At 42.7% G+C, this 72,089-nt stretch overlaps 3 long non-coding RNA genes and 1 other non-coding gene across 5 annotated transcripts; 2 read left to right on the plus strand and 2 right to left on the minus strand.

Annotated features, from left to right (window-relative positions):
* Positions 1 to 23,462: 23,462 nt before the first annotated feature.
* On the minus strand, positions 23,463 to 23,522 carry MIR148A (microRNA mir-148a). Its single transcript, NR_049249.1, has one exon. It is a non-coding gene; the product is annotated as a microRNA mir-148a (primary transcript).
* Positions 23,523 to 25,131: 1,609 nt separating this feature from the next.
* On the plus strand, positions 25,132 to 42,629 carry LOC119874511. Of its 2 annotated transcripts, XR_005369573.1 has the most exons (4): positions 25,132 to 25,837; positions 28,527 to 28,590; positions 39,976 to 40,063; positions 41,204 to 42,629. It is a non-coding gene; the product is annotated as an uncharacterized LOC119874511 (long non-coding RNA). The 2 variants fall into 2 exon arrangements; XR_005369574.1 differs by lacking the exons at positions 39,976 to 40,063; positions 41,204 to 42,629 and adding an exon at positions 33,656 to 34,178.
* Positions 30,987 to 43,544, minus strand: LOC119874510. Its single transcript, XR_005369572.1, has 3 exons — positions 43,135 to 43,544; positions 40,637 to 40,695; positions 30,987 to 31,191 (listed from the first exon to the last, which is right to left on the minus strand). It is a non-coding gene; the product is annotated as an uncharacterized LOC119874510 (long non-coding RNA).
* An 18,903-nt stretch (positions 43,545 to 62,447) lies between these two features.
* On the plus strand, positions 62,448 to 70,563 carry LOC119874509. The gene is made up of 3 exons (XR_005369566.1): positions 62,448 to 62,608; positions 63,420 to 63,639; positions 69,515 to 70,563. It is a non-coding gene; the product is annotated as an uncharacterized LOC119874509 (long non-coding RNA).
* Positions 70,564 to 72,089: the final 1,526 nt, after the last annotated feature.

Below are 72,089 nucleotides of genomic sequence, written 5' to 3' on the forward strand. Positions count from 1 at the left end.
CTATGCCTCTGTGGTAAACTATAGTTCTGTATAACACAAAGACATAAATTTGGTTCTACAGACCACGTTTAAATCATTCTAAATTTGAAGCGCTATGAAATCCGTGTGTGAGTTTATAATACACTCTAGGCATTAAAATAGATATTTAATTTATCTTGGCAAGCCTGAGTGTGGAACTGAGACCCTTAGGGCATGAGTGCTGGTAGACCAGTGACTCTAAGGGGCACGAATGAGATTGAGTCACCTGGGGTCACTGCCATAGGCTGCCTCTGATTGGAGGTTGATGGTATTCTTTTAAGTCATGAGGATACAGACCCATGCTTCATGATTTGGCAAAAAAATAATAAAATGTATTTATATTTGCCAAATGCAGTCCCTTGATAATGGCTGGATGCCAAAACATTATTTTCTGTTTTGCTTTGGTTTGGGGTTTTTTGGTTGTTGTTTTTTTTTTTTTTTTTTTTTTCAAGAATTTGGCTTGAACTATGGAAATTCCCATGATGAGAGGCCACTCGGTGAGAACAGATGACCCCCAAGAACTATCAGCTACTGAGAGTTCCTCTCCACTGAGTCCATAAAACCCTTCCAACTGGAGATGGCTTTAGTTGCCTCTTGGTCAGAACACAAGCTATATGGGACCTTTTTGGACTTCATCATTTCCCCAGGCTGTCTTTCAAAGCTTCTTATTCGCTGATGAAATTAACCAACAGGTAATCATCTTTCCCTCTTTAAAAGCAAGTCTGACTTCTCTGTTCAAATAATCCTAGACATTATGCATAGGCAAGATTTCTATTTCTGAAGATGTTTACCTTCGAAAAAGGTGAAATATCTCATCCAGAATGCTGCTTATGGAGCAACCAGCTCCTCGTGAAAGGAGACTCCTTTCTGCACGGAAGTGAAGGGGAAAGTTGGTCTAGGGCTTTCTCTTTGTCCCCTCAGTGTGGTTGGGTCCATTTTTGTGCCTCTGCTTAGTGGCTAGATCCCTTGCCTTGGCAAAGAAATGTATTGTCTGTTTTAATGCTGACCTGTGATGTTTTATTCACATTTTAAATCTTGTATTGCCTGTGGTTCCCGTGAGATTTTCCCTTTGTTAGCATTTTTTTCCTGATTGATATTGATTCTCTATTTTGCCAAAGGGTTAGGAAACCTACTGCCCTGTTGGCATGATTGCAAAGAATCCGGCTGCTGTTTTCGTCCCCACAAAAGAAGTATCTATAGCCATTTAATTATATGGTTTATTTTTAAAGCAAGAATGAAAGAATTTGGGATCATCTTTCACTTAAAGTCAGCTTAGCATGTTCACAGAATGTCAAACATTCTCCATTCCCTCAGTTATTGAAATGGGTGTCCTCATCTAGAAGAAAATCAGTACATCTGGTTTTACCCAGCCTAATGTCACACGATTTTATTGTATACTGCTTTCTTTCTTCAGACAGAAATAGAGTCCATAACCTCAAATACTGTCAAAGAGAAAATAAACATGCTCTGTGGGAAAAATAATAACTCTAGACATTCCAGTTGCAAAATAATTCTCATACCTTCCATCAGACACAGCCTTCATATAATGGTGGCCCCAAACTTCTTCAAATGTCCAAACTGAAACTGGTCTTGCATTTTATATCTAGAGGATATCAAGGTGTTCTCTGGCAATTGAATTTTTATCAAATAAAAAGTGTTATTTGTAGGTATGGTTGATAGAAGATAGGCAGGTTATGTCCAACAGTTTTTTTTTTTTCCTAAGGCCAAAATGCATGTATCCAGAGACAGTGGATTGTGCAGATTAGAGAGAAGTGTTTCTCCAGTGCGGAATCGCCCTTTCTGGGCCACCTGGAGTTCCCGATCTCTCACACTTCCTTATTTCAAAACTTACTACGATGCTACAGTAATCAAAACAGCGTGGTACCGGAGTAAAGACAGACATATAGATCAACAACATAAAGTAGCTCAGAAATAAACTCTCACACTTATGGTCAAATGATTTTCAACAAGACCACTAACACTGTTCAATGGGGGAAGGACAGTCTTTTCAACAAATGGTGTTGGGGAAACTGGATACTCACATGCAAAACAATGAAGTTGTACCCTTACCTTGTACCATATACAAAAAATGAATTCAAAATGGATTTCTTAGAGGAAAACATACAGGAAAATCTTTTTGACATTGGGTTTGTCAATGATGTCTTGGATAGGATACCAAAAGCATAGGCAACAACAGCAAAAACAGATAAACTGGCCCGCATCCAAAATTAAAACCTCTGTGCACCAAAGGGCATAATAGACTGAAAAGGGAATGTGAAGAATGGGAAAAAATATTTGTAAGTGATATGTGATGAGGAGTTAATATCCAGACTATATAAAGAACTCCTACCACTCAACAACAAAAATCAAGCAACCCGATTAAAAACTGGGTAAAGGATTAGAGTGGAAATTTCTCCAAATAAGATATACAAACATCTGATAAGTACATGAAGAGATGATCAATATCACTAATAATGAGGAAAACGCACATCCAAACCACAATGAGATGCCACCTCACAACCATTAGGATGACTATTATCCAGGAAAACCCAGAAAATAACTAGTGTTGGCAAGGAGGTGGACAAATTGGAACTCTTTGTGCACCATTAGTGGGGAAGTGAAATGATGCAGATGTTGTGAAAAACAGGAAACTGTATGGCATTTCCTCAAAAAATTAACAATAAAATTACCGTATGATCCACCAATTCCACCTCTGGGTGTACAATCAAAAGAATTGAAAGCAGGGACTTGAAAAGATTATTTGTACACTCATGTTTACAACAGCATTACTCCCAACAGCCAGTGGGTGGAAGCAACCCAAGTGTCCATGGAGAGATGAATGGATGAATAAAATGTAGACTACGCATATAATGGGATACTATTCAGCTTTACAAAGGAAGAAAATTCTGATGCATGCTACAGTATGGATGAACCTTGAGGACACTACAGTAAACTAAATAAGCCAATTGCAAAAAGACAAGTACTGTACGATTCCACTTATCTGAGTTATCTAGAATAATCAAATTCATAGAACCAGAAAGCAGATGGTGGTTGCCAGGGGCTGAGGGGAGGAAGGATAAGGAAATACTGTTTAATCAGTACAGAGTTGCAGTTTTGCAAGATGAAAAGATTTCTGGATGGGTAGTGGTAATGGTTGTGCAACAGTTTGTACTTAATGCCACTGAAGTGCACACTTAAAAATAGGTATGATGGTAAATTTCATGTTAGGTGTACTTTATCACAATTTTTTAAAGGTTCAAATCTTGCTGGTCTTACGTCCTATAAGACTCAATCATCATAATTCAGTAAGCCTATTTCAAATATTAACTTTGCTTTTTATCTTAACTCTTAATCAGAGCTAGCACTCCTTTAAAATCCAAAGGCACCCAAACAGAACGCTTTTACAAATGCCAGGGGACAGCAATATAGTAATCAAACCTGGATTATTTTCTCAGGAAAATCCCTGATTTCCAACTCATCAACATGTCCCTCTTTATACTCATGTACCTTATTCAATCAACATTTATTTACTGAGGGCCTATTATGAGCTGGGCACCAGGGACACAAGGAAAATCAGAAGCCATCAAGCCTCCCTCCTGTAAGAACCTATACTTGAGCTTGGTGTTGAAGGGTAAGTAGATTTTGCCAAGTGGCAAAGTGTGGGGAATGGTATTCTCAGCAGTAGGAAGGGCACATGCCAAGGCATGTAGTTACAAAAGGGCACAACTGTCCTGGGAAATGGAAGACATTTGGACGTGGCTGAAGGACTAGGTGGACGGCATGGAGTGTCGGAGGCATGACATCAGGGAGAAGAGTTTTCCTGCTCTCTGCCCTGCCACAATCTCACTTAAACAAACTGCCCTTTTTTCTAGTAATGACGAATTACTCCTGGGCATCGTGCATGCGTTTCAGCAGTAGTAGAACTAGAGAAATCTCTGTTGTGGGGTAAAGGCATGAGGAAGAGCGTCTTAGGCCAGGCAAGGAAATGCCTGCACACGTGTCACCACTCCCTACTTCCAATGCCACGTCAGGCATGACTAATCAATGACTGCCCTCTTTCCTTTGAAGCCGCACACAATCCTGGGATCCTTGACGCAGCAGCTCTCAGGCAGGTGCAACCAACCAACAGATCCTCTTAAGACACGTTGGATGAAATCTATTTAACATCGCTATCTTACGGAACAGCATTTTTGCATGGCTTGGCTGAACCGTGTTGAATACACAGAGAATAAAATCTTTGTCACTTGTTAGCTCTCAGGAATTTCTGGTGGAATTCTAGACTGCACAGATAAATCAAGGCTGAATCTTCTCATGCTGAAGGTTACTTTAACCTTAGCTTACATTTTGAGTACCTTCTATGTGGCAAGTTTACCCTAATGCCATATTTATTTACTGCATGTACTACTCACAATAACCTAGCAATTCAGGCATCTGTATTCCTGTTTAAGAAAAGGAAAATTTGAGGATCCCTGGGTGGCTCAGCGGTTTGGTGCCTGCCTTTGGCCCAGGGCGCGATCCTGGAGTCCCGGGATCAAGTCCCGCAACTGGCTCCCGGCATGGAGCCTGCTTCTCCCTCCTCCTGTGTCTCTGCCTCTCTCTCTCTCTCTCTCTCTCTCTCTCTTTCTCTCTCATAAATAAATAAATAAATCTTAAAAAAAAAAGAAAAGAAAAATTCGACACAAATATCTAAGTACTCTATCGGAGGTCACAAGGTTAGGAAGAAGCAAAGGGAGGATCTGAACCTTCCTACAACATCATATTGCCACCACATGATGCTAATTAATTACAGAATAGGTATTGCTTTCATTGCCTTACTTTGCACTTACAGCGAGTTTGGTCAAGAAGTCAAGAAATTGCTTCAAAACTCAAAAATGTTTACAAAGTCGAAACACAGAGCTCAAAGGGATATTGGCCACAAATTCTATTTTATGCATGAAGCTCAACAAAATTCAGTCAGTAAGAAGATCACACATGACACATAACTGTTGGTCTTGAGAACTTCTGATGGTGTCAAAGAAGTTATGGGATTCCATCTTGTTCTGAGAATCAGGTGTTCATGATATTGATATTTTTCCCCTCTGCACTCAGGCGAGTAGGACATGGTATTCTTTCTATTGTCTGGCATTCACTGAACAGCAGTTCAGCTCATCCCAGGGAACACCTTCTTGTCTGAAAAGGGAAACCACGGAAGGTTCTTGCTACCAATGGGAAATTGCTGTTATCTATACTTAAGTCAAATTGGTTTGAGTTCAGTACCTGTCTGTTACTCTGGGGAGAACTTCCCTCTGAGTGAAGGATGTAAAGGTGCTTCTCCCCTGAGGTCTCACTCCAGGCAAAGCTGACCTTCCCAAAGTGCTTATTCCAACTTGTGTATTCACTGGGCAATAATTATTTGCCTTTTAAGTGGCTTTCTTCTTCTTCTTTTTTTTTTTAAGACTTATTTTGAGAGAGAGAGAGCATGAGTGGGAGGGGCAGAGACAGGGGAAGAGAATCTCAAGCAGACTTAGTGCTGACCATGGAGCCCCATGCAGGGCTTGATTCCACAGCCCTGAGACCACGACCTGAGCTGAAACCAGGGGTTGGTGCTCAACCAACTGAGCCACCCAGCCTCCCCTAAAAGTCTTTCTTTTAAAAAAAATTATTTATTCATGAGAGACAGAGAGAGAGAGAGAGAGGCAGAGACACAGGCAGAGGGAGAAGCAGGCTCCATGCAGGAAGCCTGACGTGGGACTCGATCCCAAGTCTCCAGGATCAAGCCCTGGGCTGAAGGCAGGCACTAAACCACTGAGCCACCCGGGCTGCCCCAAGTCTTTCTTTTTGAAAATGTGTTTTATTACAGCAGAACTTTTATAATGCTTACACTAAATTTTCCACTCCTAAGACAGTACTTGCCATGTATTACTAGAGAGGATGTTGTTAATATAATTTCTCTAAAACTAGATTATTATCTAAGTAGCTTTCAAATTCTCATTTCATATAAACATTCATCACCACAAATAAATAAATGCGTCTCTCAACATTTCTTCTTACTACGAAGAAGCCAATGAATATTTGGCAGGAAAGCAACACAACTCATATTACTTTCCCTTAGGGCTTCGGGAGTAAATATTTTCCACTATCGATATCTACAGTCACAAATGACAACCAGGAATCACGAAGTCCACATTTCAGAGCTGATTAAGACACACCAATGAAGAAGGAAGGAGGACTGGTTTTCTTGCAGAGGTGATGAAAATGATATGAAATTCAGAAGGTCAAAATGACAAGTCAGGGGTTACTGGTTCACTCAAACCAAGGGCAGTTGGAGAGGTGGGTGATAGGACATGCTCTGGACTGGGAGGAGAACGCCGGTGTTGCAGTCCCAGTCCCACCTCTTGTGATCCATGTGACTGTGGATCTTGATCGGTGAAATGGAGATGAAAATATCACCTTGCCTTCCCCTCCATAGGATTGTTACAAAGACAAATGAGATCATGGATATAACGTGCTCAGGAAGCTATAAACTGCTCTATTGAAGGCAGGGTTATTTAGACCCTTGCAGAGTCTGTTAGCATTCCCATTACATTAAGGAATGCTAGAACTTTATATATTCAATTAACCTTTTAATACTTTGCAATCAAGCCTCCATCTCTGCATACCACAATATGTCCTAAAGGATATCTCAACTTAGAAGTTGACGGAACATGGAGATAAAGTCACAAAGGACCTAAAAAAGAACTGCCATATTTCAAGTCTGTAATACCTACCCCCCTTCCCCCAACCCCCCACCACTACACCCTACCCCTTTCCCTCCCACCCCTCACCCTGACCACCTTCCTTTGCACCACAGATTCTCCCCCACAAAATTGCCTACCGGAGGGACGCTTCAAAAATCAAATCACACTTTATATAAAATTAGTTCATTTTAAGAGAGTGTACAGTGGTGAATCCTCTGGAAAGTGAATTATTATCCTTAATCTATCTGTTGTGTAAATACAGATGTTTATATTCTGGGTTGGCTTCAACTAGACCCTGGAACTGAATGGGCCCCAGGTGAAATTTATACCTCAACTTTAGCTAACAACCACTGTGCTCAGTGCATGATTGCTTCAGGAACAACAACTTGGAACAAGAAGAAAGGCAATGAATCAGCTGTCCAGTACCATGTGTGGCAGTGACTCACTCAAGACTCCGACACAGTCCATTGAGGCTCTTGGAGAAAAGGATTTCTTCCTTTTAAATGACAGGCAACTGTAGACACAACTACCTAGTATATAATATTAATTCTAAATAACACAGTTTTCTTAACTACAAGCTCCCAGGAGAAGATATTTTAATTTTATTAGGCATATAGTTTACTTGTGTAAATGTACTATATGCAGTTTATAAATGCTACATGAACATGAATTAATAGAATATTCAGGAAAGAGAAACAGTAAGCACCTAGAGGGGTGTGTATGTACTTACTTTAAGGATTAAGTAACACAACTTCATTAATAATTATTCATCAAATCTAAAAACATGAATGCTCAGCGATACAGAATCATCACTTTGGTAAAGCAAATGCCATGAATGTGAATAAATCAATGAACATCATTTTATCGAGTCCTCTCCCTTTTGCATCTTTCTCTTTCCCAAACATCTTATCATCCACGGTCCTGCTGAAGAATTGTATGCTGGTCCTTCTGCCAGGGAAATCAAGGCACACACTGCTTTATAAGGGGACCTGGGATTTGTTTGAATTAAGTATGCTAAGGCAGGCAGGCACAGGAAAGACTGCCATAAAAAAGAAGTTTTTGTATACCATTGGGTCCTTAGAAACAGAAGGCTTAGCATGCCATGCAGGGCCAGATGGGGAATCATGGTCAGTAGGAGGCAGAGGGAGAGAGGGGATAACAGGGACTAGAGCCTTGACTGTGCTTTGCACAGGAAGGAATAGACAAAACAAGGTAAACAGGTTTGGTATTGGCGAGTTTGAATAATTTCTGTGGTCTCTGGTGTTTAGGGTGCTATCTCTAGTGGTCTGGTATTCTGGCTCTGTGGTGATTTGGGCAGGGGAATACTGGCTCAATGAGTAAGAACCCAACAGAGGAGCTGGTTTGTGGTACAGGCCTCAGGATTGATTGATTTGCATATGAATGGGATGCTCCCAGGTGAGTGATCTGCTACCTCTAGGAATTAGCTAGCTCTGGAAAGGAAAGTCTCTCCAGAGTCAGGAAGGCTCCAATATGTCAAAGCACCAAAAAACAGAATAAGGTGACATGATTAACAAAACACCTCTTGTAATTCTCTGGGATTATATATGGGGAGTGAGAGGTAAAATCCAAGCAGGCATTTCACCGTATCTTTGAATGCCCCAGGACCCAGGAAGATTTGTTCTGAGAATTTGGGAGAAATGAAAACCAGAGTTACAGAAATGAAATCTTAGGTGTCTAACTAAGACTTTTCATTGAATAACCATAAAACAATTTATTTGAGCTGATAATATTTGCAAGTCTCCAAATTAGAGTATGTATCAGTCCCACAAATCATGTGAATTAATTAGAGTTAGGTTCAGTTATGTGTGACAGAAAATCAAATGAACAGTGGCCTAAACAATATAAAAAACTTTGTCTTAAAAAAAAAAAAACTTTGTCTTTATCAAAGAAGTAAAAACTGGAGGCAGGCAGTTCAGAGTTGCTGTGGCACTCTGCTCCACTAAGTTGTCAGGGATCCAGGTTCCTTTGAGTTCAGGAACAAAAAATAGGAGAGTAAGAGGTGGGTAACAGCTTCTTTTGAAGATGACTTAACTTGCAGGCTTATCACATGATACTTCAGTTTTATCATGTTGGTCAGAATTGAGTCCCATGGCCATACCCAGATGCAAAGAAACCTGAACACTGTAGCTAGTTAGCTTAACTAGAAATCAAAGGCTCTATTGATACAAAAGAAGAAAAGATTGGGTTTGAGAGGCAATGAATGTTCCCATCCCCACATTCTGCACTGAGTTTCTGTCACCCATACTTCCAAATTCCCTTCTCTTTTTTGCCACCACCAACACCTCCAAAAGTGGTAAGCCAGAAACTTTGCAAGCCAGAAATCTATCAACCTAAGCTTCATTTTTTTTTTCTTTGTTCAAATTCAGGCCAAAACCAAGTTTGGCTTATTCTATCTCCTAAGTATCTTGAGCAAATTCATAGAAGGATTACTATCATTACCTCCCACCTGGTCCACCATCCTCCAGACTTACTGCCCACCTCCCCTGCCCAGCACCCCACATGCCCATTCTTGCAGCAGGAGCTATTTTTCAAAATCCTCATCTAACTACATCCCTTCCTGCCTAAAGTCTTTTGGGAGCTCCTCACAGCATTCAACATAAAGTCCAAATCCCCTGGGGATGCATATAGAGCCCATCACGATGTGTGGCCCCTGCCTATCTCCCTTGCCTTGTCCTCTGCCTCCTACACGTACAGGCCCATGCTACAACCGCCATACAAGATCCCAATCCCACGTGCCGCTCAGTGATTGCATACATTTCTGCATGCCACTAGCTCAAGTACTCTTCTCCTTTCTCTCCATTTTTGAGTTCCTGTTTTTCCTCCAAGGCCTTCAAGACTGCCATAGAAAGGATGGCTTACAAACAACAGAATTTTTTTTCTCAGAATCCTGGAGGCTGGGAAATCCAAGATCGAGTTACTGACAGACTGGGTGCCTGGAGAGAACCAGTTTCATGATTTATATTATTGTCTTTTTGCTGTGTCTTCACATGGTGAAAGGAGATAAGGGATCTCTCTGGGGTCTCTTTTATAAGGGCTCTAATCCCATTCATAAGGGCTCCACCCCCATGACCTAATCACTTCCCAAAGGCCCACCTTCTAATACCATCACACTAGGGATTAGGTTTCAATATATAAATTTTGAAGGGCACAAACATTCAATCTATTACACCTTTGGGAATTATTCCCAGACCCTCACTTCTCAGTCTAGATGGACACTGCTTCCTTGGTGTCCACTCCCAACCTTTTAAATACCTACCTGATACTGTATGGTACGGGGATTTGTGTATACATTTTTTTAAGATATATTTATTTATTTGAGAGAGAGCGAGAGAGATCACAAGCAGGAAGGGCAGAGAGAGAGAGAGAGAGAATCCCAGGCAGATTCCACACTGAGCACGGAGCCCAACGTGGAGCTCAATCTCACAACCCTGAAACCACAACCTGAACCGTAACCAAGAATCAGCCGCCTAACCAACTGTTCCACCCCTATGTATACTCTTATCTATTATTTCAGGTTCCGAGTTTCTGTAGGGCAAGAACTGCATTTTATTTATCTTTGTAGAACCAATACCTAATAGGATCTGGTGAACAACAGGTCCTTAATAAATGTTCATTAAATAGACAAACCCTTTACTGAGGAGGAGATGCTCTCTGAGCTTGGAGCCCCTGCAGCACACCAGCATGCCTGCACTTGTGTGTCTTGGCTCGTAGGTGGTAGTTGGCTGGTTCTCTGGCCAGCATCTCAACTGTGAACTGTGCTAACCACTACTTGGACAGTACCTGACCTCAGAGACAGCAATTTGGGGGGCACATCCATGGACTGGTGAGCGCTCATTTGTAAAAACAAGCAGCCAAAAGTCTCATACCAACTGTTCCAAAGTCAGATTATTATCCTTGTAGTAGAAAGAACTAGCTTTAGTTTTTACCATATAGTTTGATGATGACCCCATCCTAAAATGTACCATTGGGAGAACAACCTCATACCCAGGTTTGTGATAGCAGCTATTAAGACTCAGATTCTGTGTGATTTCTGTACCTCCAACCCTGATCACTAAAGCAACCTTGGCACTTTTAAAATCCATTCAGTAACAGTGACGCTAAAGATTTTTAGGGCAAGACAGTTTGAAGTTACTTAAATGGTGTGTTGAGACACTGTGGCAGCTTCTTTTTCTTTCTTTCTTTCTTTTTTTGATGGGAGGTGGGGAGAGACAGAGGGTAGGGGAGAGAGAGAATCCCAAGCAGGCTCCATAGCCAATGCGGAGCCCAACACAGGCTCGGTCTCACAACCCTAAAACCATGACCTGAGCTGAAATTAAGAGTCTGGACACTCAATGACTGAGCCACCCAGGTGCCCCTTGCTGTGGCAGCTTCTGATGGTGTGTAAGCAATGGGATGAAAGGTGGCCAGGGAGGCCCTACCATAGGAAGCCCTGAACTAAGGCCATCAGCTATGAAAGCACCCCTGAAAACTATCTGCCATGGAACTCCAGAAAATGGGCATCCGGGGATCTGGATTGGAAGCCTCGCTCCACATTCTGGCTTTGCCATCTGCCAGCTTTGCAGTCTCGGTCAAGTTACTTAGCTACCTTATGTCTCTGTTTCCTTGTAAATTGGAGATAATACACCAGAGTTACTTTACCGCGAAAATTAAATTAGATAATTTATGTAAAGTGGCTAGCGCAAGGCCTGATCCAGATTAAGTGCTCCATAAATATTAACTCTTAATTCTATTATGATTAAGAGAGAGTCAGTATCATGGAGCTGGAGTGCCTGGGATTGAATCCAGGTTCCACTCCTTAATAGCTGTGTGCTCTGGAGCAAGTAATTTAACTTCCCTGTGCCTCAGCGGCCTCATCCGTAAAAGGGACACAAGAATAGACTGTTGTGAGGAATAAATGAGATGAGATCTGTAAAGTATTTAAAACCGTGCCCAGAGCATTTTAAAAAAACAACATCCAGGTTGGTGCTTTTTCCAATGGTGCCTCCGGAAACAAGATGTCCCGGACCTGGGTAGTAATCTTGGTGACAGTAACTAGGACTAGAGTTAATACTGGTGGTACTAGTAAGCAGTAGCAGCAGCTTTACTTTTTACTAATTAATAACTGCTTACATCGACTGCATGCTAGCACTAGGCTGGCACTCATGCTTGGCTCAAGCCTTGCTTACCTTTCTCCCCAAAAAGCTCATCTGATCTTCCCTAGGAGGTTGACACTGAGCGCACAGTCAAGAACGGGTCATGTCCTTTTGCTCACCAGTATTTAACTATCCCTCAGCACAAAGCCTGGCTCATAGTAGGTGCTCACTAAATATTTGTTGCAGGTGTAAAGCACAACAGGGCTTCCATGTTGCACAACCCACGGGGCTGTACATAATAAGCAAGCTGTTCCAGAGCAAGGTCTATCCGACTGAACTTTGTTCACGCATGTTCCTTGTGAAGGGGGCTCTCCATCCACTGATGCCGGCGCCTGCATGTGAATCCTTTCAGACTTACAGCTGCACAGTGGTTCATCACCCTCGCCTAGTATCTTAATTACATTATCATGATTTTCTGGCCTCTACAGATGACAATCCAAAATGACCGCAAAATTTAATTATTCGTATTTATGTTGGTCATTTAAAACCAGTGATTATTAAGTCAACATTTTATAAGTGATCTGCATGCTTTTTTTTTTTTTCCTGTCCCTTCAGGGAAAGCCTTAGTATGATTCTGTCCAACATCAGTTACAACCAGGCAATGTTTTCTCCTGTTATTGTGCCCCTCCCTCCCCTAGCAGCTCCCTTCTCAAAACACAAGAGCTGCAGTTTGGTCTTCACAAGGTTATTTCCACAGCTTGCCTGGCCCGCTCCATCATAGCAACTTTGAAAAATTATGTGCCCTCAGCACAAATATAAGCACTTAACATTTTTCGTAAGTGTGAATGATTTCATGGGGGTGCATTTTCTGGTAATTGTGAATTTTGAGATTTTAAAAGAAAATTGTGACATTATTCTTTTATATGTATCCAATGAATCTTAAATGTCATAGCAATTTGAAACCAACAAACGATCCATTTTAAAAATATATGAACAAGCTCTTTATTTAATAATTAGAATATTTAGAGTGTTCTCTTTCTCTATCTTTTTTTTTAAAAGGGCCCACACTGGGCCCAGCATGGAGCCCAATGTGGGGCTTGAACTCATGACCCTGAGATCAAGATCTCAGTTGAGATGGAGTCAGGCACTTAACTGACCATGCCACTCAGATGCCCCAAGTGTTCTCCCTCTCTTTTTAAATTAATTTATTTTAGAGAAAGAAAGAGCACGGGGATTCGGGGAGGGGACAGAGGGAGAGAGAAACCCAAGCAGACTCCATGCTAAGCCAGAGCCCCAGGTCAGGCTTGGTCTCATGACCCAGAAATAGTGACCTGAGCCGAAACCAAGAGTCGTGTGCTTACTCAACTGAGCTATCCAGGTGCCCCCATAGTAGCTATTTAATAAATACATGTTGTCAAGTGAAATTGCCCCTGTGTTTGGTATATCAATGGATCTCATATCCTAGGCAACACACTTTAGAAAGATTTGAGATGGGTGAGGGTAAGAGAAAGAAACAGCCTTTCTCTTGTAGAGTGGGAAAAGAAGGCTAGGAAAAGGAGAAACAACCAGAGCCCACATAATTCTGAGGCAGGTCAGTATTAGAAAATCACCAATGAGGGTCTTGAGGATACAAAATCAATTCACCCATTTCAATGCCCAAGCATCCTCTACAAAGTCTTCATCTACCTGCCCCCCACACACACACCCCCAGGCTGAAGACCCCTGGAATTTATCACATTAGTCCAAAATGTAATGCTATCATTTTAAGAGAGAGAAGTGGGTGTGTTGGCATCAGGAAAAATAAGGAAAAAAGTTTCTTTCATTTGTAATCATTCCAGGCTGGAAACTTCTCAATCCAGGATCAACCTAAAAAGAAATGTTGGAAGAGAAATTATGCTTTTACTAATTCCACAGAAGAAAAACTTGGCCAGCACGTCTGTGGAAGGATGTGGTGACCTCACCTATCACCATATCAAACATCTAAGAAGTTAACATCAGTGCAAACAAATTGAAATTACATTAACTCTCAAAGTAAAGATACTTAAACACACTCACATGCACATACACACACACACACACACAAACACACACACAGCTTAGGAGCCACAAGCCCATTTACACATTCAAATATTTATGGAATGGCTACAATGTGCCAGGAGCAGTGATAGGTGTCGGAATTTAGCAACAAATCAAGCACAGATGACCCCCACCATGATGGAACTTAGAATGGAAGCCAGCATGGCCAACGTTCTAGGCTTTGTGCTACAATTCATTTTCAATAACTCATATTTCAGAAACAAAGAAATCTCATGATTTGCATTGAGGAGGAAGAAACAGTATAAGAGAGAAAAAGTTTCCTACTATTTCATGTGTTTTCCATTCAAATCCTATTCAAATTTTTCAAGGTAAGTTATCCACAATTCATTTTCTGGTGAAACAACTCAAATGATTTCAAATTCACTACTTGGAAGCTAGAATGATGAACTAAATTCCACATTTGGTTTTCACAGGGTACAGATAAATCCTGGTTAACTGTTAACATCACATGGTTTAACAGCCCAAGATGGTCTTGCTTAACCATCCTCTTTGTTTTCTCTGATCCCCAGACACAACACCAGGACACCCTAACAAGCCAATTGTCAATGGCCTTTCAAAAGCTGCATTCATGGTCTCCTCTAGCATACCTCTCCCCTAGTGCACACACACACTCACACACATTCACACACACACACGCTCACGCACACTTTCCCTTTCTCCCTGTCTCTCTCTCTCAGCTTATGAAGAGTGAAAAAAAACTGAAGGCGTATTTTCCATAGCACTTCAGCTCATGGTAATAACTTCAATATAAATGTTGACTCACAGGGAAACAGTAGCCAACTGGAATTGCAGCTTAAGAAATGAAATACAAAGTAAGACCTTATCTGCAGATACCAGTTCTGTTCTGTGATGCTGCAGAGGTTTTATTCTCACCACTGAAATGGAACCCATCTTTCTGACAGCACGCAGCCCCATGGGGAAAACAATTCTAAAGGTTCTGCAGTGAAGGGTGCCACTGCCACCAATGAAAACCAAGCCAGGTCCAGCCCGAGAAGGCATGTGGGACACAAGTCCCCTCCCAAATGCGGGAGGGAAAACAGCACCCCCAGTCTCCTCTTGTGAGCATCCTTCATAAATGTCTACGTGGATCCACATGCTTTCCCGCAGACCTCTCCCCCCTCCACCCACCCCCTCCTCGAAGCAAGGGGTATGTGTAACTGAACCTTTAAGCGGAGACATATGATGATTTTAAACTTTGATTAGGAGCTCTTGAAGATAATTGTCTCTTCCTGCTTCATCTTCGAGCAAGATCTCCCGTTCTTTAATTTGGTCAAGAGTGGTTTCCTTTTAAAAGGACTATTTGACTTTAGGAAAACCCACAAGAAGAAACTGAGAATATTCACACACCACAGAGAATGGGGGACTCAGCTGCCAACCTGTGTCATTGTCCTCTCATCTCCAACTTTCCCTTGCACCAGCAAAAAGAGAAACAAGAGAAAGAAAGAAAGTTAATTAGAAATCTAAAATCTTATCATACTTTGGAACGGGTCAGCTCTTGTTCAGAAAGGGAGGAGGAAAGCAGTTGGGGGGGGTGGCGCGAGGATGCCAGAGGGAGGACTAACTGTCACCCTTCCAACCCCCCGAAAAAAAGGTCACCTAATGGATTAAACACCAAGAAGTACAAGCCTGGGAATGGGACCAGGCTCAGACTCTGCCCCGCCTTTTCGAGTGGGATAGCATAGCTTTACTTCACTTGTCCAACCTTAGTTTTACCCATAGGATAGAGGTGTGAGGACAATACCCAACATCTAGTTAAGTGCTCAGTCAATGCTAGCAGAAATGTTCCTAATAACAGTAATCACAATGAGAGGAAACTTTACTGATGATTTACCATGTACCAGGCACTGTGGATTTTAATCTGCTCAATAGTTCTGTGAATTAAGTACCATCGTCAACCCTGTTTTAATGACTAGAAAGAAGGATGTTAAATAACTTGCCCAAAGCCACATGGCTTCTAAGAAACTAAGCCTACACTTGAACTCCAGCTTCTAGCCACACAGCCGGCCAGATCTTTCTGCAGTGACTGACAGGCTCTATAATCTAAGCCGTCCAGCACAGCAGCTACTGGCCATGCATAGTTGCTAAGGCTTGAAACGTGGCTAGTGTGACTGAAGAATTGAGCTTGTTTCATTTCATTCTCGTTAATCTAAATGGAAATAGCCATGTGTGGTTAGTTGCTATGGGATTGGACAGCCCTGCTCAAAAGGATACACCATTTGCCATCAGAGATAGATGCCTCCACTGTGGGCTTGAGACTTCAAAAAAGAAGTAATAAAATAAGGATTAATTTATTTATACATGTGGCTGTAATGCAGAAGAGGAGTACGATCTCCTTACCAAGTGACACGCTATTGCCACGGTCACATTTTGTTCGACTTCTTCCCATGTGGCAAAGTTACTTTTTTTTTTTTTAAGATTTTATTTATTTATTCATGAGAGACAGAGACATAGGCAGAGGGAGAAGCAGGCTCCCTGTGGGGAGCCCGACATGGGACTCCATCCCAGCGCCCCAGGATTACAACCTAAGCCAAAGGCAGATGCTCAACCACTGAGCAACCCAGGTGCCCCTACTTTTTTTTTTTAATCACAAAAGTATTATGTTGAGTTAACAAAAAGTCGAACAATCGAAAGGGTATAATTCATTAAGTGCAAGTTCCTCTTTCCACCACCTCCCCATCCGAATCCTCTTCATATCAGAACTCACAAACTCTATTTTGAGTATACCTGTATGTGCGTGCGTGTAGAAGAATCAGAATAGGATCAAACCCCTTTATTGTTGTACATTTTCCTTACTGAAAACTCTATCTCACAGCCTTCCCTGTTGATTGCATACATATCTCCCTCACTCTTTCCTGATAACTATTTTATTCTATGGCCGTACCATAACTTATTATCTGCTCCTCTACTGATGGACGGTTTGGTTGATTCCAAATTTTTGCCTTTAAAAATCATACTGCGGTGAGTGTACAATCGCCAGGGAGTGGTAGTTTTGGGACACTGCTCCCTAAAAGTGGGCCAGCAGACACTTTCTTTGGCCTACCCAAATGACACCCCACCCCCCATCTCTTCTTTGCTAACAGAATTGATTTGGTTCAGGATCCACCTCGACACCTCCCAACTCAAATTAAGTTCTGGTTGGTCTAGCCAGTCACATGGTCCCATCCCCATTGGCAGTCATCGGTGAATACCTAGGCATCCAATTCAATTCTGGAAAATAGCAGAAAGTGGCTGGGGACCTTGAGAATACAAAGGGTTCTGTCACATGTAGAGTTGCCGCAATGTTCACACAGACAGGAGAGGACCTAGCGTGGAAATAAGGCAAAGAGATCAAGGATGGCAGAGGCGAAAGATCCAGGTAGGTACCTGGCCCCTTAATGGGCTGTTGAGGCTCTGAATGAACCAGCCCAAAGCCTCCCTCCCTCTGGACTTCTTCTAAAGTGCCAGAAGTTGTTTTTCCTTTCAGCCAGTGGAGTTTGGGTTTATATTCCTTAGAGTCAAAACTATCCTAACCAGCATAAATGAAATTGCTGGTTGAGAGGGTATGCATGGGTTTGCTTCTGATAAGCACCCTTAAGTCATTTCTGTTGGACCTCTTCACAGCACGAACGCAGAAGGGATCTCAATGGCTGGAATGCATCTTCCATCCTCTGGAACAGGGTGGAGCTTTACTGCTGCATTTGTCCAAGCGTATTTGCACAGCTTCTCCGTCAGTGTCCCCTCTCTTCTGACGCATGCAGATAATACGGTAGCAAAGTGTAAAATCAGAAATCTGGCCACACTTTAGAAGGGAATCTTCCAAAGCTGTGCTTCCTAGCCTTTTCATATTATGTTACATAGTCAACGGTAATATGTTAAGGGCACCTTGGGGAAAATAGATAATGATACTCAAGGCCAAGGGTTTCCAGCCTAAGGATTCCAGCTGCCCTATGGCTCACCTGCCTTACTGAGAGCAAAGGAGAACAATATTTTGGCCCACCTGAAGCCCATTCGGGGAACACTGGTTTGAAGTGCTATTCTAGAGAGATCGTCATATTCCGTTGATTCTAAATAACACATTTTTCCACATTTTAAGACCTCTGAAACTAGGATGCATCTTACAATGTCCAAGACCTTATAAATTCTGTCAGCCAGGAGCCTGTATCATTTAACTGACATGTCCTACCTTTGCACAAATTCGATCTGAAAATCATCTGTTGGCCCCTTCTGATAAGGTCAGGAAAGTCCCAACATCATGGAGAGTTATTGTTTAACGGGTACAGAGTTTCAGTTTGGGGTGATGAAAATTTCTAGAGATGGATGGTAGTGATAGGTTGCACAACCCCGTGAATGTGTTTGATTCCTGTGAAATGTACACTTGAGAAATGGTTAAATTGGTGCATTTCATGTTATATATATGTTACCGCAATTTTTTGAAAAAGGCCCCACAGCAACATTGCAGGGTGTCAAGCGGCTTTGACACGGAGTCAATGGTGGGGCTCCCTTCTAAGAAACATGGCAACCTGTTGGCACACAACATGACACCATGTGAAAAAAATTAAATGTTGAGGATCCTGAATATGAAGTTGTAGGGATACTTCAAGCAATTGTTTCTCTGATAGTTTTCCTCATTATGTATGCACAAGAGTGACAGGAGACCAAAAAAACCCCTCTGTTCTAGCAATTCCCAGTTCGACCCTCCAGATGTACTCTCCACCGTTTGGTACCCACTGGAGGCAGATCGTTAGGGACTGAGCGGGCTACACGGCCCCTTGCCTCTGGCTTCCAGTTGGGCTCAGCCAATGGGAAGCAATGGCAAGAGCCTGGAGAGCAGAGGAGAGAGGTCAGGGTGTTACTCCCCTGGCTGCCTCCCTCCGGGGCACTGGGTTGCCAATGGATGAACCCCTCCTCCACGGAAGCCACAGCTCCTGCCAGCAGCTATGGTCTACACTCCCTACCGTTCCCTCCTGGGTCCGCCACGCACCCCATGTAGCCTGGGAGTGGTGCCCACTTCCCACTGTCACCAGCTCCTGGCGGCCCTTCACTCCTCCCTGCTCACATCCTCTGTAAATACTGTTCTCGTCAAACCTTCTTTCATGCTCCCACCTTGTAAGGGTGCTGTTTCCTTCTGGGGTTCTGACTCATTTTTAGATCCTAGATCTAAAAGAGATCTTTTCAAAAAAAATGAAAAACTGAGTAGATACATGAGCACTGTGTCATAGTGTAATTGGCAGCACTTTTTCTTTCTTAGTGGTATACAAATAATGATGCATCTCACAACTGCCAACTTCTTAGACTTGATGAACTAGGGTAAAAATCTCCAAAATGCCATAGAGGGTTAAAGAGTTGTTTCCAATATTACACTCCCAGAATTAACTTGGGATTATAGCCAAGCAAGTTTAATATTTCGAAACATCATACACAATGCAGTTTAGCGCCAATTCTATTCCCTGGATGAGTCCAGCAGCAAAATGTAAGGGCCTCAGGAGCTTCCAAGGCTCTCTTGGAGGTTCCTATGTGTTGCCCCAGGTCAGCTGATCTTCTTGCTCTCCTCCTACACCCCTCCTGGGCATCCCACTGGCTCTCATGGTGCCTCCCTCTATGACTCCAGTAGCTTCATAACTTGCTAGCCCATCTCCAAATAATTCACTCTTCCCTTTGGTGCCAAGATACATTTTTGAAAAAATCAGAGCTGATCAGGCCATTTCCCTGCTTAAGATCCTTTAGTCACTTCCCTCGGTCTTCGGGACGGAGTTCAAATTTTCACACGTACCACTCAGGGCCCCTCATGGTCTCCCCCTGCCAATCTCCTTAGCCTCATTTCCTGTCACTGACTCAGACGTGATGTTTCTGCCTGCCACACATAAGGACGTGCTGACTCCTAAACACGTCTTACTGCTGCATATTTCCACGAGCCTGTTTTTGCTGTTCCTTGGAATTAGAATGCCCTTTCTGCCCTTCATTCAGCTACCTTTACTCACCCTTCAATATTCACCGCATTTATCACCTCCTCCAGGAAGCCTTCTTGGATATTCTGGGTTGAGTTAGCAGTAGTTCCCGGTGCCTCATGCTTTTCACACTACTCAAAACTGCTTATATCAGAGGCGTTCACGTGGTAGGAACTCAGTTTGTTCAATGAATGCATTAATGCAATTTAGCTATTTTCTGTTTCTATTGCTTTTCTGATACCATATCAACCAGGACACTTATTAAAGAAGCTATTTCTTTTCTCAGCATTCAATTCTGCCCAGCAGCGAAAGTGACCAGTAGACTCAAAACAGTAAAATAATCCTCAAAGCAGTGCTATCTCAGGGCCGTGTAAACCAACCTCACGTGCTAAAGACAGATTGAAGATCTTCACTGAGCTAAGCCCTAATCATGTTCAGTGCTTTTAATTTTGAACCTAGACTCCCAGGCTCTGTACTATGCTGTAACCAGTTAAACAATTGAATGACGCCCAGTATAGCATAGCTGCTGAGATCACAGACTAATCCAGACCGCCTGGGTCTATGCCTTGGCTAAGCTACTTAAACTCTTCATGCCTCAGTTTTCCCTCCTGTAAGATGGGAATGATATTAACAGAACTGACCTCAGGGAAAGTGATTTAATATATGCAAATGCTTATAACAGTGCTTGGTGCAAGTCAAGTACTGTTTCACAACCAGCTATTTTTTGTATTTTCCTATTAAGTGGCAGAAGGAGAGGCATATCTGAAGAGTCATTTCAGGAGTGCTTTTGGCTGTAGCGTTAGGTCTCCTAGTGCCCATTTAATGAATTCACGGACCAGAATCATGAGACCTGGGTCTAATATGGGGTCTGTTGAAGAGGCATCATCTTCCTTCCAACTGGTTCCTCCGAGGCTACCAAACGGATACAGATTTTTATTCCCACACCACATATAGCAGTGTGAACAATGAATTCTGCCTTTTTCTTTTCCTGCCCACAGCTTTTGTATTTGTAAGGTTTCTCTGTGTCTGTAGTGATTATCCCATGAAAGCTCCCTGTGTGTACTGCCCACATGAGTAAGAAAAATTTGCGTCAAATAACAAGTTTAGCAAAAAAAAAAAAAAAAAAGTGGTTCCTGAAATCACATGTGGACAAGACGGTGAACTCCTCTGGCTCCTGGGAATCCCAAGAAATATGTGCCCACCTCCCCCCACCCCCACTATTTAAAGGACATCGAGAGCGCCTTGGGGGTAATAATCACTCTTAGAGATGCAAAGTTACCTAGAATCCTAGAATTTTGCTGCTGGAAGATGGAATTAGACAGTACGCCTATGAGGAAGGTGTCAGTAATCTAGCAATGTGCTTCCCCAGCTTTTCATGGAAGATTTTCTAGCATCCTCCACATTTCCCAACCTTTGCTCTTGGGGGAAAAGAATGCTCTTCTAAAAAAAAAAAAAAAAAAAAAAAAAGTGGAAGGCCAAAAATGTTTAGTGATAGATGCTTTCTAATACTCCTGTTTGGTTTATTTGCTTCAAATGTTGAAAATAAAAACAGGAGGGCATGGGCCATGCAAAGCTGGCTGCTGGTGATAGTGTCCTTTGGCCCAGCGACCCCAGTTCTAAGAGCACCCTGCCTCCCCAGTGTGTCCTGTTCTCCCTTTCCTGGAATGCTTTGCACCCTTATGGCTTATATTTTTACTGTCTGCCTCTGGCACAAGAATGACCTCCAAGAGGACTTGGAATTTGACTTATTTTGCTCACTGCTACATTGTTAGCCTCTAGAATAACACCTGATACTCAGGAGGTGACAATACACAGGTTACTGAAGGACTATGAGGCAATGCAGGGTTTACAGTGAGCGCCCTTGGACTGCCAATTATCGGCGTTCCTGCTCCATCATCGTCAGGGCAGGGTAAGTCAGAGCCTCCCTATCTGGCCAGTCCTCTTCTTCACCAGTAGCCACAGGCAGGAGACAGAGCAGATTCTTAAGCAATTCATTTAAGCCTGAAGTCAAACCAGACACAATTGTGTCAGAGACTCCAAACTTTACTCTTCTTTGGAGGAGACTGACCTCATCTCTTTACTTGGACGACGGCTCTCCCCCATCAGCCACTCCTCCCCACACCCTCATAGAGCCACATGCATCCTCTTACAGAGTTGGTTTAAGTTTTGTTGGAGGTTGGTATTTTCAGAATATCTCATGGACACATTTAGCCACAAAAATCAGTGGAAAGAATCCTTTTCACAAGTAAGCATATCTTGCATCTCAAATGAATACAAGTACTTGAGTTTGAATCACTTTATTTCTGCCATCTTTTGGACAAAGGATTGAAGAACTGAAGCAAAAACAGTCACTGAGGAAAGGCCACGTAAAGAATATGGGCTGCCTTAGCATCAGGACACGTCATTCCTGCGAAAAGCAGCTGCTGAGTCCTACCATTAAGCTCTACTATCTCGCAATTGATTACTGCACCCCTCCCCCCACATTGATCCATCCTCCATTATCACCCCTCGCCCACTGACAAGCCGGCTGGAATATAACCAGGTAAAAAGTGGCTTTTTAAAATGAAAACCAGTTTTTAAATGTGTGTCTCAGGGTGACAAACAGGCAACCCCAAGGACTCTGAGGCATCCCACAATTATACCAAATGGGAGTCACTCCTTCACTTGACTGTCAGCAACATGGCACAGGAACCAATTCCCTTTTGCTCCCCACCCTGTGCCTGGCACCCAGCAGACACTCCATGAATATTTGATGGATACACACCTTTGTTAATAAGGACTTTTTGTGATTCCTTGGATCAATCAGCTCCAGCCAAAAGCTTACAAAATCAAAATAGGGCAATGTTGATGGACTAAAATTTGGTGCCAGTCACTGGCCCATTGCACAGAGCAAGCTATTGATAGGAACTCCCCCACCAAAACCCACATTCCAGCAGGGATGAGAAGAGCAGTGTCTCTGTGTAAAGTATCTCTACCGCCCCAGAATGTAAATATCCCCCCCTCCCTCACTGTCCTTCAAAATGCTTTCTTGGCAAAAGTGCTTCCTTTCAATTAATAAAGTCTATTTAAAAAAAAATAAAAGTCAGACCTAAGTCAGAAATAGAATTGAGAACAGATCACCAAACTCAATCCTTGCAGGATCTCACTTATCTAGCAGGCCACTTGAGTAACAGGACCATTATCCATGGGTTTTGTTCAAATACATTTCCTTCCAGGGTCTAGGGAGTTTAAATTCCTGTAAAGCACTGCACACCCACACACCAATTAACAAACCTGTGACCCTCCTCTCCTTCAATAAGTGAGGCCAGTCTTTTGAGTACCTTTTAAATAAACTTGCAAAGCCCAAAGTTTCTGTTTTTGTTTTAAACCCCCACCAAGGAGCCCACCAGGGTAAAATGAACTAAGGGAGACCTGAGAGGATCTTGTTCCCATTTACGTGGTTTAACCCACTGACTTCAAAAGAGTTGGCCAAGCTCTTGAGCAGCACTTGGACCCCTCTTTGGCCTCGCCCCTCCCCCCCCCAGGGAAAGGAGCAGCGACGTGGCCACCAGGGGTACCCGGCCCAGCGTCCCAAGCCCTGGCGGCGATGGTGGCGGTGACCACAGTCTCCAGAGACAAAGTTCTGTAGTGCACTGACTTCTATCATATTCAGAGTCGGAGTGTCTCAGAACTTTGCCTCAAAAGACCAGACAGGCTGTCTTCCTCCAGAAGTTTCTTCCTGCAGGTGTGCTTTCCCCCACCCCCAACGAAGACAAAGAAGAATAAGTCGTTAAAAGCAATTTAGCTCAGGATGCGACCGATAATGGAACGGGGCATTAATTATGGAAAGTTACTGCCGCAGTCAGCAGGAGCAAATGCCCAACAGAAATGGTGTCTTAACAGCTCGGTTCGACAAATTCTGGTTGCAGTGTCACGGCGAACAGGCTGCAGGGCTCCCACGCCCTCCCCCCCTTCCCTCCCAAGCCGGATCAGAACTCATTCCCCGTCGAACCCCACCTCCTCCTCCTCCTCGGTTCCTGCTCTTTAAACTTTTGCAAGCGGCTAACTCCCTCCACCTAACTTGTGGCAACTTTTTACCTTCCCGTCTGGAAAGTTGGTGGGGGAGGGGACCGCAGGAGGACGAATTCTTGGAGCTGAAAGAGTTAACAGGGGAGGGGGGAGGGGGAGGGGGGAGACCATAGGCCCAGGAAATGCCCCGGAGCTGGGATGCCCAAGGAACCACGGTTTTGCGGGGCCGCCACAGCGTCTCCTCTTTCCCACTTTATTCCCCGTCTTCCCGGGGCCCGCGCCCAGCCCCAGAACTCGCGTCTATGCGGTCCTCTCCCCTCCGCTCCACCCACCCACTCTGGATTCTCCCTACCCCATTAGGCAGAAAGACTCCCGAGGAGCCCGTCTGCACACACCCCTCCCCTCGCACACAGCCCGCGCTCGCGGCTCCCGCCCCGCAGCCCCCGCAGCCCCCGCAGCCCAGGACACCACCCTCCGTCCCCACCCCGACCTACCGCACCTGGACAGCTGTTGCACCCGTGCAACAGGTCTGGAAAGTGTCTTCCCCACCTCCCAACCCCCCAAACCTCCCGCCGCCGTCCCCTCCGCTACGCCCCCCCGCAGCCAGGGCCGGAGGTGCGGTGGGCTGCGTCCCCCGGGCCGGGGTGCTCGGGCGGCGGGCAAAGTGCGGGGCTCCCAGAGGCGCCCGGGGCGGGGGGCGGGTGGTCGCGCTCCGGCCGCCGGGGGCCGGGGTGCCCTCCCGGGTGGCCCCTCGGCGCCCGCCGCAAGCTCCCCCGCCTGCCACTCCAGCGCCGGCCGCCAGGCATTCCGGGCGGGCTCCCCCCTCCGCGCTCCGCTCCGCTCCCTTCCATCTTGACTTTTGCCGACGTGGAAATTTTGGGTTTGGAGACGACCTGCGCTCTTATTGGCTGCCGGCGGGCGGGGTCGGAGGTCACGGCTGCTCTCGCTATTCCGCGCCAAGGGGAGCCGCACAGCGGCTCGTGTCAAGTCAGCAGGTTCCCTCCGCCTCCCCCGGGGTCACGTGCGCCCCGGGCGGGCCCTGGAGCCGCCTCCTTATGCAAATAGAGCGGCCGCGCGGGGCTGGGGGCGGGGCGGGGGCGGGAGGGGCGGGGCGGGGGCGGGGCGCGGCTGCGGGGGCGGGGCGGGGCGGGGCGCTCCAGGTGGCCACCTGGCCCCGCGTCCCGCCCCGCCCCCCGCCCGCCGCTGCCCCCTCGGCCCTGCCGCCGCTGTCGCCTCGGGCTACGGACCACCCCTCCCGCACCCCCCCCCCGCCAGCCTCGGGTGGCCTGGGGATCCCGCGTTTTGCAAGGTGCCTCCGAACGCCCGCTTCCTTTGGAGCCCCCTGCACCAGACCAGACCTGAACCCCAAGCCAGGTTGGGCCCCGGGTCGCTCCAGGGCGGGGGAGGAGGAAGCCGCGACGCTGCCTGCGGGGCAGAGCGCGGAATGGAAAGCTCGGGGAGGTCAGTTTCCTCCTCGGCCGGGACTTGGAACTAACAGCGAGATTCCCGGTAAGAGTATTCTAGGACAAGGCAAAATCGAGACTTCATCGAGGTTACAAGTATCCCCTTTTACTTAACTACCTACCCCCCACCTCCAAATAAAAGGAGGCCAAAATGCGAACTAAAAGTGTCACTTCTGGGTTTTTTGTTTGTTTTTTTGCTTTTTTTAAAACATGCCTACAAGGACTAACTGAAAGGCCGGTCCGCCTCCACCCCGCCCTCTGCTCACTACTGGACACCACAGTGGAACCTGGGACGCGTTCTCCTCCCCACATCGGGGTGGAGGTGTGACTCTGGAGCTCGATCCCGATTCCCCGAGAAGTCACGGAGCACGTAAAAGGAATCAGTTCCTTGCGTGGTTCCCCAAGCACGCCAAAGATGTTTTTCTAGAAAGAAAGGGAATCGATGAATGGCCACATGACCGGGATGGCTTCCCACCCTCCCCCTTCCCCAAGGAAAAGAAAGGAACAGCCTTGCAAAGGTAGGGCCCGTAGTATAAATGCGGACTCTTTGGTGGTTATTGCAAAATCTGCCAGCTTCTAGTCCCCAAGAAAAAGGAAAGGAGCCGCATTATTTTAAATATAAAGATTTCTCAGGATCGGCCTAGTTGTTTCCCTTTGTGTAAGAAAACATCTGTATCACCTTTATATGTTGTCCCCTGTAAGTCTGACCCAATGATACAGAAAAGCCAAAAAAAAAAAAAAAAAAATTCATGGGAAGAGTCTTACCTGGAAAATTCCTCCCATCCTCTCTTCTTACTCTGTCCTTCTCCCCATATCCCCCCAATGGAAGGATAAATCATTGCTCCTTCCAACTGTTTTATCCTCAAGGATCTTTCTCTCCACTGTCCTTTCTCTTCCCTCTGCACACTTGGTTGTTTATGTGACCCCTCCCGGGTTTGCAGGGGCCTCTCCCCGGGCATTGTCTCCTCCAGCCCCCCACCCCCTCCTCGGCCAAGGGCTGCCGGCAGTGCTCACTGGGCCTACGAGTAGGTCTCGGCTCTGCCGCCTGTTCTGTTGTGTGCACTGGAATATTGATTTTTCAGTGTGTGTGCGCCGGCTCTGTAAAAATCAATATTTCAGTAGCTCGAGCACAGCCCAGGGCAGTGTAATGGAGCCAGCCTGCTGATGTTAAGGGGTCCACCCTCGGCGATTGAGGGCAGTCAGAAAATGGCAGTGTGTTTTCCTATTCCATTGTTTGCTCCACAGGGAAGGAAGGAGGGTGCGCCTGGTGGTGTAGCATCAACTTCCACGACCAAGTAACCTCAGTGCTGTTGGGTAACACACAAGCCATGTCAGAAAATGATCCACTCTTAGGTCAAAAGGTAGTGATGGAAAACCTCTGATTTATCCGGTCTAAAACTCCTACATAAAACATTGGGGAGGAGGAAGTTATTGTACGCCATCAGTCCTACCAGATTTCACAATGAGAAAAAACAGGCTCACTCCAGGAAAGGGTTAGAGTTTATCCAGTATCTATTACTAGGTATACAGATCATTATTAATCTGCAGCCCCTAAAGTATGCCTCTGATTAATGAGAACAAGAGATTTCCGGGATGATTTGAAGAAAAAGATCAATAATGATCAATTTAAGGGTCTTCATGGATTTTACTGCCCTGGTGGAAAGACATTGGATTTGGGGTTAGGCCAGGGGGTGTCGGCCCAACATGCCCCACAAAGGGAGCCTTTTCTAGTCTGTTCACCTGGCCTCAGGAGCCTTGTCTATAAGTTGAAGAATTAGACCAAATATCTCTAAATACTCACTAGTTCAAACATCTGTGATTGTACAGAAAAAATAATATAGTTAAAATCTTCAAAAGGGGTACGCCTGGGTGGCTTAGCGGTTGAGCATCTCCCTTTGGCTCAGGGCATGATCCCGGAGTGCCGGGATGAGTCCCACATCAGCCTCCCTGCTTGGAGCCTGCTTCTCCCTCTGCCTATGTCTCTGTCTCTGTGTCTCTCATGAGTAAATAAAATCTTTTTTTTTTTTTTAAAGAAACAAAAACCTTCAAAAGCAAAAATGTGACTAAGCCAAGCATATAGTATGGATAAGAAAAGTAGATTATTACCAGAAGTGTTGTAGAAATGGAAAGTACGTATTTTCCTGCTCTAGTTGTGTGTTTTGTTTCTTTTAAATTATATTCCAGTGCCATCATATGGAGGGTAATTTGGACATTTTTTCGAAATGCACTTCTTTTGACCCAGCATTTCTAAGAGCTTTTCCTGAAGAAATTATTAACATCATTAGGAAGATGTTTATCACTACCAATTTTAAAATATTAGAAACAACCTAAGTATCCAATGATAGGGGACCTAGTAAATCACATATGGTAATGGTGTATTCATTCAGTGGAATGCAACTCTTCAAGATGGTAATGCTGAATAGGTATTAAAATAATGTGGAAGATCTGCATTTATTGCAATGCATGTACTATTTAAATCTCTATGTATGTCTCACAGTGGTAAAGGATATGGGCTGTGGAGTCAGATGACTTGAGTTCACTTCTGTGCCATTGACTAGCTGTGAGGCATTGGTCAGCTGTAAACAAGGGGTATTTGTTTCCTATTGTTGCTATAACAAATTATCACAGTGACTTAAAACAACACAAATGTATTATCTTGCAGTTCTGAAGGGCAGAAGTCCAAAATGGGTTTCACGGGGCCAAAATCAAAGTGTGGACAGGGTTATGCTCCCTACAGAGGTTTAAGGAGAGAATTTGTTTGCTCCCCTTTTCTAGGGTCCACCTGCATTCCTTAACTCATGGCCCCTTCCTCCATGTCAGAGCACAATACTCCAACCTCTACTTTTGTGGTCACCTCTCCCCTGTGAATCTTTCCATCTCCTTTTTAAAAGGACTCTTGTAAAAAAAAATAAAAATAAAAAAATAAAAATAAAAAAATAAAATAAAATAAAAAAATAAAAGGACTCTTGTGACTTATTGGGCCAACCTGGCAAACCCAGGATAATCTCCCCATCTCTAGATTCTTAATCACATCTGCAAAGTTCCTTTGACCACATAAGCTGACATATTCATAGGTTCCAGAGATTAGGGTGTGGACATCTTTGCAGCCATGATTCTACCTACTGTGTTGGGCTAAAATCAAGATGTCAGCAGGGTTGTGTTCCTTTCTGAAGACTCTACAGGATGTTGTCTTCTCACCTTTTCCAGCTTCTACAGGCTGTCTGCATTCCTTGGTTCCTGGTCCCCTTCCTTCAACTTCAAACCAGCAATGGTAGGTCACAGCTTTCTCAGATAGCATCATTCTCATGCTGACTCTTCTGTCTTCCTTTCCCCCATTTACGAACCCTTGTGATTCCATTGGGCCCACCTGAGTAATCCAGGATACTCTCCCTATTTTAAGATCAGTTTATTAGCCACTAAATTCCACCTGCTACCTCAGTTCTCCTTTGCCTTATAACATGACATATTCATTCATTCCTGGGATTAGGACATGGACATCTTTGGAAGACTGTTGTTCTATCTACCATACTCAGGATAGTGGTGAAAATCTGCATCATGAGGTTGTGAAAAAGATCTAAAGAATCAATGCATGTAAAGGGTTTAGAACAGTGCCTGGCATATACTAACTAGCCTATAGGAAACATTCCATAATTATCTATTATAGTTACTATCTGGAATGGAAATGCAGACAGTGAACAATAGTTGCATCTAGACCGTGGAATTAAGTCTTTACGGTCTTCATGTTGCTTATGTTTGTTTTTCCTTTTTATACCATTAACACGTATTACTTGGGCCACTTTAAAAAAACTTAAAGGAAAATGAGACAAATGAATAAAAGGGGGCTTTGTAGTATAATGAGAAAATAATTTGATTGGGGGTTAAAAGGTTCAGGTGCTCTCAGCACAGCTGCTAACAAGTTGTGACATTGGGCAAGTTACCTTAGCTCTGCGTTTCACTTTTCCTCATCAGTCACATGAGGGAGATGAACTGTATATTTTGCAAGGTCCTTCCAATTCCTAGTGTACAAAGAACACCTATAAAATCAGTAAGAAGAGAAGACAGCCCTAGAGGGGGAAAAAATGGATACAAAGCACAAACAGGAGTTCACAGAAGAAGAAAAACAAATGGCAAATAAGCATAGGTCAATATGTTAAGCCTCATTAGTAACAAGGAAATGCAATTTAAGAGAGATATTCAGTGAGATACCATTTATTCCCACTAGATTGGCAAAAATTCAAAAGTCTGACAACATAAGCAATTGGAGATGATATAAATGAATTGGAATGTTTACACAGTGCTGCTGGGAGAATAAATTGGTACAACTACTTTGGAAAACAATTTGGCATTGCCTTGTATTGCTTATCACGTAAAGGCAAACGTTCACATAGCAGGTGTCCAGTGTACCTACCCAGAGAAACTCTCACACATGTATACCAGGAGACATGTACGAGAATGTCATGGCAGCACCGTTCATAACATTGAAACACTGAGAACAGCCCACAGCAAAATGGAAAAATTGTTGTCTATTCACACAATGGATAATTCTACAGCCACAAAAATGAATGAACTACAGCTCCTCACATGGCTATGAATGAAGCTTAGAAACATGCTATGTAGGAAAAAAGTAAGTTCCAGGATAGCACAAATATTATTATATCATTTTTATGTGTCAACACAAGCAAAATCAAACGGTGTATCTTTTTAGGGATCCATACATAATTAGTGAGTTTTAAAAAGCAAGGAAATGGTAAACAGAAAATTCAGGACAGTGATTACTGGTGAGGGGGTGGAGGGAAGGAGGGGAGGGGGTGTAGCTGGTAATATTCTAGTTCTTAAATTGGACAATAGGCTCATAATCATTCATTTTATTATGCTTTACAACTTACATACTTGTGAGATATGGTTTTTTGTGTGTACAAACATTAGATTTAAATGATATTTTATTTTATTTATTTATTTATTTTTTAAGATTTTATTTATTTACTCATGAGAGACACACACACAGAGAGGCAGAGACACAGGCAGAGAGAGAAGCAGGCTCCATGCAGGGAGCCCGATGCGGGACTCGATCCAGGGACTCCAGGATCATGCCCTGAACCAAAGGCAGACGCTTAACCACTGAGCCACCCAGGCGTCCCTTAAATGATATTTTAAAGAAAGAATGGTGTTCAAGGACGTCTGTATTCTGATCCAGGATGCTTTACTTCTTGTAGTTGATGCTACAACTTGGCTTAGATTCCTTTCAAACTAATAAAAGCGAACTCTGATGCCAATTTGCTATTTGCAATCCTGCTGGCTAACAGTTCTCAACAGCCACCTGTACCTGGGCTTGTGCAGCAGTTTATGCTCTCAGTGAACCTCGTAATTTCCAAGATCCATACCCTGAAGGGGATTTTATGCCAGCAGAAGCAGTGCCTCCAGAAGTCTCTTACAGCTTACCTTCCGTGTGCCCCCGGAGCTGGCCATATTTTGCACACCTTTTGCAGTAGTTGCCGAGATGCACAGTTCATAAATTTCCAGTCCAGCCCAAGTGAATTTGTTACTGCCCTGACTCATTACATTTTTGTTTTGTTTTGTTTTAAGACTGTATTTATTTATTTGAGACAGAGAGAGAACATGAGCTGAGGACGGGGGGTGGGGGTGGGGAGAGGGATTGGGGCAGAGAGAGAGGGAGAAGCAGGCTCCCCACTGAGCAGGGAGCCCAGTATGGGGCTCCATCCCAGGACTCTGAGATCATGACACTGGCTGAAGGCAGACAGTTAACCGACTGAGCCACCCAGGTGCCCCTCATTACAGTTGTGATTTCAATGTTGAAGAATGACAGTTCCCATTCCCTTGACTTGCCTTCTGTCTCTTCATAAGGTTTGTCCATCTAAAAAAAAAAAAAAAAAAGGTTTGTCCATCTAGTCATAGTCCAGAGGGGCTTGGTCTCACAGTCCTGCAATGATCCTGGCATTCATATTATTTCTGACTTCCATTTTTGATGCCATAGTGTCCAAAAAACAAACCAGCTTTGTTGATTGGGTTTCCTATTTCCTTCAGTGAAACACTGAGAAGCATTTATCAGGATTCAGGGGTACCTTAAATACCAGTGTTTTTTTTTTTTTTTTTTTTTTTAATACCAGCGTTTCTGATGAGAGGATCGGCTTTCATAGGGTTTGCCAAGAGAAGCTAGTGCCAAGTGTGTGTAGGAGGATGGATGAGGATGGTCTTCAGCCTGGGAGGCAAAGGGTTTTTGTTTATTTTTTTTAACTTTTATATCATGAAAAATTTCCAAAATTTTTCAAATGGAAAAAGAACATAATATAAATATACTCTATAATATAAATCTAAAAATTATATAAAGAGTGCAATGAAATCTATTGCCCATCAATGGTTTCAATAATTATTAACTCATGAACAGTCTTGTGGCTTTTGCTGCCCCCACCCCCTTCAGGATTATTTTGAAGCAAATGCCCAATATCATGGGGCATGGCTATTGTGAATGCATCATCATAATAAGCAGCCTCAAAGATCCGGAGGGAGTATTATTAGTGGTAATACTGAGCACAATCCCTTTTTGCAACATTATTACAAGCTATTTATTTGAATCAGTGAAATAATGAGAGGCCAAAGTTTTCCCACTTAAGATTACCTTTAACTTCCCAGGGAAGGCTTTTGGATAAATTCAATATGAGGAAAATCAATGTAGGACTTTATATCTGAGGGCTGGGGAGCAATACAATGACTTAACTTTGTTTAGATTTTGATCTCTTCAGTCTCACCGACAGAGTATTAAAAGAATCAACAAAATAGCATGAGATCTATTACAGTGGTCTTAGCTGGTCTCTATAATCCAACCTACGTAACATTATCTTTCTGAAGCCCACCTTGGCCTATCTTCTTAGTAAGTGTGAGTGCCTATTATGTGAGAATTACTAGGCACAGGAAGGGATTCAAAGACAAATCAGATATGGCTCCTGTTCTATACTGAAGAATGTGTCTGGTCTTTGTCTTGGGCCCTTGGGTGGGGGTTTCTAAGTCCTTGGACTTTTCCAAGTGATAAGGGTACCATTGTTTTTCATGGATGACTTCAGGATGACAGACACCTGAGTTTATGATAACAAGATGACTCAGGGGGCTGGCTGGTCATGAGGAAAAGACCAACTATGTATTTAGAGGGTTGGGTCTTTGATCCAGATGGTATCAACTTAATCTCTGGGGAAGAAAGAAGGACAGGAGATTGAGTTCAATCATGTGATCATGGGATCAATGATTCAATCAATCAGGCCTGAATAATGAAACTGCAATAAAAAAAAAAAAAACACTGAGGCACCTGGGTGGCTCAGTGGTTGAGCATCTGCGTTCAGCTCAGGTCATGATTCGGAGATCCTGGGATCAAGTCCTGCACTGGGCTCCCCACAGGGAGCCTGCTTCTCCCTCTGCCTGTGTCTCTGCCTCTCTCTGTGTGTCTCTCTAAATAAATAAATAAATAAATAAATAAATAAATAATCTTTTAAAACAATTTGGACACCGAAAACTCAGGTGAGCTTCCTGGTTGGCGAGCACATCAGTGTGCCCAGAGGGCCATGTGTCCCAAGTCCACACTAAAAAGTGTGTGTTTGGGACCCTTACCCTGTGTGTCTCTTCATTTGGCTAGTCCTGATTTACATCCTTTTTAAAACTGTAATCATAAGTATAGCACTCTCCTGAGTTCTGTGAGTTCTTCTAGTGAATTATCAAACTTCAGGGGCCAGTGAGAAGCCCTAAATGTGTATAGCCAGTTGCTCGGAAGTGCAGGTGGCCTGGGGACCTCCTGCAGTGCACCTGTTGTCTGAACCTAAAATGAAAATAGTCTTGTTGAGGATCATGCCCTTCAGCTGCAGAATCTGCTCAGAACTGCACTCCAGTATCTTAGCTCCTACCTTCAACAATTCACAGGTTAGTAGACAAGGGAAGACATAGATGTGAATTAAAATGAAAAGTGTCATGCAACAGGGGTGCCTGAGTGGCTCAGTCAGATAAGCATCTGTCTCTTGTTCTCAGCTCAGATCTTGGTCTTAGGGCCATGCGTTCAAGACCTGCAGTGTCATGCAACAGTTACAGATGTGCTCTGAGAAACAAGAGACCAGAAAAAGAACTCAGAACTAAGGACACTAGGGAAGGTTTTGGGGAAAAGGTGGCCCTTGCCTGGAGCCTTGAAAGATGAGTGAGATTTGAACTTGCAGAAATTGTAATAAGCATTTATTGAGTGCTTACTCTGCATCAAGCTCTGTTCTAGTGCTTTATGTATAATGAATTATTTAACATACACAGTCCTATGAGGTTGCATTAATATTGTCTCTTTTTTACATCAGAGTACATCGAGGCACCCAGAGATCAAACACCTTGCCAGAGATTGCATAGCTAATAAGTAGAGAGCTGAGATTTGAAACCAGGCAATGTGAGTCTAACACCCACACCTTTAACAACTACTCTTGACTGCCATTCAAGAAAGGGGAAAGAACATTCCAGGAGGAAGGCATAACAAAAACAGATGGGAAGACAGAGGTAAAAACATAAAGGAAAAGGAATAATGTTGGATGGGTACTTTGAATGCCAAACTAAGGGCTCTGAACTTGACCCAGGACGCATCAAGACACCAAAGGTTGTTAGGGACAGGGCTCTGTCATGAGCTTCTGTGGACTTTAAGGCACTGCAATCCTGTATGGAATTACCATTGAAAGCATGGTCTGCTCCTCCAAACCAAGAGGCTACTCTTCCCTCCTAAAAAACAAATCAGGGCAGCCCCGGTGACTCAGCGGTTTAGCGCCACCTTCAGACCAGGGCGTGATCCTGGAGACCTGAGTCCCACGTCAGGCTCCCCGCATGCAGCCTGCTTCTTCCTTTGCCTGTGTCTCCGCCTCTCTCTCTCTCTCTCTCTCTCTCTGCGCCTCTCATGAATAAATAAATAAAATCTTAAAAAAAAAAAAAAAAACAAATCACTTTCTACTCAGTCCTCCAGTGGTGATGGAGAGACTAGAAGTCCAAGGGAGAGCCTCTCATTCTCACTTTTTAATCTTTCATGGCAGTTGGCCTAATGTACACTAGAGACACGTGAGTGTTTGCAGACTGAGTGGATATTATACTAGGTTATACCATATCAAGCTGCTGATAGTTGACCCTGTAAGTTTGACCTACAAGAATGGCGACTCATTATGGTTTCAACCTATTTTAAGACACTGTATTACAATTATACACAAAGATTGGCCAATGTTAAAATTCAAGTACAATATCGTTTAAAGGCATTAACTAGGCATTAGGAACTTCGTAAGGGACTATTCAGTTATATACAATGTACAAAATTTAAATTAGAACATATATATATGAATACTGTAGCACAGTGCATTTTTATACACATAAGTACATATATGTGTAGATAATATACATATATTAGCATTTCGTGGAATATATGCATGTGTGTATATATGCAGTGAGAGAGACACACACGAAGGCCTATCTGTAGGCTATTTCCACAAGAACTGTTATCCATGCAATCTGATCTTGATGTCAAATCAGAAGGGGAAATGCCATTCAAATCAGGTTTATAAATGTGAGGTAAAGCTCAGTACAGTAGATCAAAAATGCAGAGGGAAAAGAGAAACAAGAAAATTGAATAAGCTTTATCTAATAGTTGATGTTGCATACAGTGTTTCAGAGAAGATTCTTTCTCAGTGGGCAGGAAGAAGTCATTTTTAACTGCCTTCAACCAAGAAGTTAGGAAATTCTAAAAGGTATATATGTGTCACATTGGAGATGATGCCATCAATCAAAGGAGAAAGCACTGGTGTCAGTGACCCTCCTAAAGCAACAGAGACTGCCCCCCCATGAACCCTCTTGCTGTGCTCCTGGCTGCTTCCGCAGAGGGTCAGGTGTCAGAGCTAAACTCCCAAGGGTGGCCATCAGCTGTGCAGCTTAACTGACAGGAGTGAACTAATGACCCAGGTGGCGCAAGTAAAGTCTGGAGCATGCAACCCAGACTTTACAGAACCGCCCCCCCAAACTTCCAGGGAGGAAGTTTACGCGTATACAAGAACCACAATTCAAGGAAAAGAGGAATTAAAGTAGATCTAAAGTAGAATTAAAGTAGAAACCCAACTCAAAATCCTGCCCAGCTAGTCCGTCTTTATTCAGTGTGCTTGTTTAGTTTAATTGAACGGGAGATTGTAAAAGGCGATTTATTCCCCAAAGCGGGTCAGACCTGTTGTTGCTTCCTGACTCTCCTGAAGCAAACCTACTGGTGGGAAAGATTTTTCCTAAGGATTCTCTGCAAAACAAAGTGCTCTAAACTACATATTAATGGAGATCGTTATTTCCAAGCTAGAGAGGTAGAGAAGCTGGACTACATATGTGATCATCTGACTTTCCATTTGCACACCAAGGTGCTTGCTCAGAGCATCGGAAGGTAAGGCCAAACTGAAGCACAAATGCCCCGCCAATTAAAAACATATATTGATCAAATGGCATCAGGTGTATCTCATATTTACAAATCACTGGGAAATTCTGTTACAAATATCAAGCTATGGGACGCCTGGGTGGCTCAGTGGTTGAGCGTCTGCCTTCGGCTCAGGGTGTGATCCTGGGGTCCCGGGGTCAAGTCCCACATTGGGCTCCTTGCATGAAGACTGCTTCTCCCTCTGCCTGTGTCTCTGCCTGTCTCTGTGTCTCTCATGAATAAATAAATAAAATTTTAAAAAATTATCAAGCTATTTAACTTCTCTAACATTTAGTCAGAAAAACCCCAGTTTCTGATCTTTAAACTTCAGAATCAGTGCTGACTCTGCCCCTCAGATGCTGATCTTAAGAAGTGAAATGTATCGTGTAGCTTCCTAACACTCTGCTAAAGATGTATATGCCCCCTTAGTAGCACCTTTTGAAAATCAAGCTCCCGCTGTGCCTGATGAACACATACAGGTACCCCAGCCTCTCTTGAAATCCCTCAGTTTTGTTTCCCATGGAAATAACAGTACGTTCCTAATAGGATTGGTCTTCTTTTTCTCCAGGCACTCAGTTTCCTTTACAAGGGAGGAGAGATTGGGGGCATCAGTTCTCCAAGCCCGGATGTCTTACAGGGTCTTGTTTGCAATCCTACAAAAGCATGGAGGTCCCTGCTCAACACCCCAGTTGCTTTCTCTTGTTTTTTTCTCTCCCCTGCTCTAACACGAGGAAGAGCCTGTTTTTCCAGAAGCCCCTCTTGCCAGGAGACATCAAAAACCCCAAGGACTCAGGAAAGCCATATACTATAGACTTCTCAAAAGAGAGGCTTATATTAAATTCTCAGAACCTTCTCTCCAGATTTTCAGTCTACTTAGTACCTCGTTTCCACTGAGGCTAAAAGGTCTGGGCAAGTGTTTGTTTTCCTGGCATGTATGGCTTTCCACCCCTCTTCTCTGCTCTATAGCACTTTTTCTTTTTCTTTGTGATAAAATAATGATATAGCCACCCTGCTGGATCTCTGCCCGGAACTCTATGAAATAACACCCCAACCCCTAGCTCAGAGCTTCCCACCCTCCCTTATCCTTCTGATCATCTGACATGCTTACTCAATGATTTGTCTCCCCTCTCCCCCAGAAACTGTAAGCTCCCTGAGGACAGAAACTTTGTCTTTAACTCCTGTGTCACCAGAGGGCCAGCACACATACATTTTTGGCATTCTAGAAATATTTGTCAAGTGAGTGAATCATGTACTTGGATTAGTTGATATAAACCAAAACAGTTGGGATCTCTGGGTGGCGCAGCGGTTTGGCGCCTGCCTTTGGCCCAGGGCGCGATCCTGGAGACCCGGGATCGAATCCCACATCAGGCTCCCGGTGCATGGAGCCTGCTTCTCCCTCTGCCTGTGTCTCTGCCTCTCTCTCTCTCTCTCTCTGTGACTATCATAAATAAATAAAAATTAAAAAAAACCAAAACAGTGAAGGACAAACTTGCATAAAATAAATCTTCTAATACTTTTCATGTAATGCTGTGTGGGATATCTAGTAAAGAGGACCCAACAGGTATTAAAACTGTCAAGGATGGGGGTGGAGGGGCGCCTGGGTGGTTCAGTAGGTTAAGCAGCTGCCTTCTGCTCGGATCCTGATCTCAGAAGCAGGGAGTCTGCTTCTCCCTCTCCTGCCCCTCACCTCCTCCCCCTGCTCATGTGTCCATGCATTCTCTCTCTCTCTCTCTTTTTTAAATAAGTAAATAAAATCTTAAAAAAAAAAAAAAACTGCCAAGGACATTCCAAACCTGCCCCTCAATAGAGTAGGAAAATAGATGACTTCTGCTGTCAGAAATACACTGTAGCTTGATATTCTTTGTGGGAATTTTTTTATTTTTTAGAGAAACAATCTGTTAGACCAATATATGAAACCTTTTTATTTGAAGTGTAAAAAATAGAGTCATATCATCAAATTCAATGAGTTTTTCTTCCTTTGTGTGCCTCAATCACCACCATCCTGATATGCCTCTTAAAGTAATTTTATTATTTTTGGAGAAAAGTCACCTCACCAAAGAGCATATGAATGACACATATGCCTTTTTAAGCATTTTTTAAATTGACTACAGAATTGTATGGTACTTTCTAAAAGCCTCCAAACTAGTCAGAAAGTTTGTTTCTCTTAAAAAAAAAAAAAATGGAAGAAGAGGGAAAGGGAGGAGAATATGCTAGAACTCATTTAATCTTCCAGGATGATTCATTTCTTTTTTTATCATTTCATTTCTCCATATATTGTCAGCATCACAGTACAGTGTTGGATTTACCCGGGATCAAGGAATCTCTTGTTGAATCAAAATCTGATGAGTGTGTCGTAAATGCAGCACAGTTCACATTTACCAACCTACCCAGCAGAGATTCAGTTTTGGGTATTAAATATGAGTTGTGCTATCGGAATTTGCACTGATCCTCAGGCTTACTCACTGATGGGATTTGGATGGCAAGATTCAATGGCACCAGCGGAGGACAGCCTTTTGCATGACACAAAACACCACATGTTCCAGCGTTCTGCTCCCCTCACTTGGAGTTCTGACTTTCTTTGGGCTGGAAGAAAGTCATTCTCCCCTTTATGCTTCAGTAACACTTCCAACAAATCTCCCTACAGCACCTATCACAGAGTTTTGAGATCAATAATTTACACCCAGGACTACTGCTTGACCGTATGGCATCTTTGTGTAAATTAGAAAAAGACACCCCTTCCTCTGGTGGGGGGGGGGGGGAGGGAGTCAGAGAAAGATGGGATATTACCAACCACTATTTTCATAAAGTTTAGGGAGAATAACAGGGAGGACATTATCTTCCTTCCTCTTAGGCCCACAACTCCACCACGAAACAGGAGAAGGATGTGTCAGTAACAAACTTTTTTGCCGTTAAGTTCAGTTGCGAGCTATATCTTGTTAACAATAGTGACAGTTTTCCTGTAAAGACCAAATCTCTTCTAGAATAAATGAAACCAGGACAATATTTTGCGTGAGAAGGATTTTTTTTTTTTTTTAGAGACAAGGCACTTGATTTTCAAGCACATGCTTTGCAGGGTTGTCAGCTATTCAGTGATCTTTTACTTTTTTAGAGATGGTCTTGTATTTTGGCTTTTCAAAGAGAACAAGAGGGAAAAAAAATGCAGTGGTGCTTTTTCTTGTTCCTGAGACCATTCCAAAAATAACCCCATCATTTCTCCCTCCTGCGAGCTTTTTGGGGAAGGAGAGAGACTGCAGGCGGGAAGGGGAAAGATTGGAGTGTGGGAAGGTGGTGAGAGGCAGTTACTACAGGAATCTCCACAATATCCTGGCAAACAGTCTGGATGAACCGAAGCACTGGATGCTCTTCTCCTTGGTCTCAGCGAGTAGGGTGTACTTTCTCTGGAGGGCCCTTTCCTCAGTAGGCTAGAGGCTCACTCTGATGGGGGGAGCTATGCATGCCTTTCCATTCTCTTTTTCCTAGCCATGCTCTAGGCACTTGGATGACATGTACTCCTACACATACCAGCAGGGCTACAGAGGCCTGTTTCAGGGAGTCTTAGTTTTTAATCCTAGAGATCATCTAGTTCAGTGTTCTCGAGCCTCTCTGACATCACCTCATAGTAAGAAAAACCCTGACACACACTAACTATATAAACCTAGATTTAACCAAAACAAATACTTCTGGAAATAACATTTAGTCCTACAATACCTAATGCATTCTAGTATTTTCTATTCTATTCTTTTTTAAAAAAATGTTGACCAGGGGCCTCAGTGGCTCAGTCAGTTAAGCATTGGACTCTTGATTTCAGCTCAGTTCATGATCTCAGGATTGTGGGGGTGAGCCCTGCATCAAGCTCTGTGCTGAACGTGGAGCTTGCTTAAGATTAAAAAAAAAACAATGCTGGGCAGCCCGGGTGGCTCAGCGGGTTTAGTGCTGCCTTCAGCCTGATCCTGGGGACCCAGGATCAAGTCCCATGTCAGGTTCCCTGCATGGAACCTGCTTCTCCCTCTGCCTGTGTCTCTGCCTCTCTCTCTCTCTCTCTCTCTCTCTCTGTGTGTGTGTGTCTCATGAATAAATAAATAAAATCTTAAAAAATAAAAACAATGCTGATCACAACTCACTAAACTGATTTCATAAGTCACTAGTTGGCTGAAATCTACAGGTTGGGAATCACTGATCTATTTTAATCCTCTTATGTCACAGAACCGGAAACCCAAGTCAAAAAAGGTTAAGTGATCTGGACAACATTACACAGCTACTGCCTGGTTGCAGAGTCAGGATGAAAATCCAGGTAACGAAATCGTCTAACTCAGCTAATTATTAATAACAAACTGTTCTTGCAAAACAATGAGCAGATGCCGTACTAGTTCTGTGAAGAGTGTGTGCTATTACAGAAACATGCAGATTTTGTTTTAACGGTGGAAAATCAAAGTCACTCAAAGGAGAACTAAATAGAATGTCATCCCTCAGGGCACCTGGATGGCACAGTCTTGGTTTCCACTCGGGTTGTGATCTCAGGGTCGAGAGATCTGGCCCCAAATCGAGCTCCAAGCTCAGCGTGAAGTTTGCTTAAGACTCTCTGTCCCTCCCTGTCATGTGCTCTCTCTCTCTGTCAAATAAATAAATCCCTAAAAATAAATAGATAGATAGAATGTTATCCCCATATCTTCACACACAAATCATTTTCAGTTGCAAACTCTAGTGTCTAGAGGGCTATCTTTCTGTATATATATATATATATATATATATAAATACATAGAGAGAAATATAAATATTATATTTATTATATATACTATGTGTTTATTACAAACCTAAAAAATATAAATTGTATATATATGGTATATTTGTTTTATGAATGCTTTACATTACATCTGCAACTTGGCTCCGATCTGCTGGCTCGTGTGAGCTTCCCTGCAGGGACATCTAGAATGCAATAGAAAAAAACCTGAGCAACCAGTCCTTCCAAAGTTAAAATCTGGTTCAGTAAGGGCTGGTAGGCATCTTCGTGGTGAAAGGGGGCATCTCAGTTAGACACTAGGGGACTCTATTGAGGTGCGAACATGATGGTGAGTTCCCTCTGAGACAAAGAGCCATCTAGCAATAGAGCAAGACTAGAACAGCCTCAGCAAAGCTCAACAACCTCACAGCCCATCATTCTTGGGGGGGTTCGCCCACAAGGGCTGCACTCACTGTTGACTCTGAATATATTACCCCTCTAAGAGTAGTATTTCCATTAAGATACATTAGTCATTAAAAATGAAGCCCTAAATTTTAGCAACCAGCATACTTTCCTTCAATAAAAGCATGTGTGTCTTCCCGTTCCACCCAATCTTATCCTGTTAAAAAAAAAAAAAAAAAAAAAAAAAAAAAAAAACTGCTTCAGCCAAACCAAATACTCTCTTCCTTTCTCTCTCTCTCTCTCTTTCACCAGCAGCGAGGCTGATCTCCAGCCTGCCCAGGATACAAAACTGAGGATGCAGCATGCTGATTTTGCCCGTGGCTTTTTTTTTTTTTCATTGATAAGGTACTGTTCACCGGTTCATGTGTCAGCTGATGAAAGCAGCAATGACCTTTTCCAACAATTGGCCTCTGTCTTTACATTGGCTTTCTGCACTTGACTGGGAGCCATGAAGATCACCTTTAGGGCAACTTTCAACCTATTGCTGTGAAATGGCAACAGAACAGAAAATGAACCAGAAGTAAACGGACATTTGCGGATACACTGAGGAATAGATATGGGTGCTTTTAGCTTGCAAATGTGAAAATGTCACAGGTTGTTTCTGAACATGTTCCAGCTGGAGGCAAAATAATGCTTTGGGGGTAAACATATGGGCCACATGTGCGAAGGCACTGAAAATTAGGTATGAAAGTTATATATGCAAAATTACCACAGAAATTCCTGCTGTGATCATTATGAAATTGCCTTGGAGTGTGGGTTTCTGGCTCACCTTCCAAGCTATCCAATTCCTTTCATAAAACCCTTAGGCAAAATTATCCCTTCTCTCCTTAGCCTACCTTACTTCAACACAGCACCGTAAATGTCATGTCTGTTCCAAGCCCTATCTGCTAGGACAACTGTGTAAGAAATGATTCCTTTCCAGGGGGAATGGGGAGAAATATCAGAGGATTTGATTATAACCTTTAAAAATCAATTTTTAAAAATTGGTACATTTCAGTGCTTTCTAAGACAGACATCTTTAATTGTGCCTAACTGTGTTTGCTTTGGCAGACACATGTTGACTCTTGCAATGGGCAGCTTCCAGCCACATCCGCGTTTATGGCAAATAGGTCAGAATGTAATTCATCCCCTTGTCTATGAAGCGATCAACAATTACAAGTTCTTGTTTCCCTCTCATTCTGTTGCTTTACTTCTTTTCAAAGAATGACATAGAAATTGCCATGAGATGGAGAATAATCAGTCCTCAGCAGAAAATAGAAGACCAACTCTTATAGTTGAGTGGAAGGGTGGCACATATAATGTTTGTTTCATTTCTCATGTCCTCTTTGAGTGACGCAATCTAACACCACAATTCAATATTATCAAGGAGGTGACATTTCACAGGACTGACTACTGGCATGGTGGATAGAAGGTTCTGTAAGCCATATTTGCTGCTGATGACACTAGCAATTTGATGACATTAAAAAAAGTCAAGTATTCTTTCCAAAAGGGATAGGTACCTTTGAAGAAATAATATTGTCTTTTCTTTGATTTGCATGCTCCAGTTCATCCCCAACAGATACTTGCAGGGAAAAACCTGTACCTGTACTCAAACAATACACTTCCTGTAATGTCAGTCCCAGGTGAAGTGAAACCAGCCAGGAAGAACATGGTAACCTCACTGATTTTAATAAATAATAGTTCTAAAAAAAAACCAAACCTGTATTATTGTTATTCCAGCAGGTTGGCCGTTTACAAATAGATCACCAAAATTTTCATTTGTATATTTGGAATATAGAGTGTCCTGTATAGGTGCCCACATATGCAGTATAACAACAATAGGTTCCCAGACCAACCATAGACATCTATTTCATTCATTTTGCTGATGGTGTTGGAAGATTCAAAGAAGCATGAAGGATTCAAAGAGTAGTAGTCTGCCCTGGGAAGACAATCTGTGGCATAAAATCCAAAAATAATCCCCTTATGATTTCTGCTACTTTCAGGAAGGGAGAGAGTGAGGAAAGAATAATTATATCAGCCATGATCCAGCCAAGAAACATAAGCCATTTTGAGCATTTTGGTTTCTCAGGAGACAACAAAGCTGAGTAGCTGCTAGAAGGTGGCAAGGCAACCCAGAAATTAACAGTAGCAGGAACTTACTACCACCCCTAGAGTAGAGGGTCAAAAGGAGGAGATGATGTTACCAGAATCCAGAAGCCAATTCACCCTGTGGAAGCTGGAATCACAGTGTTCCAATCCAGTGAGGGCTGGATGCATGAAGGAGTTGCCACAGATGCCATCAGGAAAGCATCTATGGATTCAAGGAAGCACAAGGAGAAATAGCATGGCTTCTCCTCTCCTCCCACCATCCAGTCCCCATTGATGCCTTCCATTGACCAAACTCAGCCAGAAACCAACTGACACAGGAGCCTAGGAAACTCAGCCTGCAGGGGTCAGTCTCTTGCAATATAGAGCAGAGGAAGGAAGGGCAAGAAATGGATCTGAGGGCTCACAGACCAGGCGTGGCACCCTGGCCAACTGACTAAAAAGAAGGGGGTGAAAATCTAACCTCATTTCCCAGCAGATTCAACAGGAAGAGGTTGCTTATTAGCTCTGAGAACAGAGACCATGCATGATCGACACAAAAAGTCAAATTACGATACAACTAAAATAACACTACCAGGCATCGGTATGAAAGATGCCACAAGAGAAACCGTGACACCTGCCAGCTGAATGAGCATGAGCTGGGAGAGACCACGTGGGCCCGGAAGTGACTGGGTTCTAATTCAGAAAGAAGGGAGGTCAGGATGAAATCAGGGCTTCTGGGACAGAAGGGGCACCACCTGTAGAGACAAGACAGGTGTTGTACCAGGTCAGGCAGTGCATAGTCACGGTTAGGAGATAAATGAAACCTGAGGAAAGGGCGGACTCCTCGGTGGGGGGAGAGGGCAGGTGTGACCTGAGCCCTTACCTGAGAAGCCGAGCTGCAGGGAGATCAATGACTGGTCCCGTCTGGTTGTCACATTTGACAATGAACGGGAAGACAAGCTTGCTGGGTGGCGGGTTTCTGCATAGGATCTGGTTTGAAACCAGAGGGATGAGAAAGTAGAGATGACCACCAATGGCCAAGAAGCCACACAACAAATTCGGGGAGGATTTGCACCTCGTCCTAGTGCGCCCCGAGCCTTGGGCAGTGTGTGGTGCATAGTAGGTGCTGATCACGCAGTGGCTGAATGAATGAATGAATGAATGAATGGACCAACATGAAACCCAAGTCAGCTGGGATTGCAGAACCACCTAGAACACGTGGAAAAGTCTGAACCGATGTGGCAGCGTGGTGGCCTGCCGGAAAACCCCAGCGGCAGCCAGACCAGTGTGGGCAGCTGCAGTCAGAAAATGAGACGGTTCTTTCTGAGCAAGTATGAAGTGTCATAAATAGCACAGGCTGATGCAAATGGCCACAGCTGCACAGCGAGGGATGGAGTGTGTGCTGGGCACAGGACATGTTGGCGCCCACCCAATTCTTCTCAGCTATGGGCTCAGCTCAGGGAGGGGGGTTGTCACCCAGCGCCAGACAACCTACTGACGGGGTGCAGGACTGCCACCAAGGTCCAAAGGCTTCATAAGGCTGCCCCTAAGGAGTTTGCCTTGAAGAGGCCGCACTTCCAATACTCCCTGGCTGTGAAAGCTCCTAAGCACCGAGCCAGTTTAAAAAAAAAAATTAAAGTTAAATTGAGAAATGACCGATATATAAAGTGGTCACGTAATGAATGTACAGCACCTTTAATGTAGGAATTTTTTTTTTTAAGTTTTCTTTATTTGAGAGAGAGAGCATGAGCAGGGGGAAGTGAGGCAGGCTCCCTTCCTTGGAGAAGAAGACCCTGAGATCATGACCTGAGCCCCAAAAGGCAAACGTTTAACCCACTGAGCCCCGCAGGCACCCCTAATACAGGACTTTTTAGCGTAACTGTCTACCTCCAAGTGTATCCGACTTTCTCCTTTAGAGAGGTGCTCTTGCTTTAACAGGGACAACAGCAACATGAGATGGTTTTCTGATTTGTGTTGCTTCTTTAAAACCTCTCACCAGACCCAGGATGAGGGGGAGGCTCCTAACAAAGCCAAGGAGAAGACAGTGCTGATTATCAGCATTTTGAGAGAGAGAACCACACTCTATTTGTGTTTGTTTAGTTCAAACCCCCTGACCCCTAGGTGAGAATATAGCCTAGCACCTGCTTAACACAGAGACTCAAATTTAGGTGAAATAGTCCCACCAGAGAAGTTATAAAAATTCTCCAAGTGAAATTTTGAAGGGAACTGAAGAACACCAAATGCATTTAGTTATACTAACAATACTCCCAATAATTAAAATGTACCGGACACACGCTGAGCTACAAAACAGGTAACACAGGCCCCTTACACACCCTCCAACCCAGCCCACATTTAGGACACTGCTGCTGGATGTAACCAAAGCCAAATTTATTTATTTATTTATTTATTTATTTATTTATTTATTTATTTATTTATTTATTTATTTAATTTCCACCTTCTTCCATAAAAGATTTGAGGTGACCTACGAGAATACACACATCAAAAGAAGAGTTTGGGGCAGCCTGAGTGGCTCAGTGGTTTAGTGCCTGCCTTTGGCCCAGGGTGTGATCCTGGAGACCTGGGATCAAGTCCCACGTTGGGCTCCCTGCATGGAGCCTGCTTGTGTCTCTGCCTCTGTGTGTGTGTGTGTGTCTTTCATGAATAAATAAATAAATAAAATCTTAAAAAAAAAAGAGTTTGAAAGCATTTCAGTTTCCTGGGGCTGTCATGACAAAGCACAAGACACGAGCTTCGACAACAGAAACGTACTAACTCGCAGTTCTGGAGGCCAGAAGCATAAGATCAGGTCTTGGCAAGATTGGTTCCTTCTGGAGAAGCTAGGGAAGGATCTGTTCAGGCCTTCTCCTTTTTTCTGGGGGTCTCCTGGCTTTTAACAACATAACTACAGTCTTCACATGGCATTCTTCCTGCAAGGCAGCATCCGAATTTCCTCTTTTTCATAAGGACACTGGTTGTTTTGGATGTGGAGTCCGCCTTACTCCAATATGATTTCATCCTAACTAATTTCATCTGCAATGACCCTATTTCCAAGGCAGACCACATTCTGAGGGACTGGGGGTTAGGATTTCAACACATGAGTTTTGAAAGGCTACAATCCAGTCCTTCACAGAAAATAAAAATGAAAAAAGCATAGAGGAATTTCCAGAAGACATCATACACATAGTCATCTATTCACCTTCTTAAAATCTCAGCAAGTTAATAAAGTAATCGTACAAGTTATTAGCTCACAAGCAGAAAGAGGCTCCAGGAAAGACAACAGTAGATGGCTGGAGGATGGTTAGCAGAGAGAGGAGAGGTAGCTGACCTACAGAAAAGACTGAACAGATTATAAACATAGATTATAAATATGGTACAAATTATAAATACAGTGAAGAAATGTTGAGATGAATTTGCAAAACATGGTCTACCCGTAGAGCAATAATCAACTACATTCTGCAGACAAACTATTTGTATTTTTTTTTTAAGTTTTATTTATTTATTTGACAGAGAGACAGAGAGCACAAGCAGGGGGAAGGGCAGGCAGAGGGAGAGGGAGAAGCAGGCTCCCCACTGAGCAGGAAGCCTGATGCAGGGTGGATCCCAGGTCCCTGGGACCATGACCCAAGCAGAAGGCAGATGTTCAACCAGCTGAGCCACTCAGGCACCACTATTTTTATCTTTACAGACAAGAATTATTTGCATTACTATCACTTTTCTGTGCTTTAAGGAGTTGTAAAATAAGTCCAAAAATAAACAAGGATGCACATTCCTAGAACATCACATAATCCCAGAGCCTCTAACATTCCTTTGAAAAGATGTCTGGTAATTGCTTTTGCCCATTTGAAAGTCTCGATATTTTTCTTTGCTTGTAGTTAAGGGCTCACTAGTCTCTGGAATCTTGTGTCATAAGGTCTTATATGATTATTCAGTAGTGGGATTCAGGTTTGGTTTGAGTTCATAGAAGTCAAAGCAAAAAGGGAAACTGATTATACATTTATTGGGGTGCCCGGTGGAGCTTCAAATACTAGAAACTGAAAAAGTGTTATTTCATTTTTAATCACTGGCAAATTTTTTTATTTGAAAGAAAGAAGGGATAAATTTGCCTTTGTAGTCAGCTTCCATTGTTTGGGCAAAATTTTTCAAAATGATCTCTTTATTAACGCAAATGTAAAGCAATACCCACCCATTGCTTTAGAATACCCTGTGAGGTCCTTCTTAACTCTGAATGCAGTTGGGTTGAGCAGTATGTTTAAAAAGCGAAATTGGGTTCATTTTGAGTCAGATCATGTCACTAGAGAATTTTTAAATTTTAATCTCTATATGTTTTGACTAAATCATCTCTGAAAATAAGTGTTAGGGATAAATGTGTGTCTTTTTGTCCAAGTACTTGCACCTATGAGAGATAAGACTAGACTTTTCCAGAAGGCCTATCCTTCTGACCTTTTTATGCCAGACTATGAAAAGGGATAAACACACAGTATTTCTTGAAATGACCCCGATTTGAGGAACTCTATAATTAGTTATTGGAATTTCCTTATTCAAGCCAGAAAAGCCAGACATATACTACAGGCCTGTATTCCTGTTCCTATCACTGATCATCCTGGGACAGGAAGTGAACACACTTCAGTGTTTGTGAGCAATAAGGCAGATGATGGCCAAGTCTCCCCCTTCCCAGAACAAACCTCAGGTATTGTGTTCTTTTTCATGGGTACAAAAAAAAAAAAAATTAGAACTTGAATGTCCATTAATGAAGGATTGGTTTACAAAATTCAGTTACAGTATATCCAAACAATGGAATTCTATGTAGACATTAAAACAAATGTAGAAAGTATCTATGAATTGACGTGGAAAGTTGTTTTTTTTTTTTTTTTTTTTTTTTTCACCTAAAAAAGGCAGTACAGAGCTGGTGTTGTTGCTCAAAAAACCAACTACCTTCTAGCCTCCCAGACCACCATCCTTCATGTATGGTCACAAAATGACTGCCATCTGTTTAGGATTCTCTTCTAAGCTCCAGGCAGGATGAAGAGGGAAGGGCAAAGTAGAAAAGCAAAAGCCAGTTTAATCTTTTTTTTTTTTTTTTTTCCCCTAGCCAGGAAGATGATAGTATTTCCAAAAGGCCATCCCCACATACACTTCTGCTTAACATTTCATTGGCCCAAACTGTGTCACATTACTACTGTGACAGGACTAGCTGTAAGGGGACCTGTGCAATTTGGTTTCTCAGAAGGGGACTGTTGCTGCTGTAGATGTAATCCAGGATAGAGATCAGCTCCCTGCAGTGTCTGCCTCATGAGTGTATCAAAGACTAAAAGAACGTACACTAAACAGTTAACAGGATTTCTCTTTATTGATAGCATTCTAAGTGATCCATAACCTTCTCTTTTGTGTTCTTCCGGAGTACTTGGAACTCTATCATCCAGTGTTATTAGAAATCCAGGACCTTGGGTCTCATCACTGACCTATTAAATCAGAAACTCTAGGACTAATAATCTACTATTAGGTTTACCACTTATCAGAGTGATTCTGACACTCAGGGAGGATTGAGAAGGAGTGTACTATATGACTTTCAAAAATCAGTAAAAAGAAAGATATTTTCATTTGGAGAGAAAAAAATTGTTTAAGTCAAGGATCTCACTCAAGCTCACAAGTGTTTTTCACATTAGAGCTACAAATACAATCTAATTTAATGAATGTGTCAACTGTTTCTTCCTTCTTTTGAATCATTAGCATTTATCTTGGCCTCTAGTAGTCAAAGTTTTTGGAAGCTAGCCTTCAGAAAAAGAAAAAACAAAAGCAACCTTGTGTTTTGATTAACTCCTCTACATTTGTCTTGTGTCTCATCTCTCAAATTTACAAAGACTCAGTTAAGTTTGTGATCAACTTTTTTAAACACATAAATGGAAACGAGAATGTGGGGTAGAAGTGAGGGAAGAGACAAACGGGTCTCAGATGGGTAGGCTCAGGACCACATGAATTTAGAATATTGGAGAAAATGGGGACCACAAGCTGGAAACCACTTATTTTCTCTTCTGAATGATGAGTGGGCAGAGGAGAAAGGAAAGGTGATGCCATCTTGATTGGGAGAGGAAGGTGACAATGAGATTAACTTGTAGGCATTGTCAAATGCCTGCTGATGACACCTGTGTCTCTCAGCATGAAGAAACAGGACTGCTTGGATGTTGTGCAAACACCATTATAATTTAATTTTCTGGGGATCCCTGGGTGGCTCAGCGGTTTAGCGCCTGCATTCAGTCCGGGGAGTGGTCCTGGAGACCCGGGATCGAGTCCCACATCGGGCTCCTGCATGGAGCCTGCTTCTCCCTCTGCCTGTGTCTCTGCCTCTCTCTCTCTCTCTCTCTTTCTCTCTCTCTCTCTGTCTCTCATGAATAAATAAATAAAATCTTTTCTAAAATTTTTTTATTTTCTTCCTTTTGATAGGAAATTGCTTATTTCTTGCAAACTTTTCAACCATCCCCCCTTAAGTAGATCCTGAATTATGTCATTGTTACCACAGTATGTGAGAAATTAACAAACGTATTTCTCCAATTTTATCAGTCAGAAAATGTCTCCCAGAGAAATGATATGTAAGTGATTGTAAAAGACTGGAATTTCACATGAAATTTTAATGGTTGATTCCTTCTATAGTGAAATTTCACACTAAGAACTAGGATCTTAAATTAAATTAATTTAGGATCTGAGTCAAATTACAGATTTCCAGAGATCTTATGCCCAGGGCCTGGGAAAAGTCAGCCATCATCCAGTGCTTCAACCGCTCTTCACATCATTTATCTTCTGGGTATCAATGACTTTACTCCCCTGTATGATCACTACATATACTTCACAAATATAAAGCGCTCTCAAAAAAGTCCAGTGTCACAGTCTTATGGAAACTGTGACTTCAGATTCTTGATTCTTGCCTTCATTTTTCTAAAATAAAATAAAGTGTTCACATATGCTCATAGATACTTAGACTACTGAGTGGTATGGCTGACAGCACTCTTAAATATTGCCAAATTTGAATGGACAGAGGCAAGTGAGCAAGAATTGAGGCTGGAAACGTAATATTAAAGATGTCTCATGGTAGGGGTACCTGGGTGGCTCAGTCAGCTGAGTAGCCAACTCTTGATTTCAGCCCAGGTCATAATCTCAGGGTTGTGAAATTAAAACCAGAGTGGGGCTGGAGGCTCAGGACAGGGGGTTGGGGACTGAGGATTGGGGCTTTGGGTTTTGCAGGGAATCCCACTTGAAAATTCTCTTCCTCTGCCCCTCCCCCCAGTCACGCAGGCACACATGTGCACAAGCTCTCTTCCAAAAATAAATAAATAAAATTTTTTTTAAAAAGATGTCTCACTGTAGAGAACCATTCAAATGTCTCCAATGCCAGCTAAGAAATATCTAATTACAAACTAATCCCTTTTGCCTTATAAGTTGTTTATACCTTTTCTGTAATTCGAACGGATTAATCATTCATGATAAATAGATCAGTCATAAGGAAAGATTGGGGAAAAGGGAATCACAGAGAAAAATACTATCAATGTCCACCCACATTAATCCTTTGAGAAGCACCATTCCAAAGGCAGCCAGTCAAGCTTAACAGTTAAGTATAAGGGTTTTGCCATCAAGCAGTCTTTGGGGTCAGGAATTTGAAACTCATGTCTCTTATGTCTACCTCTAGTGTGACTTTGAGACATTCCATTGGCCCCCCGTATCTCAGTATCATCATTTGTAAAATGGGAATAGTAATAGACCCCATCACAGAGGTCAGTGGGGGGGATGAAATGAGATACCATACAGTACACTGTATTAGAATTATGCTTGGCACAAAGTTAGCCTTTGATATCAGCTATTACTATTATAATGAGGATGATGATGTCTGTCTAGCTTTTTCAGTTTTAAATATTGCTTTTTAATAAATGTCATTTAGATGTGTGTAAATATTTCATATGATTCAATAATCAATAATTAATATTAAATAATCAATATTAATTTGATGTTATTGATTTAATATTAATTTAATTAATATTAATTTAATTTAAAGCTGTAATTTAATTTAAAATTAAATGAAAATCGATTTGAGTTTAATTTTCTAAATTATGTTCTCTTGAGGCCACTGGAATCTCTTGAGCATGACATGACCCCCTCTCTCTTCCTTAGCAGATTTTATTGAATCTGAGACTGAAACAGAACAAAGCTGCTATGGGCAAGTTGGAAGACCAAAAAAGAAACACAACTACTGTGGCCCAGGGATCACCTTCCTGTAGAATCCTGTGACTTGCTTATGACCAATAGACTATGTCAGTAGAATACGCTGCTTCCATAATTGGATAAAGAAGGAGAGAGAGAAAGAGAGCATAAGAAGGGAGCAACTTCATCAGGAGCCACAGAGAGAGACTCTCCCCTACAGGCCATGAAGTAGCAAATGTCCACACTGTGGACTGCCTAGAGAAAAGACCACATGGCAGGGAGGTGCTGGCAGTGTCCAGCTGGCAGCCTGTAGGAGGCCAGAGCCCTCAGTCCTGTAGGACAAGGACAGGAATTGTGCCAACAACCAGAATGAGCTTGAAGCAGACTTTCCTCAACCTTCAAATGAGAACACACCCTGGCCAACACCTTTATTGGAGCCTTGTGAGAATGAGCAGGGGACCCAGCTGAGCTGTGCCTGGACTCCTGACCTATGGAAACTATGAGATAATAAGTGTGTGTTGTTTTAAGTTGCTAAATTTGTGGTAATTTGTCACACAGCAGGAGAAAATAAATACACCTGACTTCAACTGTGAGTCTTGTTATAGGTTAAATTGTGCCCCCCACAAAAGATGTTGAAGTCCTAACCCCCAGCACCTGCGAATGTGACCTTATTTGAAAACAGGGTCTTTGCAGATAATCAAGTTAAGATAAGGTCACTGCAGCAGGCTCCAGTCCAATTTGACTGGTGTCCTTATAAGAAGGGGAAACACAGATATCAACAGAAGAAAGCCACAGAGAGAAGGCTGCCATCTACAAGGCAAGGAGTGCCTGAGTACCAGAAGCTAGGATTATGGCATGGAACTCATTATCCTTCACAATCCTCAGAAGGAACCGACCCTACCAACACCTTGATTTTTGGCTTCTATTTTGCAGAACTGAAAAACAAAACATTCTCGTGGTTTAAGCCACTCAATTTGGGGTACTTCGATATGACAGCCCTAGGAAAATAACAGTTTTCATAGGCAGGAAGCTGGGGAGGGCTGCTTTCCAATCATGGATGGGGAAAGACTAGAAAGGAGAATAGAAATCTTACATACATCCATACATCCATCCATCCATTCAAGAGACATGGAGCTTCTACTTTGTCAGGTGCTGTGACAAGTGGGCGTTGTGTGCTAGGCCATGGGGTTACAGAGATCAAAGCACAGCCCCTACCCTCAAGAAACCTACCATCTAATGAGAGGGTAAATACGCTTCAATTTGACATGTGCCAGAGGAGAGGTGTACCTAGCCTTATGGTGCTTAATCCTACCTGGAAAGAGGGGTAAAAAAGCCTCCCTAGAAGAGGAAGAGGGAAAGGAAGAAGAAGAAAGAAGGTAATCTAAAGACAAGGAATAATACAAAAAAAAAAAAGTATGAAGAAGGCATAAAAGCAAAGACATTCCAAGTACAGCTCTGCATGGCCAGAGTGGAGAGTTCTTGGGGGCACTCGGAACGTGGCTAATCCAAAGTGGGATGTTCTGTGAATGTAAATATACACTAGATTTCAAAGCTTTGGTATTTTTTAAAATGTAAAATATAACATTAATCATTTATTGGATATATGTTGAAAAATATTTTAGATATATTAGCGATAAATAAATATATATTAAAATCAATATCATCTATTTCTTCTTGTTGTTCTTAATGTGACTGCTAGAAAATTTAAAATTCCATATGTGGCTCACATTATATTTCTAATTGATAGCGCAAGTTTAAGCCAATCACGATGGTCTCATTCCCTTACCAAGTGAAGGATATAGGATGGTATGTGCATGTAATGACATTATGACCAATGAAAATAGGGTGAGGGATTGATGGCAAGGCTTCTAAAAGGTTTCCCCTTGGGATGCCTGGGTGGCTCAGTGGTTTAGCACCTGCCTTCAGCCCAGGGTGTGATCCAGGAGATCAAGTCCCACATCAGGCTCCCTGCATGGAGCCTGCTTCTCCCTCTGCCTGTCTGTCTCTGTCTCTCTCTCCCCGCCAACCCCCCCGTGTGTGTCTCTCATGAATAAATAAATAAAATCTTTAAAAAATTAAAAAAAAATAAAAGGTTTTCCCTCTCTCTGCAGATGGAACCTACATAAAACAGGGAGAAACTTTCCTTTTTCTGCTGTGATTGCTGACATCACAATGTGCTCTCTGGAAAACTGTGTCCTTGGTCACACAATGGAGCCTCTGAATACACAGAATTTTTATGATAAAATCGTGGTTTTTGTATGTTAAATAAGTAAATATGTTGTTAAAGTCAAATTTAAATGGGTTTCCTATCGCCTGCAGAGAAAACCATTCCATCTAGTGACAACAGTGTCAGAGGTTGATCTCTGTGTGTGTTATCCCTCTTCTTCATTTATATTGAAGTTTTCCTCTGAAAAATAAGGAGAAAATCCAATAACTATTTGGATAATTCTTGTGTGATCCATTTCAATATACCATCGTCTTTTGTGAAAAGATGATGAAAAAAATAAATCCTGTGGGGGGAAACAAAATCCTAAGTGGCTGCAATGGTCTTGGAGGGATAAGATTTTTTTTCCTGAATAATACTCTACATTCTTTTTTCTTTTCTTTTTTCCCCAACATGTGAATAAACAGTAGGCCCACGTCAGGCAATAGAGGATTGATTTGTTTCTGTAACTCCGATGCAGTTACTCTGAGCTCTGGGAGCCATTTCTCTGGCCAGCTGCCAGCCTCCAAACCCTGCAGAACTTGGTAGTTCTCCTCTCTGGAAGTAGCTTTCTGTGGCTTCCAGGAGAAGGGGGCTTGATGTGATCATCCCAGTCGGCTGCATTTTGAGAACCAGTATGAAAAAAAGAAAAATCTAAATTTCACAGATCTTTTCTCTGGTCCTTGACCCTATACTAACACAAAGCTGTCCATGTATGTGACTCTGACCCGCCAAGCCATCTCTATCTGTCCTCCCCAAGGCCTAAGTATAATAAGCAGCCAACAGCAAACAGCTGGGAACTCTGCTCGATGCCTGAAGCACGGAAGAGAGGCAAGGAAAAGAAAGAAAGTTTTTAAAACAGCGTTGGCTGCAGAGAAATTTGTGAGCATGAAGCAGGAGAGAGCAAACAGAGGAGGTGTGGGAACGCAGTAGTGTTGAAGCTGAAAGGGACCTTTGAGCTCATTCAGTCCAACCCTTTCCCTTAAACATGAGGTAATGGGGCCCAGAGAGGTGCTCTTGGCACCTTCCTCCTCCCTTCCACACGCACTGATGCTGGCCTGGCCCACCCGCTAGGAGCCGCCGGGCTGCGAGGACGGGAGACACAGGGGCCCTGCCCCCCAGGGGCTCCCGGCACCAGCTGCTACAGGGTCAAGATCAAACCCAAGTTAGGGCGATTTTGTTTTTGTTCTTGTTTCTGCTCTGTTTTGTTTTCCTGCTAAGTCATTGCCTCCCTCTCTCCCAGATATGAATCAGTCCTGGCTCTCAGATGACTTCTGCTTTATGTCTGTGCTGGGGCGGGGGGTGCTTGGTGACCATTAGATTAAGAAAAAAAGCAGCAAATCCTCATTCATATGTCACTCTCGGGGCAGCTTGCTGTTACTCCCTCTCTTCCTCCCTCTCCTGCTCTTCTTCCCTCTCCCCTTGCTTCCTTCCTTCCAACATATATTATTTCCTTGAGCAGATTTAGTTACTATTTTTCTGTTTACCATTCTTCCTAACCTTGAGAATGACAAAGAAACCTCTTGGTTGGAAAATCATAAACCCAAACAGAACTGCCACCGGCAGAAAATTCAAGGGACAAGGGCCAGCCGCTGACCCTTTTCTCACTCCTGTCTGAAATTTTTACTTCAAGTGTAGCTGTTCTTCGGAGAATTACAAAATGGGACAAGTTCTCACCTTTTGCCCACTCCTGGATCCTGCGATGATAGATTGAAGTTAGATCAGTGGAAGGAAAGGAAGGCCCAGTACATTTAGAATAACATCTAAAAGCTGAGCCAAGAAGGGGGACTGTGATAGAGGATTCCTTCCTCCCTCTCCTTCCCTGCCCTTAGGATCCCAAGCCCCCTCTCCCCACCCCAGCCCCAAGCAGCAACAAGAGGCAGGTCTAGAACTTACTGAAAACCTGGCTGCACACCAGCAGAAGAGCAGGAGCTGGAGAGTTGGGCCAGGCAGGGACATGGCCAGTGTATAAGGGAGAATGGAAAGAAAAAAGGGGAGAGGAGGAAACAGAGAAAAGGTTTTCTCTTTAAGAAGCTGGGGGAAATCATCTGGATCCTCTCTGTGCCTCACCCACGACACGGCTCTCCAGCAATTCCTCCAGCAAGGCTCTCCAACATGTTCCAAATCCATCAGCCCCCCTCCCCGCTTAGCCTGTGCACCACCATCATCTAGACGGGTGCAGCTTCCTAAATGGCCTCGGAGCCTCCATTCTTTCCTCCTTAAAATACAGTCTCCCTGGAGGAGCCAGAGTGATCTTCTAAAACCATAAATCCGGGGCACCTGGGTGGCTCAGTCGTTAAGCATCCAACTCTTGATTTTGGCTCAGGTCATGATCTCAAGATTGGGAGACTGAGCTCCACGTCAGGCTCTAAGCTGTGTATGGAGCCTGCTTGAGATTCTCTCTCTCCCTCTGCCCTCTCCTAACCCCTCCATCTATAAATAGATAGATAGATGTTAGATAGATAGATAGATAGATAGATAGATAGATAGATAGATAGATAAAATAAATAAAAAATAAAACCATAAATCAGATTATTAAATCCCCCACTGGCTTTCCCCAGCTCCAGCAATGGCCCCGAATTGCTCTCTGACCTTATACATTACCACCTGCTCCTTTGCTCACCCATCCAGTCACATCGGCCTTTTTTCTGTTCTTTGCACGCCCAGCCCCATTCTTGCCTCAAAGCCTTCCCACTTACTCATCCCTCCTGCCTGGAACACTCTCCCTTCAGTGCCTGCCATGGCTCTCCCTTCCTCATCCTTCAAGCCCCAGCTCAGTCAGTGCTCCCAGGAGTCCTTCTCTGACCACCAGCCTCACTCTTCTTCAATATTTGTGCCATCATCACTATCTGAAGTTATCTTGTTGATTCTTTCTTTCTTCTTCTTCTTCTTTTTTTTTTTTTGAATACCTATTTTTTTTGTTTGTTTTTCCAAGACTGAAAGTTCTAGAAGAGTGCAAGAGCAGTACCTAGCTTGTCTGGGGCTGTCTCTACGGGACCTAGAACAGAGCCTGGCACAGAGTAAATGTTCCAGAAGAGTTTGTTGAGTGAATGAGTGAGTGAAGAAATATAGAGTGCCCTCAAAAGGCTAGAATGAAGACCCCACAGGAGGGTTGCCAGATTTTGCAAATATAAATACAAAGCACCCACGTACATTTCAATTTCAGATAAACAATGAATGCATGCAATACTGTGTCCCAATGTCCCAAATATTGCCAGCTTTCATTGTTTATCTGAAGTCCAAATGTAACTCAGGGTCCTTTATTGTACCTGGCAGCTCTACACCAGCGCCCTGAGGAGCTCATGTGCACTGAACAGAACAAAGCAGACCCTCTCAAATCTCTGCCTCATAGATCCTTATGTGTTGTACTTGATGTAAGGTAACATAACAGAGCTGTTTTGCTCTTTCTTCTGGACTTTGTGTGTGCGCATGTGTGCTATTTGAGGTGAGGTGGTGTGTATAATGGCTTTACCCCCAAACACCTCGACCCTAAAGGGTATAGAACAGAATAGGAAACACTAAATAGAGCTCTGGAGCAGATACAGCCAAAGGAAAGTGGCTTGTTCCCTTTTGATACAGCAACCCCAGGCACACCTTCTCCTAAAGGAGGGCTGTCCTTGCTGGAACTCTTCCTCTTCTCACAGAGGATAGGAGTCCTGAGGTGATTTTTTTTCTTTTGCAAAAATGGAATAATTAATAAATAAAATGTTTTCTTGGACTTCGTGATTAAAAAGAAAAGCTCACATTTCTCACAAAAAAAAAAAAAACCCATGTTCAGTTCTTAGTCTCAAAAATACCAAACTTTATGAGGAAACCAAATTATGTACATTCCAGTATTATCCTCTTGTGTCCATAAAATGGTTTCAGATGTGGAAAGTGCATTTTAAAACTTGCATACATTTCAATTTCCTCCAAAAGTTCCAGTCCAAAGAATAATTTTCCCCCTATGGCTTCAAAATGTCTAGAATTCACATGGATCAGGAGTGGTCCAGTTGCAGGACCTCCAGGAGGCTGCAGAAATGCCCTTAGGCTAAAAGGACAAGAGACATTCTGGCATATGGAACAGGTTGGGTCAAGTCCCTTAGCACGTTGAAGGAAAGCAAAACACAAGATGCTCTGCTTCGCCCTGTTTAAAGGGCTGCCATGCATTGGGTTCATTCCTAGAGCCGTAAGCATTTAATCTAGGGGCAGCCCAGAGACTTGATGTGTCTTAACAAATCTCACATAACTGAAAAATACCTTTACTTAATGCAAAATAGAATATTGTTAAAGATATACCTGTGAGTGTTTTGTTTTGTTTTGGTTTGGTTTGGTTTGGGGGCCAACCAGGCAGCAAATTAACAACAGTATTCCTTGGCCTGATCCAGCCAGTTCCCAGGACCTCAGAACAATTCATACATCTCATCCCATCTTCTTCACAATAATTTTTGCTTTTGGTATCGACATCCCTTCCTTGCAATTTTATGGACGAGGTAGATGCCTGGCAAATTTACTGGTCTACAATGAGTTCAAAGCAAAAAGGCTTTTCCTCCCACCAATCACCTGTTAGATGGAAACCAATTCAATACTTCAGCTGGAAATTGAGGGAAATTCAAAGGTGATTGACCCTCCACCTATCAACCATATCAGACATCTGCCCTCTCCCCATGAACAGCATCATTACACATTTCATATTTATTTTTATTTATGTACTCCATTTTAAAAAGACTATGGTGGCTGTAGGAAACACAAAGGAAACATATATACCTTTCTAATATAAATATATAAATTATACAAAGATATTTAAAAAGCACCTAATACTTTTCTGTTCTTGGGTCTAATAAATACACGGAACGCTCTAGAGCACAGGCTTGGTGACAGGTTACTCTAGAAAATGCCAGATTAGTACTTGCTCAGTATTGAGAAAGGAGACCTGAAAAATCAGGCCTTCAGATGCTGGATGAATGATACATAAGCAGAGAATGGACACATCTTTAAAACTAAGACTTACAAATATATGCAAACCTATACTGGTTTTTCATTTCAAGAAAAATATGCAGAGTGTCTGTTCTGAAGCTTCCCAAGCTTTTGAATTCCTGATAAAGCTGGTTGTTACCATTAACTCATCTCAATTTTCTCGTAATATCTAGCATTTTCCCCAGCAAGCCAAAACCCTTCTTCCGGTTAGCTCCCCTGGATAAATGACCTAAGCATACCACAGTGCAAAGTACATTCTTAGAAAAATTGTCAGCGAAAATTTTGTGAATTGAAATATATTTTAAGTGTGTTCATTGAATTGAGGAGGAAGGAATTTGGTAGGGAGTCTACTATGTAAAGAAGCCCTTTGGTGAAGCTTTTTAAATCTACATGTCATATAATTGTTTACATTTCATTTGACATTAATTTTTTTTTCTTAATTTCATAAGTAATACACACTTGTTGCATTAAGTCAGAGAATCCAAAGAGGTGCAAACAGAAAGCAAAAAATCTTCTTGCCAACTCCCTTTCACCTCAGGTAATTGATACTGACCATCCAATGTGGATCTTCCCACACTCTGCTCAGAAAAATACATACAAATACACACCTACACTTACTGAGCGCTGCTGGAATTTTAGTTCTTGTTTACACCCTTCTTATTCTATTGTACACATTATCCTTTCTGTTTTCCTCACTTTTTTTTAAAGATTGATTGATTTATGATAGAGAGAGAGAGAGGCAGAGACACAGGCAGAGGGAGAAGCAGGTTTCATGCCAGGATCCCGATGTGGGACTCGATCCCGGGACTCCAGGTTCGTGCCCTGGGCCAAAGGCAGGCACCAAACTGCTGAGCCACCCAGGGATCCCCTGTTTTCCTCACTTGTATAACACAGTAATCCTCCCATTTATGTGCTCATGGTTCTAGCTAATTATGTTTGATAACAGCCAGAGTTACCAAATACTCCACATGTAAATTCATAATGATGTGCTCATCCAGGCCCCTTTAGATGGACATTCCATTTTCCCCTTGTTTTTTTTTGTTTTGTTTTGTTTTGTTTTGTTCTTTGTTTTTGTTTTTTTACCTCCACAAACAATGCTGCAAGAAGCATTCTGGTTCAGCATCTCCAATAGGAGTAGCAACTCTTGTGCTTACTTTCCAACTTCAAATTTCTGCATATTTTCCTTAAAATAATTAGAACTAACTCAACAGAGCATAGAAATACCTTGGAGCAAACTACTATCTCTCCTTTTTAAAACGCATGTTTTTACATCGATGGAACTATGTGCCAACAAAAGGCAAGCCAGTTTTCTGTCCCGAACGGGTACAGCAGCTGCTGCTTGCTGGAGGCAGGAAGTGTTTGTCCTGCAAGGCTTTGATCATCCCCTGGCCTTTCCACACTGGGAACAATTTTTCCCCATGCACAGGCTCTGTAACCAGTTAATGAACTTTCACGCTCCTGGAAACTTACAGGGCTGCATTAAGAAGTCTGAACACTCAGCCTCAAGATCGTGTTAATAACTGAGTCCTTTATAAAACTACGACCTATTTATTCATATGGGAAGGTGAAGCTCCAGCAATGGTTTGTATGCTTCTTGTGTGCAAATGTGTATGGTGTCAGGATGCAAGAAGGAGCTACATGGCTCCAAAACACCTGATTTTGAACCTCGATCACCCTGGAGGCTAATCATATTTCTAACTATTCTGGCTGTGATAGAAGAGTTGCAAGATTTAGGAAATAAAAACACCAGATGACCATTTAAATTTGAATTTCAGATAAGCCACAAATAATTGTTTGTTATTTGCCTGTATATATGTAGTACATAATATTTTACAATATTGCACGAGACATACTTATACTAAAAATTATTTGTGATCTATCTGAAAGTCAAACTTAATGGATGGGTATCTTGTATTTTATCTGGCAACTTTATATGATAGAAGAAATGTGCTCCCTGCTCCCCAGCTGGAAATTTCTTTGCTTTTGTCTCTGAGTCAGAACCATATAGCAGAAGGATTCACCTTTCCTTCCTTGACCTCTCAGCTTCCCTGCAGATTTGGGGGTGTTCATGCCTTGACCCCAGCTCCTGTCAATATAGGGGTGGCTTCTAGTCCCCGAACTCATTCCCTAAGCACTGGTGGTTACCTTACCTCTACTAGCCTTACTTCCTGGCTTGAGAGATCTCAACCTCCTCTCCCACTTTGACCTTGAAAAATGGCCTACTCCCTGACTTCCCCCTGAACTTTCTGGATTGCATATCTTTCATATTCTCCTGTGTCTTCTGCATTTCTGGTGTCTGCGGGATCTTCATCTCCTGAAACTTCTGAAGCAGCTAGGATTGAGTAGTCAGAAGATCCAAGTTTTGCTACCTATGGTACATAAACAGGGAAATTCACTATCTGAGCCTCTGTGCCCTTACCCCCAATCATGCTCTCTCTCTCTCTCTCTCAAATAAATCAATAAAATCAAGAAAGAAGAAAGAAAGAAAGAAAGAAAGAAAGAAAGAAAGAAAGAAAGAAAGAAAGAAAGAAAGAAAGGAAGGAAGGAAGGAAGGAAGGAGGAAGGAAGGAAGGAAGGAAGGAAGGAAGGAAGGAAGGAAGGAAGGAAGGAAGGGAGGGAGGAAGAAGGAAGGAAGGAAGGAAGGAAGGAAGGAAGGAAGGAAGGAAGGAAGGAAGGAAGGAAGGAAGGAAGGAAGGAAAAGTGTTGTGACCCTGAACATAAATACATGTTCTTTTTAAACACACATGAACAGTGATCAGAAGAGAATTCAAAAGGAAGTAAACATGCTTAAAATTTGGAAACTTTTTTTAATTTTTTTAAAATTTATTTATGATAGTCACAGAGAGAGAGAGAGAGAGAGAGAGGCAGAGACACAGGCAGAGGGAGAAGCAGGCTCCATGCACCGGGAGCCCGATGTGGGATTCGATCCCGGGTCTCCAGGATCGCGCCCTGGGCCAAAAGCAGGCGCCAAACTGCTGCGCCACCCAAGGATCCCCAAAATTTGGAAACTTTTAAAAATAAAATTGTTTATGTTCATATTGGTTGTTTTTAATCACACCAAATATTTAAAAATAGGAGTTCTCTGGTGAACAACTGGAGGGGTCAGTCTGCTGAGGCATCTCAATTCCTCATAACCTGGACCTTTCAAATCACAGGACTATTTATCTTTTCTACTTACATGCAGAGCATTGTTCAGAAGCATGTAGAAGCTTATACTATGCAGCAAGCATGTGAAACACATTCATTATGGGAATTGGAGAATCAAACAAATGAATAGCCCTTAGAGATTATCTAATCCCGTGTTTTGTAAACTTGATTCTCCTAGCCTACCATAAATACTTTCACAAGAGAATATTCACCCTTACTAGGTGAGGTCATATGATATTTATGTTCTATTTAATTTTTTAAAAAATTGGTTGTGACCCACCTTATTGATTTTACCACCCATTAATGGATCACAGCCCAGTTTGGAAAAGACACACACAAACACACAAAAAAATCTGACCTCTCTCATCTTAAAAACAGGAAAATCAGAGGACATTGTGATAAATGATTTGACCAAGGTGAGTTCAAGGTAAACATATAACAATGAGAAGCCCCTTCTATTTCTGACTTAAGCCAGCAAAACACTTCACTCCAACCAGCTTGTCTCCCATCATCTGCCAAGTAGAGCTACTGTAGATATCATATAGGGGCTATATATATTAGTAGCAGAATGTTGTCCTTACATCCCCACAGAACTCTCTAGGATCTAGAAAGCAAACAAAACAAAATAAAACAAAAACATACAATGAGGTGATTTGGCTAATACCCTCATACCTGGTTCTGAGGGTTCTTCGGACAAGAGACAAGTCTGTTCTCCTGGTTTAATTTGGGCACTCTTGGCTCCTGGCACAGAAGTATACTACAAACTCTGAATATAATCCTCTTTTTAGTGTTTGTCTGTGTTGCCATGTTTACATGTATGACCTCCAGAAACTTTACTGCTGCTGTGCAGCCACTGTCTCATCAAATGAGCTAACAAATGATCACCTAGCAATAAGAATGAGAAAACCTGGCATCTGGATAGGTTAAAATAACCACCCTCAGAAACCTGGTGCACAATCAGAACTCAAGTGGTGTGGAGATCTGGATTGACAGTGCCCCCGGAAGACAATGGTCTGTCCTCCAGCTTGGGCTGAAGGATGACCACAAGTGGGCACTATATTGTCAGTCAGATGCCTGAAGCCCCATGGCTTAATCATTAGGTCTGTATCATAGGACTTTATTTTCATTTGGGGGAATTATAACCCAGAAAGATAAGGTCTTAAACCAATAAGATCTTCCAATACTCATGTATCTGAACAATAGAGTGCTGGGCCAATTGTTTTCTCAGGACAATAGGTTGTTCATCTGGACAAACAGCTCACCTCTCAGGACAGTAGGCCACTTGACTGGGCAAATCTGCTTACCTCTCAAATAACCATTTATTCATTGAGTCCCATTTTGCAACTCTCCTGTCTGATGTATCCACTGACCCTAAGCCATTTTATCACACATTGTGCCCAATTTTAATGGATTCCAGAATTTAAAGACCCACCTTAGAACTCTATGAATATTATCCTGAGATACTACTAACACCTAACACCTCACTAAGGTGATGCTTTTCCTCACCATAGTAAATAATAGACTCAGCTTTGTTAGATCAACAGGTGATTCTGGTGGCCTTATAGGAAAATCAGCAGTTGATAATCTAGATGGTTTATTTATTTATTTTTTTTTTATAATCTAGATGGTTTAAAGACAAGGCAATGAAGGGACTCTTTACAGAAGTGAGGGGAGGATTACTGGAATAAACGAGGGATGGTGAGGCACCCGGGGACCAGCAAGAGTGGGAAGCTATTGTCATGCTAGGGCTGAAGGGACAAGGGGAGATAATAATGTCACTGGAACACAGTGACAGTGGAAACTGTAGGGCATTGGGCCCCCTGAAGCACATGTCTGTGGTCAGAAATGAGGTGCACAAAGGAAGGGAGCAGAGAGGAAACACTGCCATGTCTCGCTTCTCTTGTCTTTCAGTTGACTGCTGGTTCTTCCCATGAACCAAACCCAAATGAAACCCAGCAAGTGGGGCACCATGGTAACGCAGGAGTCAGCTTCCTGCGAACAGAGCAGAGCAGAGAATGGAAGGAGAATGGACTTGTGTGAACGTGGAGAGGAAGGGGAGGGTGAGCAAATGGAGAATAACCAGTACATAACACAAAGAATACATGAGGAATGAATAAATGAATCCAGCAAGGTACATAGTAATTAATTTTTGTTAGTGGATGAATGTAAGAATTATACTGAATATACATTCTTTCTACTTAGGCCTTGGCTTGGGGCCAGGGGTCATAGTCACTAAATGCCAATTTTATTCCTTTGCTTATAACTTCATCCTAAGCCAAGGTCAATAAGGAACTCAAAGAATAAGGAAAATTGGACGTGTTTTAGAGATTTCATAGATACTGTCTATGCTATAATTTGACGTTAAGCATGGACTTAGGAGTTGTAGCACAAATAATTCTTCACCCCATTCCCTAAAATATCACCAAACCGAGAGTTGGTATCTAAGGAGCTTACCATAATTGCAAGAGCTACCCAGATCACATTTTCTGGAAGGAGTTGAAAAGGTTAGCAAATTTGGAAATACCACTAAATAAGTTGCCAAAATAATCCTTTTGTAACGGTCTGTTTTGAATTATATAGCTTAAAAGAATGTGAGCTGATGAGGGTTAAAGCCAAGCAAGCAAATTAGGTTTTGGAGCTATATGCCTTGTGATAGATACTTACCATATAATTGCTAAAAACCTCTAGTTTTGAAACCAGATAAGAGTTTTGAGTCTTTGGGCAACATACTGGCTTCCATGCCTCAGTTTCCTCATTTAAAAAATGGGAATGACACTCCATACCTCTTTTAGCACTTATTTTCTGGCCACCAGCATTCACACTCACCCCTTTCAATGTTTACCCATATATTCCAGGACTAGAAGGCCAGTGATTACATGTCCTAGACTCCATTGCATTCACAGTTCTTGATAAGAAATCAATTCTGATATATATATATATATCATATATATATATATATGATATATATATATATATAAAACCTTGTGCAAGATTTGGAAGTTCAGGCTTTAGCAAAAGTGACATTTCCCAGCAACTTCTAAGTTCTCCCTTTCTAGTTACCAGCCTGGGTGCTGCAGGATGGCTATGACCAGCTGTGACCATGGGCAGCAGTTGCCTATAATTTTCCTGATCTGGGGGTAGCAGCAATTTCTTGTAATGAGACAACAGTGGCGAACCTGAAAGCTAACAGGTGCCTCCTCTGACTTCATTTGCAACCTCAAGATTTTTGTATTTCTTTTTACGAACATCAAATTCCTTCTGTTAAATCCTTTCCTATTTGAAATACCCACAATGGTTTCTGTTTATCTAACTGAAGCCTGAGTGATCTCTACTGGAGTGTAAGTTTCATACTCAAAATGTGCCTTTTGTAGAAATGATCCTTGAATGAATCACTCCACTGGCCATCCTTTGGCATGTGGATACCTGTGGGATATCCTATAAAACTGAAGACCAGAGTTCTGCACAGCAGTGAAGGAAAGTTAGCAAAATTTTTTCGTTATCCCATTGGCACCTGAATTAAAATCATTTATTTGGCTAAGATAACCATTTCTAACACCTTAGTTACAGAATCATATTATATAAAATATAAGCTGAACAAGGTTTCTTGGTAAGAAAAGTACAATTTATAAATTCAAACGTATATTTAGAAATCAAATGAAGGTTTTATTTACCAAGGGCCACTAAAAGCCATTCCTTAGGACAAAGCCTTTCTCTTTAAATGATTAGTCTGCTTCATGGAAACACCAATACTTTACATATTTTTTGCTCTCCCATCTAAGGTTGATATGTTGTACTTAAAGTCGCAGAAATTTACCAGTAATATTTGTACTATTTTCATTAAAAACTGAAGAAAGTTGGACAATTTGTTATAAACTGCCATTCTTTGCTGATTCTACTAAAATGTGGTGGAAAGAACACAGTGTCTCTCATACCACCTCCCTCCTTCACAACCCAGCACTTTCCACAAGTACCACACAGTATATATTTGAAAATGCTCCATTCTGTATGAATGCAGCACTCCCATCCCTTGTGGATAAGATTATAATCTTCTTGAAGGCAGGTTTATCCCTTTGGGAAAACTCTTGGTACAGTGTCCTGCATGCTAAAAATATTAGGGAGGAGGTCACACCTCAGATTTGCGGAGAGAACCAGCCCCTGAGCTCCAGCACTGCTTCCTTCAATGCCTGTTTTTTGAAAGCCAAGTCCAGTCCCCTGCTTGCCTCAAAAATCTAATTAATCTTATCTCTTAACTAATGAAACTGACTACACGGCACTTTGTAAATATCCAGGGTACTCCCCAAAAGGTAAACAGCGGTAATAGTCCAGATCAAAGCCTCAGCTATGGGGTGCTGCTATTATGGTTTGAGGGTCATGCCTACCTGGGAGGAACAATAAACACAGGACAGCTTTGATCGTGTCCCTCCCAACACAGAACCTTCGTGGTTCCCCATTACCTTCAAAAGCCACTTCTTGGTGGATTCCCCTCCATTCCCCTGCCACCTGGTCTCAACCTGCCCTCCCAGTCTTACCTCTCTCTGCTTCCCACTCTTGTGAACAAATCCACCAAGCATGCTGCACACAGCTCATCACTGGCTTGGTGGCCTCAACGTATCCTCCCTTCTCCTTCCTCTGCTGCTCATCATCTTGCACATTCTGCATGCCTGAGGGTCCCCATCTCTTCGCTAGACAAAGGTTTATCAATCTGCCCACTGTGTACAAGAAGAACAAATAATGCCTCTTGCTTACTCACGAAGCATTTTACACATATTATCTCACTGAACCCTCAAAACAATGCTACAAGGTAGGATTATTTCCTCCACTTTATGGATGAAGAAATTAAGCCAAACATTAAGGTATTTTGGGCTGCATGATTCAACTCTCAGACAGCATTTACAACTCACTCAGTCTCCAGAAGAAAATTTGGCTAATTTACTCCTAAAAATAGATGATGGAAAATCTGTAACATTTCTTGAACAAAGTAGTCAGTATGTTACAAATTCAGTATAATAATCTCAAAATTGCAACAGTATACATGATATGAAATACTCTATAGCCAAAAAGCACTGAAAAGATACTCCACACCACTAGCAATTGAGCAATGCAAGTCAAACCTATAATGAGATACCACTTCACACTCATTAGGATGGCTATTCTATTAAAAAGAAAAAGAAAAAAAATAAACCATGCATGTAGCTGTGGAGAAAATGTGGAGAAATTGGAATCCTTGGGTAGTGCTGGTGGGAATGTAAAATGGTGCAGCTGCTTTGGAAAACAGTATAGCAGTCCCCCAAAAAAATTACAAACAGAATTACCAGGTGATCCAGCTATCCCCCCAAAAATCAAAAGCAGGGGCTCAAAAAGATATTTGTACACCCATGTTCATAGCAACATTATTCACAATAGCCAAAGATAGAACTCAAACGTCCACCAGCAGATGAATGAATAAGCAAAATGTGGCAGAGCCATACAATGGAATAGTATTCAGCCCTAAAAAGAATGAAATTCTTACCCATGCTATTACCTAGAGGAACACTGAGGACATCATGCTGAATAAGCCAGTCACAAAAGGACAAATATAGTATGATTCTACTACTGTGAGGTACCTAAAGTAGTCAAACTCATAAAGACTGAAAATAGGGTGGTGGTTGCCAGTGGCTGAGAGGAGGAGAGAGTAGGGAGTTATCATGTAAAGAGCACTAGAGTTCCAGTTTGGGAGGACGAAAGGCTCTAGAGATGGATGGTAGTGATGGTTGTATAACAACATGGATGTTCTTAATGCCATTGTACCGTACACTTAGAACTGGTTAAAATGATCAATTTTATGTTAGGCATATTTTACCACAATAAAAGTATACTTTATGAAAAATGCTCACATATCATGCATTTGATCCAAATACCTTAGGGGGAAGAGGAGGAGATATTAGGATCTTTCTTGCAAAGACATGAAAAGTAAGGCTCAAAGGGACCCACTGACCTGCTTTAGATGTGCCCAGAATCCCCCTGGGTACCCTATCACAATGCAGAAGTCAGATTTGGTGGATCTGGTTGGGGCCACATGCGTGGCTCAGCGGGTTAAGCATCCGACACTTGATTTTGGCTCAGGTCATGATCTCAGGGTCATGGGATTGAGCCCTGTGTCTGGCTCCACACTTGACATAGAGTCTGCTTAAGACTCTCTCACCCTCTCCTCCTGACCCTCTCCCCCTCTCTAAAAAAATACCTTGTATATATATATTTTTAATATTTGATGCCAAGGTCCCATCCCCAGAGAGATGATTCAATTGGTCTGGTGGGGTTTTGATGCTGTTTTTTTTTTTTTTAAGATTTTATGTATTTATTCATGAGAGACAGAGAGATATAGGCAGAGACACAGGCAGAAGGAAAAGCAGCTCCTTTTGGGGAGCCTGATGCAGGACTTGATCCCAGGACTCTGGGATCACGCCCTGAGCCAAAGGCAGATCCTCAACCACTGAGCCACCCAGGCGTCCCTTATTCTTTTTTTAAGTTCTCCAGGTGATTCTAATTCCCAGTCAGGGCTGGGAACCATTGCCATAAGATGAAACAGCAACCCCAATTCAAGATATTTAACACATTACGTTAGTCCCTATTCTTGGTTGAGATTACGAGGCATCAAAAAAACAGTCTGGCATATTTTGTTTACTAATTGCAAATGCAAATATAGTTTGAACATTTTATTGGGTCTAAATCTACTTAAGGATCAAACTGCAAAATAATGCAAGATCGTTAGCAATTGTATATCCCTAGAAACACCAAGGTTAATCTCAGCCCCATTAAACTCCCAACTGGAGCCACTAGTCTATTTAAAATCATGGTTGGGCTTACCAAACTTAATTCAAATCAATAGCTACTTTACTTCCCCTGCTGAAATAAAACTTGCCACAATGGCCAGATTGATGGTACCCTTCTTGTTGATTATCATTATTCATATTCCGCCATGATTTGGATATTGCCAACCAACATTTCCAGCCAAGGACACTTCAGGATAATGTATATAAATTGTGCATTATTGATCACAGAACATCTGCTGGCCCTTACGGATGTTGACATATAAACATGAACACAAGTTTGCAAGTTTGTATTTCTGATGTTCATAAAATTATAATTGATAAAAATGAACAGTTATGCTTTTTAAAATCACCCTCATAAAGATAAAGCAATATAAGCGGTTTTAAATTATAAAAACCATTAAAAGAATGCAAAGTCCTAAAGTTTTTCTTTAAATGATTTATTGAAGGAAAACATTATTTTTCCTTTATGCTTGATAACATTTAACTGCATTTTGCCACTTATATAATGAAAAATAAATTTGACAAATCATAATTACAGAAATCAGAAATTACAATGGAATATAAGTGTGTTAAGATATGTTATTGTTATTATATGACATATGTATTTATGTATCTTTTCTTATTTGAAGATTTCAGGAGTCCACAGTAAGATTAGTACAATTGATTTCTTGGAACACGTTTCCCAAAGATAAGTTGGCATGTGCAGCGTAAAGCACGGTTGTTAAATAAAGCACAGGGTCAAAGTTTCAACCCCTGCCATGAGGTGACTGCAGTTAAAACTCTTTATTAAGAGTGAAAAGCTGCAACTTCTCCCATAGAAAACAAGATAAACCAGGCAAACAGTGCGCAGGTGTTGACCTGCCCTACTCCTTCCCGAAGTCTAGGAATGAGGCAGGTGACTTCATTAGAGGGCACCTTCCTAACTCAGGGAAGTTAAAATAAGTTTCCAGGAGAAATCCAGGAATGATCGTTACCAGGCATGTGTTGGGAAGCTGCTATTCTGTCACTCCCTTAACTCTGTTCCCATAGCCAGGGGAAAGCTAACACTCATGGAAGGTGGAGGGTACATGTTCTAGGCCTATCCTAGAATGTCTAGAAGAATCTATGCCCTCTATGCTACATAACAAGAATAATGTTTTGAAATTATTAATGGTGTGATTTTTTTTTAATTCAATTCTCACATCGCATTCCCTGCAGACATTCCATAGCTCCGGGAAAGTGGGAAAAGAAATGCCATCCAGGAAAAACAAGAATACGACCCAAGGAGGCTGATGTGCCACACAAGATGGGGAAGTAAAAGAAAGGCTTCTGGCTCGGAAAGAAAGTCGATGGAACAGAAGTCTAGGGAACAAATAGTCAGACCCACTGGTCCTGCCCCTCCTCCCACTTTGGACAGAAATCCTGGCATGGGGTGGAGCTGGCTTTAGAAAGAGTGGGGGGAAGCTGGGCTAGAAAACTTTATTACTCCACTATTCTCAGGGGACTCCAGGAAGCGACTCCCATCACTGGTAACATGGTGCCAGTACAGCGTAGGCACCGCAGAGCAAAAATGGAAGCCTAGCTAGACAGACAAGGGTCCTGAGTCAGTGCTTCTGCACCTCCTTTGGTTCCTGTGTGGGGTTGGGGAGTAGAGGGTATACACTTGCCACTGAGATGAGTTGCTAAGGGACAAGTCAACTCTATGAGAGAGGTCAATTCAAGGTCAAAGTTGAAATTAAAACAGGTCTGCAGAGCCAGTGAGAGCCAAGATGGAGAGCTCAAAGAGCAGCAGGCCCAGCCAGTTAGGGTTGGAGTTAGTGTTGACCTTAGGTTTAGGGTTAGGGTTGGACTGGGGTTGGAGCTAGGGTTAGAACTGGGTTGGAGTTAGAATTAGGGCTGCTGTTGGGGTTGAGGTTGGCGTTAAGTTTATGGTTCGGGTTAGTGTTGGGATTGGGGCTAGGTTTGGGGTACGATTAGGGTTATATTTGAGTGTAGTGTCAGCATTAGCGTCAGAGTTGAGTTTGGCATTAGGTTTAGGGCTCAAGTTAAAGTTGGGGTTGGGGTTGGGGTCAAGGCTGAGAAAAGCTGCATTGTCTCTGAAGCCACAGAATCAGCAAGTCATGACTTATTGTACTCTTTCCACTAGGCCAAAGTTGAAACTCAGTGACATTGCCATCTAGGCCTCATAATTTTTTTTCAAGATTTTATTTATTGAGGGAGAGAGAGAGAAAGAGAGCATGCATGAGCAGGGGGGAAGGGGTAGAGGAGGGAAAGGGAGAGCGAGAATCTTATGCAGACTCCACACTGAGCATGGAGCTGGATCTCATGACCCTGAGATTATGACCTGAGCTGAAATCAAGAGTCTGACGCTTAACTGACTGAGCCATCTAGCTGCCCCCAAGTCTAATAATTTTTTTTTTTTTATTGAAGGACTCTGTTGTGTTCATTTTAGGATAAGTAGCAGTTTCGGTGACTTCTACCCACTAGATGCCAGTAGTTTCCCCACTGCTCTCATGATATGCAAAAGTATCTGCAGATCTTGTCACACATTTTTGGGAGAAAAAAATCACTGCAGAATTAGAAACACTGCACTAGACCTAGACATCATTTTGAAATGAGGATGAGGGTAGAGACCCTGACAAACTGAGCATCTGTCCCAGCAACAGCTCTTTCACACTGAGACCCAAGCGCAGGAAGAAACAAAGATACCATCATTGTCAAGTTTAAGCAACCTGCTCTTCCACTTCACCCACCCACCCCGGGCTAACCAGCAGAGCTGAAGCCCGAGACCAATAGAAATTAAAGAAATAGAAAATATTAACTCTGGGAAGTGTGGGTTATCACTCCATTTTATAGATGAGGAAACAGAGTCTCTAAGAGGTCAACCAACCTGCCTGTTAGTCACAAAGCCAGTATTCAAACCCCACCAAGGCTGTATCCAAAGCTGTGTTCATCCTGATAAGCCAGGCTACAATACCCTCTTGCCCACAGTGCTGCATTATAAATTAATGTATATTCCAGCATCAACTCTGTAAGCCGTGAACTCCTGTGGGGAAGGAATGATATTTGCTTGCTTCTATACCAAGCATTTCATTTGTGCTCTATAAATATTTGTGGAATGAATGAATGAAACTCTGTCTTCCACCCTTGAGCTAAGTAGGGATTTTTCCAAGGCCAGGCTGCACCTGGAAAAACAAGAATGGAGATAAAGGCTCAGCGAAAGTTGACAATTGCAGGACCAATGTTCTTTCTCAGAAGGTCCTTGAAAGAGGCAAGAAAATGGATGGCTGGCTTCCAATCAACAGGACTCATGTGTGTGCCACGAGATAAGCTCCACAGGCCTGCAGAGAAGGGAGAGATGGGATGGAGTGGGAGGAGCCACGCGGGAGATGATGGAGCCTCAGCAGGGTTGGGGTTCAGTTTGGAAGGACCTAGAGAATGAATGAAGAAGACACTCCAGGGCTGAGTGGATACAATAAGTAAGAACAACGGGGAAGAGGAGAGAACGAGTGCAATGTGGAATCCAGGCTGAGTGGGAGAGGTGGGGCTGGCATAATGAAGAGCTGAGATTCAGAAACCAGGTTGGGAGTGAGGGTGACCTGATGAGGAACTTGAAGGTCAGGGCCGGAGACATTCAAGGCTATACATAGATTGCTGAGTAACACAGCACTGACCGTGGACATTGATGGGGGTTGCCACAGGCAAGCACCGCTCAGAGCACCCTCCAGGGATGACCCCGAACAAAAGCGGCCGATTTCCCACCTGAGGACACGTGGAGGAGCTCAGACCCTGA

This window comes from Canis lupus, chromosome 14, assembly GCF_011100685.1.
Source record: "Canis lupus familiaris isolate Mischka breed German Shepherd chromosome 14, alternate assembly UU_Cfam_GSD_1.0, whole genome shotgun sequence".
Classification (NCBI taxonomy): Eukaryota; Metazoa; Chordata; class Mammalia; order Carnivora; family Canidae; genus Canis; species Canis lupus.